Here is a 72,089-nt window from a genome sequence, read left to right on the forward strand (position 1 = left end):
CAGATTATACAAATCTTATAGGTAACATAGGGGCTTAAACTGGTTGCTATATTACAGTACAAAGTAAAGACCAATTTTGAATATTAATAAAAAAGATGTAATAAATATAAGATGTAATAAAATACAAAATAATAACATTTTGTTGTAGAAATCTTGTCATAAAGAATTACATGGAAAGTAAAACCATTTATTAAAGTATTTTATTTATTACAATGGTTGGAACAGACCTCTAGGTGCTAAAATGCACATTTATCAGGGGATGGGTCCAGGTCCTCCCTGAAATAATTTTTTGCAACTTGGGATGTCTGAATCCAGCACTCAAATAAGATCAGATGAACAAACACATTTACACACTGTACTGTAGTCATGCTCTCAGGATATATAATATATATACATCACTTATGGACTTTATGAGTTAAAACCAGACATGTATAAAGACCCAGACTTAAAATCACAAGCTTTAACATAAAAACAAATTGAGTAGAAGTTAAAGTGTTCTTTAGGTTCTTTATCACACTTAAGTAGAAGTTCTAGATTATTTAACATGTTTTGTCACTAAGGACTGCTAGTAATTTATTCTAAAATTTACTACTCAAGTACTAAAATAAAAAGTTAAAGTAGTATGTTATATAGTTATTACAGAAAGTAGTGGAAAGTTCTCAGAGTCAAAGGCAGAATGGGAGTAGCATGCTCTTCTTAGAAGACAGCATAATATTTTTTTTATTTGCACAAATAGAATGTAACATCACGTAAACAAATGAACAAACAAACAAGACAAAACGGTGCAGGGAAAGTAAAGAAAGCCAAAAAAAAGGTTGTACAAAGTACTTTCCCTCCAAGGAAATTTAAACACAGAAAAAAATAAAATGAGTAATTATAGTAATAATAATATGTAGTGACTCAAAATACATAATCACAAGAATATACACAAATACATATCTAGGATTTGGATTGGTTACTGTGAGAGTAGGTAAGTTTTAAGCTGTTTTTAAAACTAATGATGCTAGTGCTGATTTTTAAATGACTTGGTAGGCAGTTCCAAATTAAAGGCCCTCTGTGAAAATTTGTAAACTGTCCAATTGATATTCTAAAAAAAGCAGCACAGAGGTTGTTTGAGAATCTTGTGGCGTGAACTTGAAAGAAAATTATTTATATAACAATCAGAAAGAAGGTTATTGATAAAAGAGAAAATAAACTCACATATTTGAAACTGGTTAATTTCATACATTCACACATTGACAAATGTTAAAGAACTTGACAGATTTAACGTTTATGTTTAAAAAAGTATTGAATAAGCTCCCTCTAGAGTGGCAAAAAAGAGTCATTGTCTTGACTATGACTATTTTATCGTACATGGTGCATTATAGCCTTTTACCCACCCACAAGGCCCCAAAGGGCTAGACCTGTTTCAGGGGCTTGTATTAAGTTTGTACTTAGCTGAGTTTCCCAAATGTGCCTCATCTTTACAGTTCACTTTAATCTCACATGGGTCCCACCTATGCCCTATGTGCAAGGTATCACCCAGAGTTCTGAAAGGTAAATGATCTAACCAAGCCACCATGTCACTCATGTATTAATGTCTTAATTTTATTTCACTGCATACTACTATTTACAGCTCTGGAAAAAAATAAGAGACCACTTAAAAACCACTTGATTTTACCAAACTGAAAACATCTGGAATATAATTAATAGGAAGATGGATGCCAAGCCATCAAACCAAACTGAACTGCTTCGATTTTTGCACCAGGAGTGGCATAGAGTTATCCAAAAGCAATGCATAAGACTGGTGGAGGAAAACATGCCAAGATGCATGAAAACTGTGATTTTTCCACCAAATATTGATTTCTGAACCCTTAAACCTTTATGAATATGAACTTGTTTTCTTTGCATTATTTAAGGTCTGAAAGCTCTGCATCTTTTTAGTAATTTCAGCCAGTTCTCATTTTCTGCAAATAAATGCTCTAAATGACAATATTTTTATTTGGAATTTGGGAGAAATGTTGTCTGTAGTTTATAGAAGAAAACAACAATGTTTCCTTTTCTCAAACATATACCTTAATGCTAGAAAGCGTAAAGTTCAGTCTTATTAGAGAATAACTGTATCTACAAACAGATATCATATTATGACAGGATTCATATTATTGAAAACATTGATTCCATTAAGATAAGAGTTCTTGACCATTGACTGTAAGATTTTATTTGTGATCTTGATCTACAGGTTATCATATTAATTTTCTTTAAAGGCTTATTAGTTATTGTTTGAAGCTGAAGCTGCAGAGTACAGTCACAGTAATATTGCAGTCTTTTTTTATTATAAATACTTAATCCACTTATCTTCCTCCTGTCTGTGTAAAAGTGGTATTTGCAGTCAGTGGTGTATTTGTAGTCAGTGGTGGGGGCTGACACTGGGCAGTCTCTGCCTCTGGAAGGGTGGGAAGGAGGGGACGGCTGGGCAGGCTGTGTTTATAGAGGGGCTGTGTACATACAGCTATAAAACTCCAGCTAACTTTCTACTTCCAGCGTTTCTGCACGTACACATTTATCTGTCTGAGATCCGAGAGAGGAGCTCGGAGCCGCGGACTAAAGATGAGGGCTGGAACGCTAACTCTGGTGTTTGGGCTTTTATGGTTGACTGCGTTTTCCCCGCTGCACTGTGAGCCGAAGGGACCCCTTCCTGAAGGTGGGAGAGGATTTAACTGCTGCACAGACACTGATATCTGATCTAAACGCAGCATTAGATAACACACTGCGCTGCTGATTTAAATATTTAATTAGAAGGAAATACGTGGTGTTTTGAGGCACAGCGTTGTATTTGTCGCTCTGTTAGCCTTGATGAGAAAAGTTGGGATAGCGTTAGTTAGTTACGGACCGTCGAGCGTTTTCAGGCCGCTGACGTGGAGCCTGCATGCCGCTGTGCAGCGACCAGTGAGGCGCTGAAAACCAGCTAACAATCCACTGACGCTAACTGCCCTAGCTAAACTAGCTAACACCAGCTCTGTTTCTCTCATTTCAGGAAAACTAACTACTGTAAAATAAAGGGAGCTTGTTAGCTAGTTAGCTAGGTTAGCTTAGCTAACCAGGATAACGGGAATTGTTAGTTAATGTTACATGGGTATTATTAGATAACGTTTTGTTACAGTTGGATACTGTAGTTAGCAGTTGTGGTAATATGTATTAAAACATTTAAACAGTTGAAACATGGTCTTTCTGGTTAATTGCACCTTTTTTAAAAAATAAATTTGAACTGTGCTGGAGGAACGACTAACGTTACCTGGAATAATTCAGCATTTTATCTCCGCTGCTTCTGAGTTCTCGTTTAATACACCTTCCTAATAATGTATTATCTCAAACAAAACGGGATTTTTAATAAATTTAAAAAACATTTTAAAAGCATTTTAACTGGCTATTTGTATTTTTTGTGCCAAAAAAAGCCTGTGCTCCTTTAGCTTTACAACTTCATGTAAAGTTATTTAGCTAAGTATTTCGTCTGAGGCAAAATGGGATTTTTGTATTTTTTATAATGTCAATAACTACTTTGGCTATATTTCAAACAAAGTAAAGACTTTAACTTACCTGGCTATTTTCATTTTTGTTTTTAGCAAAGTTAACCAGCTAAACTAGCCTGGTGCTGTGATGGAATATTCCAGCATTTTATGTCCTCTGTGCTCCTTCATAGGTTTCTTCATGAAAGTAAAGTTATTTCATCTGAGGCAAAGCATGTTTTTTTAAATCAATTTCAGTGTTTTGTCTGTTCTTTTTTTTTTGCATTTTCGCCCTGATAGACAAGAGTTCTCATATTTAGAGAAATGTCGCCTTGGTTCTTGCACAATTCTTTCCTGTCCTGATTATAGAAACATTAACTGCAAGTGTGAACTGAGTGCTTAGTCTTATTTTTTGCTGAATGTTAGGCAGCTAGGTTTACTTTAGTAAGATCCTCTTTCTTTCTCAGGGTTGTTTTCCTTTTACACACAGGGGCTGAAAAAATAGTAGGGCTAACTAACGAGCTAATGCAAGTCTGTCAGCTATTGAAGATGCCTTTGCATTAGCTAGCTCCAATTAATATTAGGCTATTTCGCTATCTACCAGTTCGTTTGTGCCACGCAGCCTAGCCAGCTGTTGAATGCATTTTTTTCTGGAGGAAACCGGTTCAAACCCCGTAGAGAAAAGTGGGAGATGTCTGGTGTCCCCATTATGCACGGCCTGTAAAGCACGTAGGCTGGATGGCTGAGTGTCTAACCAACAGTTACATCCTGGGATGGGATAGTGGGGCTCCTCCTAATCACTGCTGTTCTTCCAGCTCATAAGCCACACATGGCTTATTTAAACTACACTGTAGTTTTAGTTTAATATCAAGCCCTGCAAGAAGAAAATAACAAAATAAAAGTATTTTTAAAATCTTAATTTCATACTAATATGTCTCTTATACTGTTCCCCCCACAGAGAAGCTCCTTGTACTGACAGTAGCAACAAAAGAAACTGATGGATTTAAGAGGTTCATGAGATCTGCACAGCACTTTAATTACACAGTTAAGGTACGGAAATGATAAGTATTGTGTTTAACATTCCTGCAACCGTGATCTTTTTCCAGGGTTCTTTACTTAACACTTCTGATCAGGTACATCCGTTTTTTTTTTCTCTTTTTGAAGGTTCTTGGCAGGGGTGAAAAATGGAACGGTGGGGATTATATGACAGCACCCGGAGGAGGACAGAAAGTACGTCTGCTGAAGTCAGCCCTGGCTGACATAAAAGAGAAGGATAAGATCATTCTCTTCATTGACAGGTAATACATCTGTACTGTCTACTAGTTTACTCAACATATTGCTGCTATTGGCTTTAATGTTTGGTAATGTAATGAAATTCTTGGACCATTTCTATTGATTTTTTCATTAATAATGTAGTGCAAGTCACAAGTGTTCTTTTCGACAGCGGTGATAAATATGTGCATCTGTTCAAATTATAACCAGCAATTTTCATAATAAATCCTATTTGTTGTCTGCAGCTATGATGTTGTCTTTTCCTCGGGTCCCAAAGAGCTGCTGAAGAAGTTCCAGCAGGCTAAACACAAGGTGGTCTTCTCAGCCGAGACCCTAATTTGGCCGGACCGTCATTTGGAGGACAAGCACCCGCACGTCAGAGAGGGAAAGAGGTTCCTTGGGGCTGGAGGCATGTGCTCATCGTATTATTAGTATAGTGAACATTGTTAGCTAGATTGTAAAGTTTGTGTGATCTAAAACAAATTTTTTCGTAGTTTTGATGAGTTCATGTAGTACTACCTAGCTCATGTAGTATTTATTGCTTTTTCTATACTCACTGAGCACTTTAATATAAGTGCTATACTAATACAGGATAAGGCTTCCTTTAGCTCTTAAAACAGCCACAGTTCCTTCTAGATTTTGGTTGTGGTTTTAGCCAGCCTTTGTGACCTCTGCAGCCTCAGCTTTCTGTTCTTGCCTGACAGAATCGAAGCAGACATGAAGTTAGCCCATCCACTTTAAAGTTGGATGTATTATGCAATCTGAGATGCTTTTCTGCTCACCACAATTGTGCAGAGTGGTTGTCTGGCTAGAGTAGCCTTTGCGTCCACTTGAATGACTCTGGCCATTCTCTGCTGACCAACAGAGAGTTCCCATTTGCAGAGCTGCTGCTCACTGGAAGTTTTTTTTCCCTTTATTGCACCATTCTGAGTAAACTCTTGAGGCTGTTGTGCTGAAAATATCAAAAGATAAGCAATTCTAGAAATGCTTAAACCAGCACTTTTAATGGTAACAATCATGGCACACTCAAGATCACTGCAAACACATTTTACCCCCAGTTCTGATGGTTAATGTGAACATTCCTGAAGCTGCTGGCTCATATTTGCATGGTTTGTGCACTGAACTGCTGCTACACAGTTGACTGATAATTAAAATGTCATGTAAGCAGGTGTCACTTCTTCCTAAAGAAGTGCACACAATGAAATAAGACAATAAAATGCTTTTAGATTACTTAAGACCACAGTTTACATTTAGAACTGACAGTAAATCGGTAAATTGCTTGAAATTGTTAAAACAACTTTTTTGAGCTGCAAAATCACACTTAGTGAACATCCTTTAGCAGGTTTGAAGCTGCCCCTTTTTTATGCAGCCCTCTTTGTGATTATTTTTCTTCCCTTTTTTTTTCTTTCTTTTTTTCAAAACAACTGTGATTTTGCTGCATGGTTTAGAGCTGATGTAAGGAGCTAACAGCTGTAAAACAGTCTGCCCACGATTGTCTGTCATTATTGCTGATTGTCTGTTTAAACGTAGACATTGGTTTCCTCCATGTTTTATAGCTAATGTTTAAATCAAATGTTCAATGATGAACATAGCAGAGAACGGATGTCATGAGATAAGATCGTGATGTTCAGATTCAAGAGACTATTGTGTATTCTCCGGTTGTCTCAGTGAGTCTCCTTTTTTTGTATCCAGGCTTCATTGGCTATGTCCCTAACCTTAAGGAGATGGTCTCAGATTGGTCAGGGGAAGATGATGACAGTGACCAGCTGTTTTATACCAAAGTGTACATCAACCCAGCAAAACGGGTGAGTACTTGTTGTTTGTGATCCTTTAATGTTGTTTAAAAGCAAAGTTTTCTAGCACTTGGTTTGTCAGTTATATAAAAATGTTGACATCTAGTTGCTAGTTTTTAATGAGGCGTTGGTGCGGAGTTGTGAAGTTCTCTCCCCTGTCATTTTCTCTGTAGAAATCTATAAATATAACCCTGGACAGCAAGTGCAGATTGTTCCAGAACCTCCACGGAGCTCTTGGTGAGTGTGTCATTTTGCATTCTCTCTGTGCACAAGCAGCATTTCACTGAAAACCCTCAGGGACCTACTGGATTAAGCTTTTATAGGAGTTTTTAAGGAGAATCCAAATGACTAACATCAGCTTTCTAAACCTATAAACAGCTTTTTTTTTTACTCTGAGAACCAAAAGTGCAGCATCAGTGTCTTTTCCTTAAATAACACTTCCTGCTTTTTGAAAACTTCCTTCTTTAATGAGACTTCAGCGTTAGTGTTCCTTTGATGGAAAGGTGGAGGGCTGGAATGATGATTAATCTCGTATGGGCCCTGGCATCTTTTTACACCACAAGCACAGGAGTGGCTTCCCTGCCGGGGCGCGAACTACAGTGTTGGCTTTGGGCCAGGATGCTGTGAGGCCTCATTTTCTTTTTTTCCCCCGGACGTTTCTTCTCGCTTCGGGGGCTGGAATTTTAGAGTCAACTGTAAGATGTGCCTGTGCACACGTAGGCCAGCTGAGGGAGCAGGGATCTGCTACTCTCCATACTTTACTCAGGTGGTGGGAGGTGCTACTTCTGTTGGATGGCAAAAGAAATGTAAGCTCTCTCACGCAAACGCGACTGTGTTTTATAAACAGTCTATAGATTTTAGGGTCAGATTAACAAAAGCTTTTTTGAAGAAAACACACTGATGGTCTGTAAGAGTGTTCTGAAGAAAAGTCTTACATGCAGTTTTGATGTAGAAAAAAAGTTTTGGTCCTAATAAAATTGGTCTTAAGAAAGTTGCAATGACTTGTCTAGGGAGGTTGTTACATATTAATTACATTATTAGTATTATATTAATTACAGCCTATCACAGGAAATGTGGCAGATACATTAGGAATAAGGTTAAGGTTCAGCCTAATTAATTAAATTCACTCATCACCTGACGATAGATAAATAAATAGAGAAATGTTTAAAGAAAGGTTTTTAATTAACTAGAACTAGGGCTGGGAGGTTATTCAAATTAATTTGATTGGTTGATTTACTGTTTTTATGCGATTTTCAAAACTGGATAATCAGGTTTGTACATCTTTACATATTCCAGAGGAAATCTCAGTAGATAGACATTTGCTTCTGAAATCAGAATCTAAATCATAATTGAGAATCACTCATGTATTTGATTTTTTTTTTACGTTGCCCAGCCCTGACTAAAACTAAACATGAACGCTATTTCTAACTTGTTAACTTTATTATCTACTTTCATCAATTTCAGAAAGTGCAGGGTGCATTCAATCTAAAGATTTATGAATAACTTTAAGATTGATGTGACTTTGAAAATGCCAGTTGCCTAAAAGTCTTTAGTAGTTCTTTGTTGACTCAATATCTGGATCTGCAAATACACTTCCAAACAAGTAATAATAATGATGTTAGTTATAATAGTTTTAGGTAAATATTTATTAAAATTAAATTAGCTACTAGTGTAAATGAAAACATGAAACAAATGGAAAAACAAAAAAAGGTTTTAACTATTGCATATTAAGGCTGCACTTTTTTTTTTTGCTTAGCCCAGAGGCATGGCAAATTGGCAGAACCAGCTGAATTTTTCCAGAATGAGCTCAGGCAAATGCTCGTAGTTTTTCCAAAACTTGGGGAAGAGCATTTATTTCAAATGATTAAATTAACAACCAACTACAATATGTAAACTTTAGAACACTCTCGAAAATATTAATGGGCTGAGAACTATGTTAGCTCATCATTTCTTTAGAGGTTATACAATTTTGGGAAACCCATTTCTGTGCAGTTTTAAGAATAACTAAGTGATACTGTATTAGTTTGCAGTTAAGAAAGAAAGCACATTTTGTAAATAGGTGGTTTGCTAGAGTTGTATGTTTTGTTTTCACTTACAGCTGAGTGCAAATCTTTTGCAATCACGGTTGAGTGACTATATACTAGTAGGTCAAATAAGGCTTTATAAATATTTAAACCTAAAAGGGGATCATTTGCATTTCTGGGCCTTTTTTCACACTGTATTTGTGTTCTGGCAAAAGATAATACTCAGATCACAGTCAGATGGGATTTCCAGGCACATAAAGGAGATCTGTGTTCAGATTTTTTTCTTTTTCCTTTAAAAAGGTAGCTCCAGAAAATGGGGAGGAGCCAGTGTGATACAAAGAGTCTTTCTCTCTCAGTCACAGAGGAATGAATGGGTTTCTAGGTCATTTAACAAAAAGACTTTAATACATTACATCTAGATAACGTCTGTAAACATGGATTGAAAATATTAATTGATTGGTTTTTTTTGTCTGGTTGTTTGTTTTCTATGAGCAGATGAAGTGGTGTTGAAATTTGAGGACGGAAGGGTGCGGGCCAGAAATGTGTTGTATGACACCCTGCCTGTTATTGTGCATGGCAATGGGCCCACAAAGGTAGATAACTAATACACTGAACTGAACTTTACTAATGAATGTAATAATTACATGTCCCTGTGAAGTGTCACTATTATTAATATCATTTTATCCTGTTTTGTAGCTGCAGATTAATTACCTTGGAAACTATATCCCGAATGTGTGGACATTCGAGACTGGCTGCACAGTTTGCAGTGAAGACCTTCGGTCCTTTTCAACACTCAAGGTTAGTCACTTTTCACAGTTTTAAGACACAGTGACATATGTTTAGCTTTCTTCTAATTGGACACAGTGTCTTTAAATTGGCTGCTGCTAAACAGAAAGAAGTAAAGACAGTGTGTTTTTGTGTGGACATCGTCTGCAATAATATTGCCAACATTCATGAATATTGTGATTGATATTATACCCTGAAATATTAGCCACCCCTAATTATAACACAATGTTTTCATTTACCATGATATATCTACTAGAGACTACTATATTATATTTTTAATATCTCAGTCAGGAATGTGCCATATCATATTGTCTGCAATAATATAATTTATTTTTCATTTTGTTGCAGTTGTGTATTCTTGATTCTTATTTTTTATTTAATGTTTTGTCATATTGCCAAGAGTATCGTTTTCACAAAAAAATACCATGAAATATCATGATATTATTTTAGAGCCCACCACTAGTGGACATGGAACAATACATAAACATTGCATATCATACGGCTGCAGCAGTCGTTCTCTGTCATTTATTTATTAATTAATTTGACATTTAATTCTTTGACCATTATCACGTTCATTGAATAAATATTTGATATGATATACACATTAAACATCACAGCATTACATGGAGTTTCAGAGTCTGAATGCTGATTTTTTTTTTTTTTTGTGCTCTCCCTGCAGGAGAGTGAGTTTCCAGTGGTGGTCATTGGCATCTTCATTCAGCAGCCCACTCCCTTCGTTTCAGCGTTTTTCGAGCGCCTGGTTAATCTCAAGTACCCCAAAAACCGCCTCAACCTCTTCATTTACAATCAGGTAAGACATTTCAAATAATCCTCTTGCTTGGAATAAAAAAGTGGAATAAAACAAAAGTGTTGGATGTGACAGAGAGTAACTAATGTTGTGCTGTCTCTGTTAATGGTTTACACTTTCACCATTACCTAGATCAGTTCACAGTTCATATATTACTTGCATAATGGTTTACTGGACACTTTTTTTGTGTCCAGTAACACACAGAAGTTAGCATTTCTAAAAGTTATGTGTATATTTTAGCTTAACAATGTGTAAGTTTGTGTATAAAACCCTGAAATTGTAAAAAAAAAAATAAATAATAATAGTTTACATGTTGGGCAGTCTGGTGGGAGTGGTTGATTTTTCTAGATAGCAGTGCTGTACTCCTGTAGGTTTTGGTTATTTTTATTAAACTAGAAGTCGTTTTCTGAGGGAAAAAAGATGGTTGACAGCTTAAATTGTGTCTACTTTTCTTGCTGCACTTTGTTATTGCTCTAGTATTCAAGGTGGTTACTGTGGTGTTGCAATAGTGTATGCTTGGGTATTTCTAGGTGGTTGCTAGGCAAACATTGGCATCCTAAATGCTTTAGTGTCTCGGGTAGTTTTCAGGTTGTTATTTGTATAATTGTATAATATTTGTATAATTTTCACATAATACTTTATTCCTATGTAGAAAGAAATTTCCTTAAATATCTGTTGCCCTGCTGAAACCATGCTTCCAATCCTAAAGCTAGGTACAGGCCTGAAAAACACAATCAGACCGAGCATATTTGGAATAATATCAGTATTTTAAGAACTGCAGTATAAATTGTGCAGTGAAATATGATAATACATACATATGAAAATGTACTTTTGTTCTATATATCTCAGGAGCCACACCATGATAAGCACATCCGTTCATTCCTAGAAAGTCATGAAGCAGACTACAAGGTTGTGAAGCTGATTGGTCCAGATGAGGGGGTCGATGTTATAACTTCACGCAATATTGGCTTGTGAGTTTTTAAATTTATATATTATTAAAATTTTTAAAATAAAGGATCAATTTACTTTTGTTCAATTCTCATTGATCATTGTCCTTCCTGCTAAGCTTGAAACATAAAGGTAATTATCTCTCTGTTTTTCTTACAGTGATATGTGTCGAGATGACATTGACTGTGAATACTTCTTTAGTGTGGATGTGGAAGTAGTCTTGAAGAATGAAGACACTCTTAAGATACTAATTGAGCTTAATAAGTAAGTGAGACCCCCTTTCTGTTTTTTGTGACAATGGTGGCAATTACTACAGCAACAATTGAAGCTTAGTACATGTGCAATTTCACAGATTGATGTGTTTAACTTGCAAGTTCTTGTTGCTAATTATGTGTGTTATTTCACACTCACCACAGACCTTTTGTAGCACCAATGATGACTAAACCTGGCCGCCTGTGGACAAATTTCTGGGGAGCTCTGAGTGCAGATGGGTACTATGCCAGGTCAGAGGACTATGTGGACATTGTTCAAGCACGCAGAGTGTAAGTAGCATTTAAATCTACTCCTGTCATTGTACACCAATTTGAAATGTCTAAATGTTCTTTGGTTAAAGCAGCATTATGGAGAATTGGTATGGATGTTTTGGTCCTCAGTTCCTCCTACAGTTTGGAAGTGTAATTTATTCTTTGATCCACCACTAAATGATCTGGTTTACTAATGCATTTCTGGACAAGCTGAGAGATACAGAACTGTATAACAGAAAAAAAAACCTATACATAATGAATACAAATTAGAAATAATTCATTAGAAAAATTTTTCTAAAATACATCTACAACTGTATACTTTTAATCTGTAATTTGATTTGTTAAGGTCGTCTGATTGTTCTCTCCTCTTTAGGGGGATCTGGAATGTTCCATATGTGTCTCAGGTGTACCTGCTTAGAGCTGACGTTCTGAGAAGTGAACTAAAAGATTCTGACCTCTTCAATTCTGCAACACTTGACCCAGATATGGCCTTCTGCTCTAGAGTGCGAGATCAGGTAGGTGGGAACAGGGAGGTAGAATTTGCCTACTTCCAGATTTATAGTCACTGATTTCAGCACTGGTGTGAACTGGCATATTAGTTGTAGAGTGTATAAGAATTACAATTTTGTTAGAAATCTGTCCAAAATAGCAACTTTAGAGGAAAGGGAAAAAAAATAAGTCAATGTGTCGGTGGTATCGCAAGGACGCAAAAAATACACCTTGCACATTTCAAGTCAAGTCAAGAGAGTCAAAGGGCTTTTATTGTCATTACATCTGAGTACAGGTACAGAGTGTAGTGAAATTACGTTCCTTCGGAACCATGGTGCAACATGGAACAACAAACAATAGACAACAAAAAGTGCAAGGTGTGATAATAGTGCAACATAAAACTGTAACACTACAAACAATACAATAATTACAGACAAGACAATTTAAAAGGCAGGACAGTGCAGTACTGATACGGTATAATAAAGTGTATAGTGAGAATAAGTCGCAGAGATGTGTAACATACTGTAATATATAGAACATATATAATCACAGCAGTTACTGAAGTAGAGAGTTTATAGTTTTTTGGGAGTAGCAGCAAATATTGCTGATAGGGATAGACACATTTCAGTCTCTGTGTGCTGAGTGTGTGTGTCTCAGTGTGTGTGTGTGTGTGTGTGTGTGTGAAGTACAGTCTTTGTGTGTGTAAGGTGTTGGGGGGTCCAGATCTGTCTCTGTGTGTTGAGGAGTCTGACTGCCTGGTGGATGAAGCTGTTGCAGAGTCTAGTAGTGGAGGCTCGGATGTTTCGCAGTGTGCAAACGCAATACACTAATTCTCTTAATTAATAATGGGTGTGTTTTGGGTGTAACATGAAATAAGTCAATCTGTGTCACTGGCCATTCCCTTTAAGAGCCAGGTGCACTCTAACTTTGACGGGTTTGTGTTTTAATGGTGCAGCGCTTCTGCTCTTCTCAGTAGAGGAAACTGACCTGCTTAATCACGCTGTAAAGGTGTGTAAGCAGGTCATTTACGGGAACAGCAATGTTATTTTATTTAGAATTCTGTTTATTGTTGATGTAAAAGTTGAGTTTGCAGTGTGTCTTTGTGTGTGTGTAACGTGCAGCGATGGTGCATGTCGCACTTGCGTAGCTAAAATTGGTATGTACATCTGATAGTTGACTGTTGTCAGGGTTTAAATCAGTCAGTGGTGCACCACCTGTGTTTTCCACTTCCAAGATACGTAGACTAGGAAAAGATATACAGAATAAAGGTGCAGGTGCAAGGTGTGACAGTAGACTGTTTGTGGGGTTTAAGGGTGTAGCAGTGAGCATTGCGATGTGCCCTGCTTGATATTGTATTCCAAGTTGTTTAGAAGCATTTCTCCCATAACATGCTATTTTTGTATAGAATAACTGCCATACTAATATTAACTGTTTTTTTTTTTTTTTTTAGGGTGTGTTCATGTTTGTAACAAACATGCATTCATTCGGCCGTGTCCTAAATACAGAAAACTACCAGACGAATCACCTGCACAATGATCTTTGGCAGATCTTTGAAAACCCAGTGGTATGTAGAAACTGAAGCTGTTTCAAATACATAATGGCTAATGTTGCATCACATTCTTTACTGTTAATTGTTGACTTATTTATTTTTATAACAGGACTGGGAGGAGCGATACATTCATGAGAACTACTCACAAATTTTGAACGGCAATATAGTGGAAAATGTGAGTATTTGCTTTATTAATGAATTGTGTACTGTGGATGTCATTTTAAAAGGTTTAGTGTATATTTTGTGTTTTTGTCTACCCAAAAGCATTTCAGCCTAGACATAGAACTCTTCTTAGACAGAATGAGTAATATTTTATATTGTGTATGTTTTTATACAGCCATGTCCTGATGTATACTGGTTCCCAATTTTCACTGAACGGACCTGCACACACCTTGTTGAAGAAATGGAACATTTTGGCCAGTGGTCTGGAGGTGGAAATACAGTACGTGTTTATAATGAAGCCAGAACCGTTTTATTTAAGATTTACTGAGATTGCTTGGATCCATTTTTTATGTTAAAGTGGACAAAATTCCATCTCAGTAATAATTGTACAGATTATTTTTTACATTTGAAAACTGTTTCTCGTTGCATTTCTGTCTTGTAGGACACCAGGATCCAGGGAGGTTATGAAAATGTTCCCACAATTGACATTCACATGAACCAGGTTAATTTTGAAAAAGAGTGGCAGAAATTCCTTTTGGATTATATTGCCCCTGTCACAGAGAAAATGTTTCCTGGGTACTTTACAAGGGTAAGCCCCCTTTTACTCTAATGTGAGCCTCATTTTGAATTTCGTAGATATTCACAAGCTATTATTAAATACATAGCATATAATTTTCCCTATTTTGTACTGGTTTTCAAGCCATTATATACCGCTCTGGAAAAAAATAAAAGACCACTTAAAATGATGATTTTTTATTTTATTTTACCAAATTGAAAACCTCTGGAATATAATCAAAAGGAAGATGGGTGATCACAATCCATCAAACCAAACTGAACTGCTTGAATTTTTGCACCAGAAGTGGCATAAAGTTATTCAAAAGCAGTGTGTAAGACTGGTGGAGGAGAACATGCCAAGATGCATGAGATGAAAACTGTGATAAAAAAAAAACAGGGTTATTCCACCAAATATTGATTTCTGAACTCTTAAAACTTTATGAATATGAACTTATTTTTTTTGCATTATTTGAGGTCTAAAAGCTCTGCATCTTTTTTGTTATTTCAGCCATTTTTCATTTTCTGCAAATAAATGTTTTAAATGACAATATTTTTATTTTGGAATTTGGGAGAAATGTTGTCCGTAGTTTATAGAATAAAGCAACAATGTTCATTTTACTCAAACACTTACGCAAAATCTGAGAAACTGATTTTTTTTTTTTCAGAGCTGTATTGTTGCACTTACAGTATTACTATAAAGCATGGTCATTGTGGTGCAAATAATACCCTATTTTACTTTGTGCTTTTCAGGTCAATGTGTGCAAAAAAACAATATGTTTTATGCTACAAAATATTTAATACACAATGTATTTTGTCATTTGTGTGTTGTGACACCCATACTGACAATTAAATCACAATATTATACGGAGAAGGAAAAGCCTGTTAAAGTCTGTTAAGCAACCTAAATTGGTGTCACTGTAGTTAACAAATAACCCAGTCATTATTTAATTTACCTGACTGTCTTTTCCCATCAGTGTATCTCCTACCTCAACTTTGTTGTGAGGTACAAACCTGACGAGCAGCCCTTACTCACCCCACACCACGATGCGTCCACTTTTACTATTAACATAGCTCTCAACAGCAAAGACATTGACTATCAGGTAAATGAGTCCTTGGCTCAACGGTGGCGCTTCGAGCTGAGACTAAAGATGCTGTGGCAGTTGTAGCGATGCAGGGGGAGTGGCTAGCTTATTTCCCCTCTTTTCTCCCCTCAGCTTCATTCTTCTGGAATGCCTGAAGGGTGGTCTGCTCTCTTGTGTTTTGTGTGAGAATGTTGCATGACGCTTTTTGCCTCTCTTTGTCTGTTCTCTCTTCACAGGCTCTGTTTGATTTGGCGTTTGTTGTTAGATATAGACCCGATGAACAGCCCTCTTTAAGGCCACATCACGATGCGTCCACTTTTACTATAAATATTGCTCTCAATCAAGTGGGAATAGATTATCAGGTGAGTTAGAGCCTCTGTGTTTAAATTGCACAATGGTTTGATTTGTGTTTGACATGGGCTTTTTTTGTTTGCTTACCAAATAGATTTTTTTTAATTAAGTATCTTATTAAAATGATGGAGGTGCAAAACTTGGTTTTATAAATGAACATATTGATGAACTAAAAAACAGGTACTAAAAACAACTACATTTAAAATAATAACATTTCCCCCTTTCTTTACATTGACAAATGTAAATAATATTTGTAGTGTTTAACCTACAGGTTCGGTTACCATGCATAGAACCAGCATATCAGTAAATTTAAAGGAAACATTAGCGGCCTGTATTGATTTTGGCATAAAACTGCATGTGAACTTCAATATATGAAGTATTAGTGAGTTACAAATGGGTAATAATACTTTACAATTTACAGTTGAACTACTATCTTAGTAGTACTTTTAAGGAAACTACTTAGTACTTAGATCTAAATATTTTCCACACCCCCCACTCAAAGGACTTCTATTGAATACTAAAATAAACTTTGGCGCTGTGCATTAGTCACACTGTGTGTCTGAAAATAATAAAAACTAATTTTATTGTCAAGAAAATTCACCTATAAGCAATGTTGTATGTTTACCTTCATGTCTGGCATTGCTTTATCTTCATACTTTGTAATACTTCTCTCCATGTTGGTGAAATCTCATATTATTCTCTGCTTCTTCCTCCAGAGCTTTACACATATTTCCTTGCATGTAGACATTTTAATGCTTTACAGTTCTTTCTTACAAAATTAAAATGTTCTTAACATGTGGGTAACTTTGTACTGCCTTGAGTACATTTATGTCTGTTCCCTTAATATTCTGCTTTAGGGAAACATACCTGTTACCTGTTGAGCTTTAAGACATATGGTTTATCATTTAAAAGCTACAAGTGCATTAATTGAAGTATATGTGTAGAAAAGATTGTGTACAGCCCATATTTAGCCCACATTCATAACTTGCAACATTGTTTAGACTGAAGAGGTGATGTGTAAGAATAGGATATTTTATTCTGAATGTGGAGATTGATATTTTAATGTTGAAGAGTCTAAATATATATTGGAGCCCAAGCAATATGACAATAATACCACAAATAACTCAGCATGGTCAGAAATTCCAATAGTTTAGCCAAAGATTGCATCATTGACTGATATGATTGGTGGCCAACTGTACATTGACATATTGTTTATAATAAACCATTGTAATAATTTAGGTAGTATAAGTTTTGTTATAATAGTTTATATGTTAACTGGTTTCTTCTAATCAGCACTTTTTTGTTCTGTGCATAGAAATTGTGTTTTTTCTTTTTTGATGAAAGACTATAAATTATATCTCAGATTTTTTAAAAGTCAACAGGAGATGTATGTAAATGCTGGTTATTATGCAGACATTTAAAAAGTATTCAATAACAGTGGTCAGTGACAGCACCATGTTAAAACCTAACTCATGTCGTCTTATCCATCCGTTCTCTTGTCCAGGGCGGAGGCTGTCGATTCATTAGATACAACTGCTCCATACGGGCCCCCAGGAAAGGTTGGGCCCTCATGCACCCGGGCCGCTTAACACACTACCATGAAGGCCTTCCTACCACATCAGGCACCAGATACATCGCTGTTTCATTTGTGGATCCTTGAGTTGATCTCATAAGGAAGCCAATTGTTTAGAAAAACAAAACCAAACAGGATGGTTATATTGTAATATGGGAGTTTTAGCAGGACCAGAGACGCAATCATTTTGACTTTAAATTGAGAATCATTAAACGATTTGATAGAGACTGTGCCTTACATGCCATATAAATCTGTAATGTTGTACTAACAGAACTGTATTTAGAAGGCCAAGTGAACTCAGGTTTACTTTAAATGCAGTAGATGGAGATGCAGTGTGTACCTCTATGAAAAAAATGCTTTTATTTATTGATCCATTTCCAAAGCATTTACACCAAAGGTTTAAGTGATAGAAATTATTTGCTCAACTATTTTTTTTTCTTGGATAACAGAATCATACATCAGGCTTTCTACTTGATAATGTTTCCTAGAAAAAGGTGCTACTGTTTAGAGATGGGCTGATGTAGGTTTTTTCTTCAGTGCTCTCTTAAGTCATAATTTTATATGTCCGTTGTTTTTATTTTAAAGGTTTGTTTTCTTATTTTTTCTTGTCAATAAATGTTACTTTTTCACTAAGCTGGACTGCTATGTTGTCTTTCTTTTTGTAAATTTTGTCAGATTATGTCAAATATCTTACAGTATATCAAAGTTCTTATTGGCAATACTGTTCAATTGGCTGGCTTTTTTTCAATATGGCCAAGAGGTTAATTACAGTCATGCAATTCATCCCTCCCATCTGGAAAGAGACTGTAAACTAAATGTCAGATCACTGCTTTAGAACCATATTTTACATAACTGATCAAAATTTTCTGCAGCAGGACAATGATCCAAAACACACCAGCAAGTCCACCTCTGAACTTAAAAAGGCAGTTCATGCTCAAAAACCCTCCAATGTGTCTGAATTAAAACAATTCTGCAAACATGAGTGGAGGCAAAATTCCTCCACAACGCTGTAAAAGACTCACACAGGGCCATGTAAGTTTAGATTTTTTTCTCCCTTAATAATAACACCTTCATTTAAAAATAGCATTTTGTGTTTACCTGTGTTGTCTTTGACTAATATTTAAATTGGTTTGATGTTCTGAAACATTTAAGTGTGACAAACATGCAAAAAATCAGGAAATCAGGAAGGGGCAAACACTTTTTCACACCACTGTAATTCTAGCTTGTAGCTGCATTCTAAACAGCCTGCAGTCAAGGTTGGACAGGTCCTAGGGTGGACTGAAGTAAAAAAGATTTCTGATTAATCAGGCAGGATTCTGAGGCAGAAAGACACCCAGTCATGTCTGAACCGAGGTCTAATAATCAAGCCTTCTGTTTTATTTGGCTAAAATCCTAATGGCTAATGACAACACAGCTAAACGCTAATATCTAGCAGTGAGCTGCATTATATATATTTTCCTAAGGACTATGTAAAACTAGTTGGCTACTTTCTCCAGTATAAGCTTTTTTTTTTTTTTACTTGAAAATTATTGCATAGTAATAATTTTATACCAAAAAAATCTATATATGAGATATATGAGCAACACTAGAGGTTCTAGGGGAGGTTCAGATGAAATCTGATTGGCCCTCTGAAGAGCCCCTGTCCTGTCAAAATTGGTAAGGAGATATTTATGGAGTTAGTTTTGTACCAAATGTTTTACACAAAAATATCAAATTATATACATACAAAAGCAAATAAATAAATAAATAAAAAGCAGAAGCAATCAAGAGATTCCAAAAGCAGAAAAAAGAAAGCATAAGATGGCAAAATCCACATAGAAATGGTTTTCATATATATTTGATTATTATTTTTGTTGCAGATTTTATTTTTTGTGTAAAACTTTTGGCACAAAATTACCTCCATTTTTTTTTATTACATTCAAGTGTGAACGTGGGGTGACTGCTGATCACTGTTGTTGCTTCAGCTCTAGTATTCAGTGTTTCTTGCACTGCTTCCTATCTAGAAAATAAAGTAACAAGGGAGTAGGGATCGAGTGTAGAAGTGAAGGGAAGAAAGCAATGTTATTGGGACGCGGCCTTTCTGCCTCCTCTCCTCAGAGCTGTGTCGCATTCGGATGATGTGAGGTTAATGCACTTGTAGAAGGAGACCGACCAGTTAACATTGTTACATAATAAAACTACAGCTGGATTCATAGAGTAAACAGTACGATTTTAATCATTTTGGCTGCATTAGAGGCAGTAAGGTGTATTAAATTACCTGGGTATAATTAACTAGCAGAGCTAGCTGTGTCCTGACCGCTCTTCCCTTCTTTCTGGGAGCGCTGACGGAAAGACCAAACTGGACAAGCTAAGCTAAGCTAACCTAGCTAGCCACCTAACGTTTACTATCTTTATTACGCTAAATTTCTTAAAACTTACGTACAGTTTCGTGGATAATCTTGGAAATAAAACTAGCAACTGGCTGTTTATTCGAGGACAGTGGAACCAACATGCTTGAGGACTTGTTATAACCACGCCTTTCTTGGTAAGTTGCTAATGAGCTAGCTAGCTTAGCTAACTTGCTCATATACACACTTTACTGTATAGCTAACTAGTTAAATTCAGGGGTAGTAAAACAGATAATGTACTTATAAAAAACGTAATTCCATGCTACTTTATAACTACTTTATAAAGCGCGCACTTATTGTGGCACATTAGCTAGGTTAGCTAACTACCTGGTAAATTTGCTACTATCAATACATTTATTTAATTAGGATACCCAGCTAGCTGTTTAGGTAGAGTAAAAATCCGATAGTTAACTACCTGTAACGTAGCTTACAAGTGAGTAGGTTCATCATTTGCACAGCATGCCCATGAGGCTCAGGTAGCTAACTAGCTAGGTTATTTACTCTACAGCAGAATAGCTACAGACTAAAGATGGACAATGTATTGATATTTTATTATATCGTAATAATAAACCTTATTGTATCGAGATATAGAGGTAACGTTACCAGAATACCACCACAGTATCCTTTACAGGAACTGTTTTAAAGATTTTGGAGTAACATCACTGTGGCCACGCCCACAAAGCACCTTAGGAGTTGACTGGCAAATATTTCACATCATTTCAGAAATGTAGTATTTTCTCTTCAATAAAAGGATGGCCATATACAGCTCTGGGACAAATTAAGAGACCACTTCTCTGATTTTGCTATTTTTAGGTATCTGTTTGAGTAAAATGAACATTGTTGTTTTATTGTATAAACTATGGACAACATTTCTCTCAAATTCCAAATAACAATATTGTTATTTAGAGCATTAATTTGCAGAAAAATGAGAAATGTCTGAAATAACAAAAAATGCAGAACTTTCAGACCTCAAATAATGCAAAGAAAACAAGTTCATATTCATAAAGATTTAAGAGTTCGGGAAATCAATATTTGGTGGAATAACCCTGTTTTTTATCACGGTTTTCTTGCATCTTGGCATGTTCTCCACCATTCTTACACACTGATTTTGGACAACTTTATGCAACTCCTGGTGCAAAAATTCAAGCGGTTCAGCTTGATTTGATGGCTTGTGATCATCAATCTTCCTCTTGATTACATTCCAGAGGCTTTCAATTTGGTGAAATCAAAGAAACTAATCATTTTAAAATGGTATCTTATTTTTCCAGACTGTTTGCAGCAGTTGTGATTGGCTAAGCCGTGTTGGGAGAGCTGAAAGTGAGCGTTGTGATTGGATCAGTTATCAGTAGTCAACATCTTATTAAAGGGATCAGCTGTCCCTTTTCCCCAATTACTGCTCCTTCACCTTATTTCGAGGTGGGAGAGGAGAAGTAGCAAAAGATTTTGGACACAGTCTTGGTTCTTTAGCTTGAACCCTCACGGTATCTGTGGGCGTGTCTGTTTGTACAGGAGCACCGCCGCTGTGCGGGGCCCTCTGTTGATGAAATATGATGTAACTTTTGGACGGTTTTACTAAAACTGGTGGCGTTCACTGAGCAGCACCACGGCTTTTATAAACGGAACTGGTTGAAGAACCAGTGTAAAAACTCAGATAAATAAGTGCTGGGTGTTGTTAGACAGGACCGGCTAGAGCTACACCTCTGTGGAGGAGGCGTGACCCTCACAGCGAGCAGCGTGACCGCTGGTGGATGTGGGAATCAGTGTTTCAGCGACGACACGAGGAGGTGAATACACCCCCCCTCACCCAGCCGAGCGGTGTGGTCGGATTAGTTCCACGGATAAGAGGAGCTTTGGGACGGGCTGAGTGTGTAGAGCAGGGCTGCTGTCTGCTGGAGCTGGAGTGCGTGTGACATTGAGCGCGAGCGGGACTCACTGTAGCACACGCGCTCTGAACATGACTCTGCAGGCTGAGTTAGCTGTCAGGCTAACATGAGGTCTGTCTGCGCTGCGCGTGTCTCCGGCACGGCTCTGTGAATTAGGTGAACGGTCACGGCGGGACCACTGCGCTGGATGTCCCGTTTTTACCCTGCAGGATACATATTTTAAATTTTTTACTTCAAGGTTGAGCAAATACGGAAAGGTAAGAAGGTCATGTAGCTAAAATCTCGTATTTTAATAATTTTTTTCCATTTATAATGGAAAAGCCTTATGATATATTTAGGTTAGCTAGGTTAAATAATATAGATATACTTTTTGCCAGCCTAGTTAACGTTTACTAAATTTATCAAGCTAACTATTTAAATTAATATAAGTAACTTAGATACAGTGTTTTCTGTCAAACAGTTGTAACTGTTAGCTAAAATGCTTTATACTATTCAAAAAAGATATATTACAGTTAAAGATGAAGATTAATGTATTCTGTAGGTAATATAACTAGCTATAATCTTAACAAAACATTCAGGACTAATAAAATAGGTTATTTTAATGTTTAACTAACTAGTTAGTTAAGATTTCCACTTCCAATAAAAGTTGAAGTAATCTTTCTGTGTGTAAGGTTATTGGGGAGTATGGAAAATTATAAATACTTGCTTAAAATGTTATTGGCATCCAGTACAAAGACTGTAACTTAATATAAAATGGATGTTTCCCCCTGTCACAAAGGGACATAGAGCTAAACTGAGAAACTGGTAAAAGTTGTGCCTAGGTGTGATTATTATTATTATTATTATTATTATTTTATTTTTTTTGTATTAATCGTGGAGTTAATTACATTTACCTTTCAGCAAACCTAAAAACTTATAGCTGTAGTGCCTACTTCTTTCTGCAGTAAACAAGACTTTATATTGATGCACAAATACCACCACGGCTATTTACATACGTTAATATTTTTGTCAGGATAAAGACAATGTTTGTGGACAATAGCAAAAAATGAATAAAATTGTATACAACAATTGGGGGCGCTACAGCAAACGTGCAAAAAAATTGCTAACTATTTCCAAATTTCCAGATGTTAAACGCATGTGTCAAATTTGCTAAAATGTCCAAGCATGACCAAGATGTATCCCTTTCTTGTTTTCATGTGTCGTTTCAAGCAATTCAACTGCCTGCCATTTTGTCCTCCTGCAAAGTATCGACTATTCGGTCGCAATGTACCATTTGGCAGGAAGGTTATTCCGGCCAAATATCAAGCGAAAAATATCCAAGTTTTAAAAAATGTGCTAAATAAACAGGAGGAGTAAAATATAGGGAAGAAACAAAGAACCAAAATAATATAAGGCAGTGGAACTACAGAGGTTCATATTTTAAGTGTATTCCATGCAATAAACAGGAATGTTCACTTTATGAAAATGATATAAAACAATTAAAAATACATTTAAAAAGGTGTTTGCTGATATTCCCATACATTTTAGTGAACCAAATTAAGTCAGGCCTGTTTTGACCTTACTGTGAACAGGTCGGCAGAAATGCACAAAAAGTCATGTTTCAGCCTGTCAAAACCTGTCTAATCATCGGCTAGTGTTGACATACTGCATGCCTCACATTGAAAGGCTCATGACGAAAGAGGAGTGTAAGTCTATGTCTTTATCTACAGACTGCACCCACCACGGGTTGGGCTGTTTTTGCACCGATTTGGCTCATACCCTGTTGGTGTGTGTGCTCATTGCCTCACACTTGTTGGACGTTAGAAAATTTTACAGATTGATTTTATGCTTAAAATCTTGTTCTGTATTAGTCTAGACTCAGAGTGTGCAATTCAAGGTGACTTTCCTAGGCAAGTGGTCTTTGCTGTTCACAGCATAACCTGACAACCTCACTTACACACACACACACACACACACAGTCCAGGAGCCATTAAAGTGAAAGTGCTCAGTTGCACGTCCTCATTTGACTCTGGTAGTGCTATTTTTATATTACTAGCACTAAATGTTATCGCTTATACTGTAAGGGCAAAACATTACATATGATGTATGCAGAATGAATGCAAAGTGCAGCTGTTAACTGGGGCTTTTGAAGAGCTGTAAGGTGCAGCGTGTTATAAACCTCTATACTGTATGCTTAGTGTTTTGGCGCAGTTGTTTGGATATTATCAAAAGTCTAAAAACACTGTCAATGTATCAAGTTCATCTCTTGCTTATTAATTTCTTAACTATTCAATTTGTTTTAAAGCAAACTGTAGCCGGGACAGTGTAGCTGTCACAGTAAAACAGCAACGAAAACACAAAGCTCATCTAGAAATGTGCTCTTTCAACAAGAACAATGAGATTGGCTGTCAGTGTCAGTTTTTTCACCACTTTGAAACAAGCAGTGTTTCACAGAGTCAGAGCTTAGCATTATAAAAAATGAGTGCTATGTGTATATATTATCTATATCATGATTAATTTCTCACTACAATATTGTTTTTTCATAAGCCTTATCTGTACGATATTAGTTTCTCGGGGGGTCCTGGGGTAATTTTCTCTTTTATGGGCGGTCCTCAGTGATTTTATTCCCCAATCCAGAACTACCATATATGTGTTTTTCTCAGACATCCTCTAAAAAAATTACAAGTTACCATTTGTTTTTTGCTGAACAGAGTCCTCCGATAATTGTAGTTCCGTCCGGACACACATCTCTGAGTTTTGTCACCTCACATTTAATAAAATAGCTATTTTTCCACTGCCATTCACCGTAATTACACTTTAGGCACGCATCTCCTCAGAGATACACGTTAACACAACAGTGAGTGGAAATGGAGGAGCTACTGAATATGATATCATGACTAAGAAAGACCAAAAAAAAGTTTATCACTGAATAGAAGTGTAAAATATGTTTCACAGACATCCCCCTGAGAAACTAATCCCATCTGGATAGGGCTTTTGAAAGAACAGTTTAGGCCATAAAACATGAACAACGTTTAATTTCTGAGAATGTGATCATGTTTTTTCTGTACAGCGAGTTACAGTTTAGTGTGCCACCCAGGGCCTTTACATCAGTAAAGATATGCTAACACATTGTCCTCAAACAGCCCTCTATAATTTCATGAGCTGCAATAAAATGTTGAAACCAGAATTCTGGAAAATAACCTGGTTATCTTAAATAATTACTTTAAATCTTATTATTAGAATATGATAACTGTGAGAGATAAAGTACAAAGTATGATAAAAACAATCCTATTTTTCACCCTTCAAATGGCAATGAGAGATGTATGAGAAGGGGTGGGGGGACAAACAAGACTACAGTAGTTGTAGTAATACTCATAAACCACTACTTAATGCAAATTGGAGCTTAAAGCTTGTAAATTTTCTGTTTTTACACTAATAGCATTTCTTATGTTTTCTCTTTGTGACAGCACCAAACTGTGACCCCATGCCTTCATGGTATGGTATGAGTACCATTAAACCTCTAGTTTACAATATCATTTTGTTACTTTGCTGTTGTTAGATGAAATTAAACATCTGAATAGATCAGTAATAATTAAACCAAGCTATATATACTGGGGTAAAAAGCAGAGTACAAGTGTTAGTATCATTGTTTTATTTTTACCTCCCACTATTTAGCATTTGTGGTTACTTTAAGTTCCTTAAATAGTGTACTTATTAGGCTAAAAGATGTGTACTCTACCACAGCCTGTATGCAAAAAAATGGGCTAATTTTAGTTTGGACAAGCAGTTTTGAAATGCAGAAATATTGGGTCCAGCATTTGTAATAAGATGAAACCTACTTGCGTATAATACTAGACCAGATGGCTTGTTTAAAGTAGGATATGCATTTCACTGCATATTGCACATAATGTGTGAGCTTTTCAAAAACTTACTTTAAAAATGTTATCCGCTACTTACTAATCTTTTGATTTTTGTTTCCTTCTCTTTCGTCAAGTGCAATGTCTCTTGTTTTCCCCCGACCCAACACCAGTGCGATCGGCAAAAAGGACAAGCGACACATGGCTGAGGTGAATGCCTCTCCACTCAAGCACTTTGTCACCGCCAAGAAGAAAATCAACGGCATCTTTGAGCAGCTTGGCGCGTATATCAAAGAAAGCTCGGCCTTTCTGGAAGGTGAGGGGTCAAATGCTTCAACTTTCTGGCATCTTTTACACCTAGAGTCCACATTTTTACAATTTCAGAGTAGAGAAAACATCATAAAGAGTACAATTACAGCAGCCATGAAGATGTGCTATCAGTGCTTTAAAAGTTAAAAGCCATCTTGTGCTTCTTCCAAGTCACATGAATACAGGCAAACTTCTCTTTTGATCTGCTGCTAATGCAATGTCGTTGGACAGCTGAACATGCTTGCAGAGGAAAAATAACTTTTGACCAAAATTGTCAAAAAAAAAAAGCTAACAGCCACCCTCACTGATTAGTCTAGACTAGACTAGACTAGAATCACACTGTGATGAGAGAAGGTGACTGAGGCCATCTACTGTTTTTCTACTGTACATAACATGCAACCTGCATTAACTCTCTTGTTCTACTAATACTAGTAAATAAGTGCTCAGGAATGTGAAGCACACTTGCTAGCCAAGATGTCAGTCTAGGTTAATGTGTGCAAATCTGTGATCCTGTAGAAGCGAGGTCACTTGTTCTTACAAAAACTGAAGTTATATAACAGACAGCCAGCATTTGTCTCCCTAGGGGATCAAGCAGTAACAAAGAATGGCTTAGTCAGCTTGGTGTCTGAGCAGGAGCAGAGAGCGCTGTCTCTGTACACTGACTCGTAAGATTAAGACAGTGCGTCTGGTCTTATTATACTGACTTGGTGACCCGATGCAAATTGATGCAGATTTGAATATTCTGTTTTCCTGCAGTTTCCTCATCAAAAATATGTTCTTAATACAATGGGTATGATTGATTTGTTCTTTTAGCCTCCTTGGTGTCTTGGAGTAAACTGGTTTACAGACTTTCACTGATCAGTAATACTGCATTAAACGCAAACTTTTACACCTTGTTTTACCAGTTGATATTCTTCCTAAATGTAGTTGTGTTTCTGTGGCAGAGACATACAGCAATGAGGAACTGGATCCAGTCACGACAGAGGAGCAGGTGGCAGAGGTGCGGGGTTACCTGTCCAAGGTAGCAGGGATTGGTGAAGTCTTGTCCCGCAGACACATGAAAGTGGTCTTTTTTGGCAGGTATGTGATTACTTCACAAATTTACAGACAAAGCCTTACTGTGTTATTGATTTAATTAAACCTGTTAAAATATTAACTTTAGTTTGACGAAAAGAGACCTGAAGATGTGATATCTGATACACCTAAGCCTAGAATGTTCACATACCTGAAAGCCTTCATTACACTATCGCAAACAACTATTCAGCCTGAAAAAGAACTCTCTATGTCATCAAATGGTTGTTTAAGTTGTCATGGTTCTTTATGGAACTGTTGCCTATACATAAAAACCCTTTGACAACAAGTAGAAATAGCCAAATCTTGTATTTATCATATGTCGCACAGATATTTTATCTGTGTGGCAGTGTTAACAGCAAAAAAAACACACTGAATCTGACATGTTTTTATTTTGGCCACCTCAATATGTGATATCAGAATCTGATACATACCCGATACACAGTAATGTCTTTCAGCCTGAACAGTTAGATTGACTTTAGTAATTAGTAATTCCAATACATTTGCTAAAAAAAAGGAAAATGGACAACAGCATTGAGGAAAACAAAGTTTAAAGAAACAGTAGAGACAAACCAAAGAGATAGACATGGCCAAATAAAGTGTAAATTTTTGAGACAAATTATGGATATAGGGCATATTAAAATGATATTGAATTTGGTGGGAAAGTCAGATTTGGGCCATTTTACCTACTGTGAGAACATATCTTTTGCTATTTTTTTTTTTTTTACTTTTATAAAAGAGCATGGGTGTGAACACACAGTTTGAGATGCATTACAGCCTAAGGTATGGGTGGGGGGCCTTTTATGGAATTATTGTTTAGGGTGTGGTGTTTTTAAAAATATTGCATAATGTTGCCTGATCTATGTCTACACATGCCAGCCGTTAATTACACATATATAAATGTTACATGAATGGCCTGTGAAGTTTTTTTACTTGTACTTCATGGAAAAATCCAGTACCATACAAAAACAAGCACAGTCTTTTAAAAATAAATTAATTTGAGCAGTAATTAGATTGCTTTGTTTAATAGGGGAAAAAGACTTAACATGCTGCCAGAATCTGTACAAATTTGCATGTAGCTTGATTAAATTATTTTTGTCTGTCTGTCTCTATTTGTTTAGTTACTTATTGATTTTTGTTGTTGTTGTTTTACTAAGCTCTTGCTGAGAATTGAAGTGTGACTGTGGTTTTAAAAGCTGGTGCAGTTTATGACTGGTGTCTGAAAGCCTGTGAATTCTTGTGTCCACAGGACTAGCAATGGCAAAAGCTCTGTCATCAACGCCATGCTGTGGGACAAAGTCTTACCATCAGGTATTGGACACACCACAAACTGCTTCCTGCGAGTAGAAGGAACTGATGGCAATGAGGCCTTCCTGCTTACAGAAGGTTCAGAGGAAAGAAAGAACGTTAAGGTGAGTTTTAGTTTCTTTGTTTGGACGCAGTGGTCAAACAATCATTGTAACACAAAGACCAGTTTGAATGCTTAAGATGAAGCATGTGCACATATTGGTTCTTTAACTTTATAAACCCTGCATATATCCCCATTTTTTTAAATAATTCACACTCATAATTGCAATACTGTCAGAATTAATACTGGTTTAATTCATACCAGACTCAAAAATCTGCTAATGCTTACCAAAGTACTTTTTGTTTTAAGTTTTTAATTGACTTTCACTATTGTTGCGAGTGAAATAGCCCCTTTCCTGTTTTATATACAAACTTTTTTTGCTATGTGTTATTGTGATGTTTAATAGGTAAACAATGTTATAATTTCTCATATAAAGACTATATTAAATGTAGGTGTTCCTGCTGGTTGTATTTTGGTAAATGGTTTCTGGATAGCTGTTGAAATTGTAGCAGCTTTAAAAAGCCAACTTGAAAAACAAAAACAAAAGCTAGCTTGCCAGCTGGTTGTTCTGCATTGCTGAGATTTTTGTAAAGCTTTGTACAGCATCTCTTTGTTACCAAGTTATTTGGCTGTGAAAAACAAACCTCCTAAATGAAGTGTTTGTATAGATTAAAAGGGTTAAGTGATTGAAAAATGCAGAAGTTGGTTTGCAGTCATCTAGCAACTAACGATGGAGGAGTCTTCACAAACAAAGCAGTCGTTTCTCAGATTTTTATTCTCAGATTACTATTCTTAGTAGATTGTAAAACTCTTCTGTAGATGCTTGTGTGAAAAATACAGTGCAGCTGGTAGTGGTTCAGTTGAAGCCACACAACATTAGCTACATACTGCTTACTACTAACTACTATAATGTATTTACTCTGAAGTAATGCTTAAATATAGTTGTAATTTGACAAGTTCATGCCATTGATAAATTAATAATAAAATAGTGTAATAATATACTAAATAATGCAGTGCCTTTACTTGTGATTTAATTGGGAGATGTGCTTCTGTCAAAAGTTTGTAGCATTTTCTTTTTTTTTTTTTAAGCCCTCTGTAACATGTATTCACCGGCCTCTCCAGTCCCTGTTACTGATGAATTGGTCAGGTGACTGGTTCAGACACTATGGAGAGGAATTACTGCCAAATTAAAAATATCTGCCCGTGTGTTTCTTCTACTTGCGCTTGGCAGTGAAAAATGCATGCCGGTTCCAATTTCCCCTCTGGTATACTGTATGAAATGGTATACCGCCCAGCACTACTGCTAATATTTATCTTATGTAAACAAACACAAAAAAACACAATGGGCGACATTAAGGTCTTATCCACCTTTTGCAATGTAATTATTGTGACAGCCCTATCTATAAGGATTTTTTTTTTCAAGTTCTGTTTCTTATGTAATGCATTTGTTTATTTCATAAGGACAATACAGAAAAATACAGACTTCAAAAAAATACATTAGAAATACAGTACATACTAATGCTTTCAGCCAAAGCTAATTTGTTATCCAAGAGCTGACTGTCTTAAAACTCACGCACACCAGTGTGTTCTTGCTGTGTCAGTTGACTGGCCTATAATTAGTCCCGCATGAGTCTGGGGTTCACCCTGGCCAGTTGTCACAGGGCCACACTTTTGCCATCCCAGCCCTGGTCTCATGACTTCACCCCTGTTACACTATCAGCCAGGGAGAGTGGTGTCTGTATCCACTGGAAAACTGTAACCCCTGCGGAATGCCACTGCCACCTTATGCTGTATATTTGCCACAATACCTGAAATTGAGACCCTTACACAGCCAGTGCTATATGATATGATATGGTCTTACAGTTGCCTCTGAGAGCTGAAGCTGACTTTGAGTCAGGATTGTGTTTGGGATTTGTCCAACAGTTTCACCAGCTTATGATGGCATGCCCTCATCCTGATCAACATCTAAACTTAGCACAGCCACAATAGCTCATGGCTTCTGGCTGTCAAGTGTCTGTGCATTCCAGGGGAACGGGGACAGAGTGCATCTTTAATCACTCCTGTAGTATCACTCTCTTTCACTCGTATCACACATAGGCTCTTTCTATGTCCTGCAACAGTCTAGAGGATCCATTTCCGCTTTTGCATGGCTGCAAAACATGAGGGCTAATGCTAAACACACATGCCCTTTGGCAGTGGGGTCATATTTCACATGGCCTCCCACTTCCTTTAGTGGACTAGTATATGTTAACTAAAGGATGTACTTGTGTAGGGAATCCAAATATTCCATGACAGCAGATTTTATTGCAGTTTTACCAAGCCTCTATAGAAGGTTTCAGCAACACATGGCTCTTTACTGTCTCTTTAAATGTATAATAGTGATTTGACTACTGAACATGTACAGCGCTCGAAAAAAATAAGAGACCATTTACCATTTATCAATCATTTTTACCAAATTGAAAACCTCTGGAATATAATCAAGAGGAAGATTGATGATCACAAGCCATCAAACCAAGCTGAACTGCTTGATTTTTTGCACCAGGAGTGGTATAAAGTTATCTAAAATCAGTGTGTTAGACTGGTGGAGTAGAACGTGCCAAGATGCATGGAAACTGTGATTAAAAAGCAGGGTTATTCCACCAAATATTAATTTCTGAACTCTTAAAACTTTGAATATGAACTTTTTATTTGCATTATTTAAGATCTACTTATACTTATAAATAGCAAAATCAGAGAAACTGATTCAAAAACTCAAATGGTCTTTTATTTTTTTCCAGAGCTGTACTTCCATGGCTTTAAGATAAACATCCATTCATTTAGAGAAAACAGGACATAGCTGTTTGGATTTATTTCCACTCTGTTTGGTTTCCCATTGTATTTAATTAGTAGCAAAAAGCATTCAAACAGTGAAAGGGTGTTGAGTGTTGATTGGTACCTCCCTAGAAACCATTCTTTCAAGCTAAGTAGCTTGTGTAAAACAATCAGCCATTCAGCTCACTTAAGTTTAGATCGTATTCTAGGCCACAAGCACATTATAACACACGTATAGCCATTTTAAAATGTCACACCAAAATCTATCTTTGATATGTTTTTTTTTTATTTTTTTTTTTTATGGATTAACACCCAAATATCGCAAAGATTTTTACACTGGGATGAGATTCCAAATATCAGTCGAGCTACAATGCAAGTAATGCAAAAGTGGCATGTCATACTGTAGTACAGTATTGTTTTCTTCAGTTTCTTCATTTTTATTGCTTGATGTTCATCACACACACAAGACTGCACTATTCTTTCTTTTATGTCTTATACTACCCTGTGCTCCTCACAAGTGTCCAGCTTGTATGAAGCAATGGCGGTTCTCTCATCAGTTGTCACAGGTGACCAGTGGTTGCAAGTGACTGAAATGCTGAAACAGGAACAAACTTGGCAGCTATATGTGTCTGCACTCCCAGATAATGGGCATCATTTGGGTTACACAGAAATTTCAACCCTCATTAGATTGGCCATTGCTTGTCCTGCCTGGCAACACTCATTAAAAAGATTGCAAAAGCTGTAAATATGATTTTACTGTAAACTGTATAAACTAAAATAGTTAAATCTCCTCTTATAGCTGCTTAAGAGGAATCTTAATGGATTCCACTGCAAATCACTCTCATCATTTTAGTTTCTGACACTTGTTCTATAAAATTATACATTTTTAACAAGCATAAACAAACTGTAGGTGATTGACCGACATGGTCTTTTATACTCTGCTGTAAAGTTTAATACTTTGCTACAGCGAAACACTACAGTAAGTATTGATGCTAGAGTAGTCGTCAGTATATTACATTTATTGTCGATTCACAAAAGGTTTTATTAGTGCATCTTTAGTCTTTAGCTTGTGTGTATCAATCTTAAAAAACTAAGTTGCCCTAACCAATGGAGCAAGTCATTCCTGCCAATCTGCTTCTGCTGGTTTTCTCCTGCAGTACCCAGGCATCCAAGATTTCTTCTTATTTCAATTCACTGCTTGTACAGCCTGCTGCACTTAGTCTCCTGTGTTCAGGAGGAGCATAACAATGAGCTGGCCTATAGTCTGTATAGACTGTGTAAGACTGAGGAAGTCACCTTCACTGCTTCTGACAGTCAAATTCAAAACTACTCATCTAGTGTGTGACTACAGTTTCATTTGAACATTTTTATACATGCTGATGGTGGTAGCAACATGCTTTTTTCTTTAACCATTATGCTGCACAAGATGGATGGTCTATTGAAGAATTTGAAACATACATTTGAAACATAACCTTAGATCTTCAGCTAGATGGTTAACACCATCTAGATATTAGTGCAACTGTATGTTTTTTTCTACATTTTGTGTTTTTTGACATGAGTATTGGGACAACTGATTATTCTTGGTTAGTTCCAAAATGTATGGTACCTAACATAGTTATAAAACCTGCTTTTAGCATGGTTACAAAAGGTTCATGTTTATTGGATTATCCAGACAGACTTCTTCTTTTGGCAGTTGTTCTCAGTAGGAACTAGACAAGCTGTTTTTGACAACAAGGATTACACAAACTGTACCTCCTAGGTCTTGTTAAAAAGTGTATGTGTCTTAACAGACGGTGAACCAACTGGCCCATGCTCTACATCAAGATGAGGACCTGGATGCAGGCAGCCTGGTGTGTGTCATGTGGCCTAAAGCGAAGTGTGCTCTGCTGCGTGACGACTTAGTACTGGTGGACAGGTAATGTGAGAGAAGACACACACATGGCTTTATTTATAAGCTGGGAGTTATATCCTAGCTAATATGTCGTGACATTTGTCCTGCTCATTCTTTTTGATGTAGCTTTTGAAGCATATATCAGAAAACATGGTGATGTGGTTTGCACTGAACTATATATAATGTGTTTTAATTCTGTTTTTCCAGCCCTGGCATTGATGTCACCACAGAATTGGATAGCTGGATTGACAAGTTTTGCCTGGATGCTGACGTTTTCGTGCTGGTGGCCAATTCAGAGTCTACTTTGATGCAAACAGTGAGTAGTTAGTGAGGAGTTAATCATCAGTTATGTTCCCACACAAGAATTTACACTTATCTGCAAAAACAGATGCACACAAAAGAAAGTGTTGAATAACAATGCTATTTGGAAGAAATATAAAGCTTACCAGAAACAACAAGGTTTAAATATTTAGACTGATATGGGATGATATTAACTCTAGTTAATATTTATTGAACAACAAATACAAAAGTACAAGTGTTGAGGTGAAGTGTCAACAGTGTGTCCAATAGCATCTCTCACGTTTTCAATCAGGGATAAGTCTGGTCATGCAATTAGTTTTCAAGGCCAGATTTCGAGATAGCAACAGTATGTGGACGAGCACTGTCATGGTAAAATAGTGCACCAGAAGGTGTGTTCAGAAATAGTATAGCTATTCTGGCACAACTACCTTTCAAGTTTAATTTACTGTATTTTTCTCACTATAATTAAAATCCTTTAATTTTCCCAAAAATCCTTATGCACTTTAAATATGTATTCTACCAGTCGGGTATTAAGGAGCAGTAAAGCCACTTCACTTAAGTGCGCGTTGGAGTAGGCTGGAGTGGCATTAGAATTAGCTGGTAACCGCTACTTTTCTGTTCAGAGGTGAGTATTATCGGCCTGTAGCCTGCTCCTAATCATGGTTTGCAATGCTGGAGCAGCATTAGCATAACCCACTAACTGTGCTAGCTCTTTTGCAGTACAGAGAGGAGTATTTTAGACTGTAGTCTGCATGTTTACCATGTTAAACAAGCTACGTGGGACGAACCGCTAGCTAATATCGCCCTGACTTACCGGGGCATTCTGGGATCCTCAGTGTAGTGCTGTCGACCGGTATTAGCTAGCGGTTAGCCACTAATGCTAAGGCTCCAGCCTTAGTGCTGGAGAAGTTTGGAAATCTAAGCTTACTGTAAATAAACAGAAGTGTTTTACTTACCCAAATGACCAGTTTTCAGGAGAGAAATATGTGTAGAATAACATTAGGGGTGTCATGATTCTCTAAATCCTCGATTTGATTTTATTTCCGATTTTAGGGTCACGATTCGATTATCGATTTTCTTTTTTCTTTTTTTTTACAGCAGAGAGGCCTATGCCAATTTTAGATTAGTCTTTGGTCAGTCATTGGTTTGATTCATCAAATTTACAATAATCTAATTTCAAAAGGTGGGCTTGATATAAGTGATGCAAAGTAATACAAGTGATCTGTAATACACCACATTAGGCACTAATGGTCAAATTTAAATATTTTAATTAAGATATATATGCAATGCCATCTAGTGGCTTTTTTTTGTAGCAGCAGAGTGCACTATTAAAACAGCAATGTGCAACATAAAATAAATAATAAATCATGTACAAAATAATAAAACAATTAGAGCCTTAACAAACTGAACTCTATCCTACTATAACAGTTAAACATGAAAGATAAAACTCTGTCCCTGAGAATGACAATTTTTTTTCTTTAACAAAGATATATTATTAACTTTATCTGAGAGAAAGATGCTCCTTAAGGTACCAAAACTATTAACATATGTGAGGCTAGACAAAACAACTTTTATTTTTATATTTTCAAGTTTTTCTTTAAGAAGATGAGAATGTCCACATTCTCTGGAGAAAGAGCTGCTCTTTGAGCAGTCACAATGTCCGTGGCGTTGGCTACAGTGTGCTGCGCCATTTGCATAGAGCACGTGTGCTTGCGTAACTTAGAGGGAAGGAATCGTCGATCATCTTTTTGACTTTGAGGCTCGAGACCGTGGCGTAATTTCGATTGATTTTGATAAAATATCAAAATCGTGACACCCCTAAGTAACATGTAACGCTCATTTTTATAGTGCAAAAAATACGGTAGTCTGGTGATTCCTTCAACCGGTGCAATTATTTCTTTTGACAAAGAGTGTATTATTCCCAAACACAAGGTTTACTGTAGGTGTTGTTTTGCACTTGTTGGGGATTATGCTTGTAGGACGACTGAACCAAATGTCACAAGAAGCACGCCGGCACGCGAGCACTCTGGCACAAACAAAGAGATTTCGCAGATGGGGGTGTGATTATGGAGCAGTCAACACTGGCTCAGGCCAGGGAGATTGGGTGTATCAGGAGGGCTCAAAGAATGCTTGGAATTTTAACACCTACAAGACAAGAAGATTTTTATAGAACCGCTCATTTAGAAGCTATTTGCTTAAATAAACTCATACAAGAAGCACAATTATGTAGGCTTATGTGCTTGAATCATAACATATATATTTTTTTCTGTCTTTCTCTCTGTAGGAGAAATCCTTCTTTCATAAAGTGAACGAGCGTCTCTCAAGCCCCAACATTTTCATCCTGAATAACCGCTGGGATGCTTCAGCCAGTGAGCCTGAGTACATGGAGGAGGTAAGACGGAGAACCACAACAAACAAGCACAACCACACACTGCAGGTCCTATGACCTTTCTATTTAAATCCCATGACTGCAGTTAGGTGCTCCTGCCAGCCAGGCCACAGCAGTATCATAAGAGGGCAGCAGTAATTCATTAGACTGTTTCATTAATAATTAGACATTAAAGTGGCAAAAGTATTGGCATACCCCATATTATTAAAGGAAGCTGTAATTACATTGAGAAAACCTTGTAGAAATCCTTGGTTTTGTAGAGTTGCCATAATACGATAAGCCTGATAAGCATTTTGAGAAACCAGGTCATCTTGTGTTTGCAATTACAGCAACTGATTTATTGCTGTTACTTGGACAGTGAGACAAGTTTTATCTTTCAGCGTTGGACAGAAATGAACTGTCAAATAACTGATGACATTAGCTTTTGCTTAGCTGGTATTAAAACACCATTTGCTTTAAATAAATGTAGTACATAAAACGTAGGTAATTACATTTGTATTAAAGCTAGGTTAGGTAATTCTTAAAATACCCTTTTATTAAGTGTGATATTTTGCTCTTTAAAGGTGCAATTTCGCTTAAAAACATTCAGTTCTTGCTCAGCAGGTCTGTGCGAGTTGCATATGCATGCTGTACATGAAACTGTTCTTCTACCACCATTACCTGCATTAGCCAAAACAAAAAAAATAATAATGTTCTGAAAAATGATTGTATCAAGATAAGCCCCCGGACTGACGCCAACCCATAAATCAGGATTTATGGCCTCGCCCCCCTTGGCTTGCAACAACCCACTGGGAGTGTCACAGTTCTGTTAGCCAATCAGAACTGTGACGTTTGCATGTCATGAATATTCATGAGCAAGAGCTGAAATCCTGTCCTTTTTCCCCGTGCACTAATTCATCGAACTAAAACAGCCTGGAACAGGAGAACCGGAAAACTGGCTCACTGGGCATTCATTCACACTAGAGACCACAACAAAATTAATGAAGAGAAAATTTAGTTAAATTAAACCTCATAAATGTTGTTATACCTATAAAATAATAAAAAAATTATCATGTATCAGTTTACATATATAATAATGATTATGTTAAAAATTAGAAATTTCAAATATTTACTTTTAGTACTTTTTTTTTTACTTCTACTTCCTACTAATGAGAAGCTACATGTTTAGGCCCCAAGACCAATTTTACAGTAAATTTTGATAGTTTACTGCACGTATATTTGACTTAAATTTACAAAGTATATTATAGGAAATAATCACACAGGCTGGATGTTTTTTTCAGAAGGTTTTACAAAATACTTGTAATTTTATTACTATTTTTAATGAAGAGGACAGAGTACAGTATCTCCCCAACAATTAGCTAGCTAATGTTAGTTTAACTAATGTTAGAAATGTTAATGAAGGAGTGAAACTCACCTCAGCATCTCTCTGCAGTAATTTAACTCACCATGGGTAATATAGAAGTCAGAGTTTAAACTGTGTAGCGAACAGAATTAGTAAAGACAGACTGTAGAGTATTTTTGTGGAGTAAAATGTATTTGTGTTTAATGGACACAGCACTAATATTACACTGTATTTGCGTCTCTACTGCTCTTTCCTGCTCTCTCACGTGCTGCATGTCCCACCCACACTGAAACTGCATGGGCTAATTCAGAATAAGGGGAGGCCAATCAGGATGCTTAAGATTTGTCACTCTCTCACTATGTGTGTGTTTTTCTCTCTCTCTCTCTCTCTCTCTCTCTCTATTTTTTTTCTCCCATGTACACTCTTTCTCTTTATCACACATTAATGATGCGTCGACTGCGAAATTTCACATTGACAATTTTTTATTGTCGACATGGTCAATTACACTGACTAAAATGTTGCACTTTGGCCATCAGTAATTAGCGAAAAAAACGAATAAAGATGAGTGGATGGATAATTGTTAGCTTAAGGTTATAGGAGCATCTGTGTTGAGATTGTATTAAAAGCGTGTGAAGTGAAAGTGCTGGTATTTTTCAGGTCAGGCGGCAGCACATGGACCGCTGCAGCAGTTTCCTGGTGGATGAGCTGGGGGTGGTGGACAGAGCACAGGCCAGTGATCGCATCTTCTTCGTCTCTGCTAAAGAGGTCCTGCAGGCACGTGTTCAGAAGGCCCAAGGAATGCCTGAAGCAGGTAGATTCACCTAATATATTGAGCTGTTGAGCTATTTCTGTAATCTCTATTTCTCAGAAGTGATTTGTTATTCCTGTAATACCTTTTAATGTGCACGTGGTTTCAGCAGTGCCTCATTTCTCACTCTTTATTGTTTTGCAGGTGGTGCCCTGGCTGAAGGCTTTCAAGCCAGAATGTTTGAGTTTCAGAATTTTGAGAGGCGTTTTGAGGTAAACATTTATGGTGAAGAATTATTTAATATTATTATTTGGATAACAGCATGGACATTAGCATGGCTGCACCTTTTTGATTTATTTCAATTTGTTTTTTTAGGAGTGTATATCTCAATCAGCAGTGAAGACAAAGTTTGAGCAGCACACTGTTAGGGCCAAGCAGATTTCAGAAGCACTTCGACTGATTATGGATTCTGTGCACGTGGCTGCCCAAGAGCAAAGGTATGCAGTAAGTTACCCTACAGCAAGAGTTCCTAAATTGGTCCTCTGGCTGTTAACATTTTTGCTTTGTCTGAAAATGTAGACTGTTCGTAGGACCATTGCCCTAAAACTGACTGGAAATTGTAGTCAGTGGCCACAGTTAAAGGATTCAAGGATTTAAGGAGATTTTATTGTCATTCACATCACATGTGGTACATGAGGTGGAAGGAAATTGTGATCTCATGATCCAGTTAAAGCTACAAGTAAAGAATGCTTTGCCTAATGCACAGCACAACAGTATTATTAGGTTATTAGAATGCCTGTTGTTTTTTAATGAGGCCTATGGGGTGATTTGCTTTTTTGGACAATATATTTCCAATTAATAATTGCAATAAATTTTATTTCTGTCATTTTAGGACCATTTATGCAACTGATATAATGATTATGATGATTATGATGATGATGATAATTAAATCGCATAATGGGGCAGATACACCCATTTAAAGCGCAATACACATTTAATTAGAAAGAATATTTAGACATTAAAGCAGTAGTGCCTAAGATTTTTTGAAAGTAGTAGTGTTGCAGAGGGGGAAGAGGGCAAAATATTAAAATAAATAGAATTCAGTGCATTACCATTCCTGCAATGCCACATATCTTAATTTTAAAAAACATGGTATCTGGTAGGTCCCAGGACCTTTTACAATTTTCTCTTTACATGATAAAATATCAAGTTTCTAAAAATTAAATGTGTGCTGATATTTTATTGATGATGCTGGTTTTGTGTTCAGGATACACTGCATGGAGACAAAGGAGGAACGGGAGGACAGGCTGGACTTCATTGATAAGCAGCTGGACCTACTCACCCTGGACTGTAAGAGCAAGATCAGAAAGATCACTGAGGAGGTGGAGAAACAGGTAAAAGCAAAGAACAAGAGATCCATTGCATTTAGCAGGCCACCAGTGTATACAAATTTTAGTGGGAAGTAAGTCACTGATTTAAACAGAACATCTGCAATCTAACACCTAAAACAAACACCTAAAGACAAAGTAAAACTTTGTTAATTATAAGCTTTTATTCCTTTGTCTGTTTTTTTTCAGTTATTAACTTACGCAGTGCTGTTCCACTCATAACAGTTTTAAATGAAAAGGGCTTTATTACTGTTTTGTATTTTTTTGTGCCAACCGGCACCTCCAAGTGCCCCAAAATGTGCACAATGAGTGACCGACTAACACAGTGTCTGCCCATAACAATGAAGAATATCACCCTTGCATAAATGCATTATTCTGTGTTGTCTTTCAGGTGTCAAACGCAATGGCTGAAGAGATAAGGAGGCTTCATGTGCTGGTGGACGAGTTCCACCTTGATTTCCATCCCTCACAAGTGGTTCTGAAGGTGTACAAGAATGTAAGTTTAATCTCCGATTTCCCTTTAGTTGTTATTGGATTTCCCCCTCTTTACTTTCACTTTCTTATTTACAGTTGATGGCAAGCTCTGCCAAGTGGAAAGTCCATGGCTTTTCTAGTCACGTTGTTCTGTCGTGTGCTGTTGTTAATACTGAGGAATGACAGCACCTTGGTCCCTCATCCAAAGCATGTTTGTGTTTGTAATTCCAGGAGCTGCACAGGCACATAGAGGAGGGTCTGGGAAGGAACATGTCTGAGAGGTGTTCCAATGCAATCACAAGTGCTCTTCAGAACACACAGACAGAAATGATAGGTCAGTATTTAGTGATCCTAATCTATAATAGTGTAAAATAGAAATTTGTTACACATTTGTTAAAAGAGATCTTGGTATTGTGTGACTAAAGAATACATGAGCTTCTCTGGTTGTTGTGTGTGTGTGTGTGTGTGTGTGTGTGTGTGTGTGTGTGTATATATATATATATATATATATATATATATATATATATATATATATATATATATATATATATATATATATATAATGTGTGTGTGTGTGTATATATATATATATATATACACACATATATGTGTGTGTGTGTGTGTGTATTTGTTTTTTTTTTTTGTTTGTTTGTTTGTTTTTTTTTTTTTTTTTTTACACAATCCAATCACTTATAATAATATAGCATTAAATGCGTATTTAGATGCCCCTTGGCTGGCTCACACATTGTCCAAGAGCTAATAGGTTAATACTACCTTGTCAAAAGTAACCACATGAATGTCACATGGTCAACAAATCAGTAACAATTGTCACTGTATAGTTCTATTCTTATATTTTTCTGTCTATTTTTACAACTTCTATTCTTACCCTCATGCTTAGATGGTTTGAAGCCCTTGCTTCCCCTTTCTGTGAGAGAACAAGTGGATAAGATGGTGCCCAGACAGTGCTTCAGTCTCAGCTATGACCTTAACTGTGACAAGCTGTGCAGCGACTTCCAGGAAGACATCAACTTCCACTTCTCACTTGGCTGGACCATGCTGGTCAACCGATTCCTCGGACCCAAGAATACCCGCCGTGCCCTCATGGGTTACAACGACCAGGTACTGACATTATCAATGTGAAGACGGTGGGGATTAGTAGTTAAGATGGTCAGAATAGCTTAGGTCATTAGCAATGTGTGGCAGTTATATTTTATGCTGTTTTTCAGCACCACTGACCATATAAAAGGGATCCTTAATTCTAAAATTGCAGACTATAGTCCATCTGTTTCTCCTCATATGTTGTTTGCCTCTGTTTTCCCTGTTCTTCAATGGTCAGGACTAGGCGTGTGCCATATCGCATCTTACGCAATAATATCACAAAATTTTTTGAATATCGTGAGCGATATTATGCCCTAAAATATCAACCACCCCTAATTATCACATGAGGGTACTACTTTTTTTGCTATTTTTAAGAAAGGGAAAACACTGTTTTAATTTCACAAGATATATATCTACTAGAGATAGATTATATCTGTCCACTATAATTTATTTCACTTCATTATTGGGATCATGAAATTCTGGATCTGTTACAATCTGATAAAAATTCTTTAATAAGTTAGGCGTGTGCCGTATCTCATCATATGCAATAATAGAATTAAATTTGCATTTTGTTGCAGTAGTGTTTTTTTGTTTGTTTGTGTGTTTTTGTTTTATTTTTTTTGTATTTTATATTTTCTTTAATGTAGTGTTTTGTCGTATCGCCAAGAGTATCGTTATCGCAAAAATACCATAAAATATCAGGATATTATTTTAGAGCCATATCGCCCACCCCAGTCAGGAAAATGACAGAGCAGCTATTATTTGGGTGGTGTCTTATTCTCAGCATCGCAGTGATACTGACATAGTGGTGGTGTTTTGTGCTGGTGTGCATGGATTAGACAGCATTGCTGGTGGAATTTTTAAACACTTTCCACTCAGTGTTCACTCTTAGATACTCCAACATAGCTGTTTCACCATGTAGATGTGAAGTCTGAGGAGAAGCTTTTTGGTTGCAGCACAGTTTGTGTTTATCTTCTAGTCCTTCATCATTGCCTGCAGGACCCTGCTGGATATGGATATGGATATATCTGGTTGGTGGTCTATTCCCAGTCCATCAGTAACACTGAGGTGTTTAAGAACTCCAGCAACACTGCTGTGTCTGATTCTGTCGTACCAGCACAACACACACTAACACATCACCACCACCACCACCACCACCATGCCAGTGTTGCAGCAGTGCGGAGAATGTGGAGACACACCACCCAAATAATACCTGCTCTGTGGTGATTCTGTGAGGTTGAACGTTAAGGAAAAGAGTGAAAGAAGGAAAATAATGTATGCAGTGAAACGACCAGCATACAATCTGTCACCACAGAACTACAAAACGCATCTTTATGCTTATGTATGCTCAATAAAGCTAAAAAAAAACACACACACACAATGAGGTGGAGGTGATTTCTAATATTCTGATATTCTGAGTTTTTTGTTGAGTTTAAGTCCAGTCTGTTTATCTGACTGAATAAAGAGCACTTTTAAAGAGTTAATAAGCGAATTAAGCTTATTAGTTTTAACAAGCATGTGTTTAGAGTTATTGCCAGGAAGCTTAAATTAAGCTGTTTAAATAGCTTGTGATATTTCTACATATAAGCTCTAAATGCATGTAATGTATTTTTTTACAAGTAAATTAAAGTTTGTTTCTGTGTCCTCAGGTCCCCAGGCCCATGGCCATCACCCCAGTCAGCACTTCCATGCCCCCTTTCCAGCAGGGTTCTATGACTCAAGAAGAGCTTATGGTCTCAATGGTGACAGGGCTTGCCTCTCTCACCTCACGGACATCCATGGGCATCATAGTCGTCGGAGGCGTGGTAATTAGTTTGTCTTTATATCACCAACAGTTTCACATAAAACTAGCCTTAGTTCTGTAGAATAGTGTATTTAGTGTATACTGTATTTTTCACACTATAAGGCTCACTTAAAATTTTTCCAAAAATCATCAGTGTGCCTTTTAAGTCTTATGTATGAATTTTATCAGTTAGGTTGTAAGGGGCAGAACAGCATTATACAGGAGTTTCAGTTTAGTTTTCCAGCACTAGGGCTGGAGTAGCATTAGCATTAGCTGCTATTAACTCTATTTCCCCTGTTTAGAGGTATATCTGAGTATCTCTTAAAATGCGCCTTATAATCCAGTGCATCTTATGTATGAAAATAGATCAGAAAATAGACATTCATTGAAAGTGCGCTTTATAACCCGGTGCGCCTTATAGTGCTAAAAATAGGGTAATGTGGTGGAAAGTGTACACATAATGTAGTTGATGTTTTAAAAATTTTGTGTAAAAGAAAAAAGTAAATAAAGTAATGGAATTACTCTGTTCCTAAGATCTGGAAAGCAGTGGGCTGGAGGCTGATTGCTTTGTCTGTGGGGCTCTATGGGCTGCTGTATGTGTATGAGAGGCTCACGTGGACCACCAGGGCTAAAGAGCGAGCCTTCAAGAGACAGTTTGTGGACTACGCCAGCGAAAAGCTTCAGCTCATTGTCAGCTACACTGGCTCCAACTGCAGCCACCAAGTCCAGCAGTAAGTCTCAGCTCATTTTTAGCTCTGCATTAAAGGATGTTTAGTTCTATTGGAGAATCTGCTGAAAAGGCACAGTTTCAAAACTTAAAGGCCAGACCTGATAAAATAATTTTTTTTATCATAAAATATTTAGACATAACCTTTAATTTGTATTTTAATTTCATATCTAAATTTTCTTAATGTTTAAAAATAATTCCCAGAAAAGACTTGGTAATCCCTATGCTGCTGCAGGTTTGGCAGTAGAACCATTGTGTAATCCGGTCAGGCAGGTTGTGTATTACAACTACTGGTTTGCTAAATCTGTGCTTTAATGGAAAGGTATTTATTTTGTGTGTACTGTTACATAAGCCCAGATGTCATAAACAGACACAGATTTGTGGTCTTTCTCTGGGTGTTCACAGCAGTTACCCTCTGGCTCCATCTAGTGAAGAAACCTGTGTGGCAGTATTTATGCTGCTTGAGAGGGGATGGCCTAGTTGTGTATTTAAGCACAGGGGCCTTGAACATAAAGTTTAATACTGGAAGTAAAGGGTTAAAAATAAACCTGCTAGGATGAACCTTTTATAGGTTTAAAGATATCAATGTAAGGTTGTACACAATAATGGTTCATGTAGAAAAGCGTTCCTTTTTAGAACCAAAAAAGTTTGTTGTAAAGTTCAGATGATTTGATTTTGGGAAAAGGTCAATTAAAACCAGTTTCCAGATAGGTGAAATAGTTCCCTGATTTGTGTGTGTGTGTGTGTGTTTGTGTCACACAGGGAGCTGTCAGGCACCTTTGCCCAACTGTGTCAGCAGGTGGATGTGACACGGCAGCAGCTGGAGGATGAGATTCAGGACATGAACCGCAAGATTGAACAATTAGACACACTACAGAGCAAAGCCAAGCTGCTCAGGTAACACACACACTTGTTTAAACTTTTACTTTTTTAAACACACAGTTAGTGAGGCAGTTTCTAAATTGGTTTAATATTTTTAGGTGGGCAATAAGACATTTTTAAAAAAAGTACAATTGATGGAATTTGGTAAAGCAAAGATGTTTTAAAAACATTTTATGGCCAGTTTTGTCTTGAACATGCAAATAATCTAGTTACCTAGTAATCTATATTCATGACAGTGATGTTTACAGGGTTCGTACAGTCATAAAAAACCTGGAAAAGTCATGGAATTTGATAATAGCAATTTCTAGGCCTGCATACATTTTGGGAAAATAAAAATACCGAGAAGATTTTGGAAAATTCATGGAAATTTGCGCTACAAATCTATTTTGAACTAACAAATATGTCAGTTCAGAGTTAATTCAGTAATTAACCCGCTCCACAATGGAGCTCTCAGGATCTGACACATTTTATTTTTAATGATTGTGTGTCAACATTTTATCAGATTCATTTTAGGCATACTATAATTAATTTTAATTATAGTTTTAGTTGATTTTTGGTTTTATTGTCCATGTCTGCACTGATGTTTTTAAATCGTATGGTCGTTGAAAAAAATTGCCTTGAGGCAAATTTTGCATGGAAAAAAAAAACATAAAAAAATAACTTATTGGTTTATCATTTATTGGTTAAAACGTGTATGAACCCTGTGTTTAAGTATATGTAGAATATTCGATTTAGCATTCTAATACAGCTTAGATTAACTTCTGATTATCTTCTTTAAGCAAATAAAATGAATAAACTAATTGGCTAGTTACATGTTTGGAGCAAAGATCTGACTATTCTGGCCATGTATAAAGTACATGACATACATACATACATACATAGTAGATGAATACTCTGTAAATATAAATTCTAAGTCTAATTGTGAGTTTTTGTCTTGTGTATGTTTGTATTTCGTAGGAATAAAGCCGGCTGGCTGGACAGTGAGCTGAACATGTTCACCCAACAGTACCTTCAGCAGGGTCGATAAAGGTTTAGCGTTTAAATTGCCGAACAAACAAGACCAAGACCAACAATAAAAGTGCAAACTAATACATGCAGCATAAGTTATTCTACTGTTCATATACAAGTTATGTATGTATAACACCTTTTAGACATAATTTTATAGGAGGGGGCGTTACTCGATTATACCAAATCAAAAATCGTTATGCCATCCGTTTTCTAAAGTGACTGCTTTCGTTCTTCTTCTTTTTTTTTTTTTTTTTTTGGCATTTTATGGCATGGAAATGGCCTTTAAGATGACAATGTTGGCAAACTGTAACGCAATGAAGAAAGGCGACCTAATAGGTCATTTAGTTGGTTTTCTTTTTGTAAAGAGATGCTCACTTTTTTTGTGTCATTAATTATTTATTATTTTGACTTCATGTGAAGTTGTCACTGTTGTTTTCATCTTTTGAATTGTAATCGTAGGTGGCAACTGTTGGATTCAGTGATATTCCCTGCTTGCTAGAATAGGTAGATGAGAGGCGGTCTGTGTGAATGCGTCTTTACTTTATATCCGACTGGCCACTGTGAGTGAGACCGAATGGTGGATCTCTGGCCTGATGAAATTTGCATTATCAATACTTGCAGATGTGGCCATGACCCAGATATGTGTGGGAAACTGTAATGCTACACACATGGTAAATGCACTTCAATTTAAGAATTTAAGCTTCTTTGTCCATGTCATGTGTGGAACAAGCTAAGGCATTTGCATCTGCATGGATGTGCAAGGTGCAGCATTTATTTATTATCACCTATGTGGGCTGTGTCTCCCTATACTTGACATTGATTGATTGATTTGAGGGCTGGTGAAAAGCAGCATGTAATCAATTTGGCAAGTTGTCTTTCTGAGTTTTGCCTTCCTGCCATAATCCAACTCCCTGCAAGTGTAGGTGCTTCATGCAACACAATAAGTGTAGCAGATTAGCGTTATAATCCTTTCAATTATGTCCTTACATAAGGATTAATCTACAGTTACAGTAGATACAGGAATTGTTGCATCCATACTGCTGTGTGACACCAATTTCTTTAGTCTGTAATTGGTCCAATAGTCAGAATCACTTGACAGTAAGTGACAGTAAGTCACAGTGCATGAAATTTAGTTATTCCTCAGTACGAAGGATGAATCTGTCTAAGCATATAAAAATACTTTAACTACACAAACAAACAAGTGCTTTATTTACCCTGAGCTTAGACTTGTACAGCAGAGAAAAGAAATGAAGAGAGCAGAGACGATTGCACTGAAAATATAGACCTTGCTGCCACCCTTTGAGGACTGATGATACAGCAAAGCCCTTCTAACGATGTTCACGCATTAATGTTTACAAAGAAGAACTAATTTAATCTTATTTAAAGGGAATAAAATGAAATCTGCCATGAAATGGTGCCTCCAGAATTTCTTTTGTAATACTTCAGCACCATATTTGGCTTAACTCTATTATTTGCTATTCAAATATATTAGAACACTAAGAGTAGAAGGTCTATACAAAGAGCACTTGGCATCTAGATGTAGTGACCCAGTATGTGTATAAACCACCACTTATTATTCCCTCCTCTGTCCCGGTCATGTGTAATAGCTTGTTGAGTTTGGACTCTGGTTTGTGCCAAGTGTTTAAGGAAGCAATCTGAAGAGCTCTTCACTGATTGTGCACTTTATATTTGCTGTTTTTTTTTCTCGCTCTGTCTAAAATGTAAATTCAGTTTTGTATCTTTTGCCTTGTGGTCAGCAGGTAAGCAGAGAAAAATGATAAACTTGGTTGACCCACAGATTCTGTGTCAGTAGTCATGTAGAGATATGTGTGCATGCAGTGATGGTTGTAATGAAATGTCTTGTAACCTGCAAATGTTGAAGATGAAATAAAAAAGTATAGTTAATTGTGAATATTTTTGATTAATTTCCAATAAAGCTCCTAAGTGGTTCTTTCAAAATATATTTTACATTAAAAATATCTCTAGAAGGGCAAGATTTGGAAGACCGATTACCCAACTCACTATTCAGCGCTAGAAGGGTGAGGACTAAAACATGGCTCCTCTGAAACAGTTGAAGACACCTACTACCTCTTTTCCCGCTGCCGCTGATGCAGCATCACTGTGTAGTCCGCACTCTCGGAAGAAAGCTTCAGTACATTAGCTTCCAGAAGACTGTGCTGCCCAACATCACATTAGGAATAATGAGGGAACAGAGCAAGGCCAATTGTGCTCTCTCGGACTCCGGCTGCTAATGGCAAGCAGCATGATCTGGAATTCTATCAGGCGACCCTTAGAGCACAGTGACTGCATTTTAGAGAATTCCAGTGTGAAATGAACTTTTGGTGTAAAAAACATGAAAAAAGAATACAAAAGATCAACTAGCTTACAATGCTAATGAAAGAAGAATAGACTTGTCAATACAAAGAAATCTCTATTTACAACTTTAACAAGTTTAAAGTAGCTTCACTGAGGGTGTTGACATTTTAAAGGAGGCACTGAGACCTTAAAAAAAAAGTGCACAGATGGCAAAAATAAAAAAGCAAAAATAAATGCAGACATCCCAAGTCTTCCGGAAGTTGGAAGAGTCCAACGCATCCCAATAACGGCTCCCTGATGCCCGCAGGTAAAAAAAAAAATCTCTCCCAGAATCCAGAACGAGTGACCCAAGAGTGAACACAAATGCGCACACAGGCAACCCAGACCTTTTCCCCATAATATTTTTTTGTGAAAGTGAGGGAGAGGGAGAGAAAGGCTCTCCCCTGGTGTGCATATTCTTGAAGCGCGTATGCAAAACCGAGACGGTTCTGATTGGCCTGTCTCTGCAAAGAGTCTGTGAGTCAGCCAATCAGTTTTTAGTGTGGGCAGGAAGTGTTTTTCCCTTCCTGGATGGGATTCGTTTAGTGAGTAAGAAAAGGAGCATCATGGCTTCCATCAAAACTCCTTTTACCTCTGAATTCTCTAAAGTATATCCATGTCTGGTAGAAGTAAAGAACAATGAAAGTCTTGCCTGCTGTACAGTTTGTAATAGTAATTTTAGCATTGCCCACAGGGGACTAAATGATTGCAAAAAACACTTGTTGAGGTGAGTTAATGTGACTATATACAGCTGTGGAAAAAAATAAGTGACCACTTTAAAATGATAAATTTCTCTGATTTAACTATATATAGGTATATATGTGAGTAAAATGAACATTGCGGTTTAATTATATAAACCTCTAAAAAGGTTTATCCCTAATTACAAATACAAATATTTTTATTTAAAGCATTTGTTTTCAGAAAATGAGAAATGGTCAAAATAAAGAAAAATGTACAGTGATTTTAAACCTTAAATAATGCTAAGTTGCAAAGTTTATATTCATTTAGAAACAACAAGACTAATGTTTTAAGAGTTCAGAAATCAATATTGGGTGGAATTACCCTGATTTTTAATCACAGCTTTCATGCTTCTTGGCATGTTCTCCACAAGTCTTTCACACTGCTTTTGGGCGACCTTATTTTACTCCTGGCACAAAAATTGTGTTTGTTGGCTTGTGACCAACTTACATCTTACGTGATTACATTCAGAGGTTTTTCAACGGGGTTGTTTTTATCCCTTTAAGGGGGGTTAAAGTCTTAAATGGGGGGATCTGAGCCCCCCAAACCCCCCCGTAATTCGCACCCTGCCCTGAACCCCATTGAAAACCTATGGATTGTAGTCAAGAGGAAGATAGATGGTCACAAGCCATCGAACAAAGCTAAACTGCAAATTTTAAATACATTCTTGTAACTTGGGATGTATGTGAATGCTAATCGTCCATAACATTAAATCACTTGCCTAAGTTTAAGTCCCTTTCCAGCCTAATTTCGCTGGTATTGTCCGGCATGGTGGTGTGTGGTATAAGGTGGGGCCTCCATAGATCTTACCAATAACCAGTTCACTGGTTAACCTTGGTTGGAGCCCATTAAATAGGTAGTCTACTACTGTACTCCTTTGTCCTTTGTTTTATTGTTTATTCTGATAAATGTATTATTTACTGAAGTGCACTGTGATAAAGAATCTCTAAAAAACAAAACGATTAAATCCTGTAAAATGATTATTTCTGGGTGTGCACTGGTACCAACAGTAGGCAGGTGCTGCATAATTTAATATGCCATTTAATTAAGGAGAGCTAATTAAGGGCTGAGTTGGATATACGGCTTAATTAAGGAGAGCTAATTAAAGACCGAAATGTGATGCTGTAACAATAGTGAAAAAAAAATCATCAATTAAACGGAATAAGGTTAGTGAATTATTGAGAAGGTTATTGCAGGTGTCTGTGGGCTAAAACTCTCTTCACTGGCCTTCAGTCCGAACATCGTAGATAAAATTAATGTACATTTCATTATCATTTCTTTCATTTGACATCTTCATCATGTGTTCCTCTGTTGCACTGAACATAAAATATAAAACATAAATAAACAATAAGTAGAGTCAAGCCAGTAAAATCTGTCTGAAATAACAAAGCTCATTTTAAAGGATCCTGAGACCCTGAGCCCTGGCCGTTAAGTGAGTGAAGTCCCATGGTTCATAAGTAATATTTCAGTACTCAAGCACTAATTAACTCCTTAATGGATGAAGTATGGCTGCTCTCACTGTTCCCTGACCTGATTTGCATGTTAATTATCATTAGAAGCAAGGGAAAGAGCCTGTGTTGCCCAAATTAGCATTTCAGTCACGTCTTGCTCCAAATGTTTCTCCACCTGAATCTTTGAGACAGATCTAATGTAGGTGTAATGTAGGTGGTTGTGTCTGAGATCAGTCCCAGCCTGAACTGATCTTCACATAAAACGCTTTATACAAAATGTGAGATATATTTTGATTCAACACGCTCGCTTTAACAGTTTATTCTTTGGTTTCTTTTATATATAAAAGCAGAGTTGTATAGTAATAAAGTAGACCTACTCTACTATTGTACTTAAGTACTAAAATTCCATGCGTTTAATACTTTTACTCTGATAAATTGTTGTTAATGTGCTGCATCATTACTTGTTACAATTGTTACAAATGTTAGAAATCCAGAATTCCAAACCCACTTTATCTTTGCTAGAGTGGTAGGTACTCTGAATTGTCACCAAGTTTAATGAAGCTGCTGCTCATCATTGAGTGAATCAAGAGATCAAGCTGATCTTATAAGAAGCCATCGCTGCTCCCTTTCTGCTTTTCACTCTGCCTTTCACCCCAAAATAATAGCTGTGTTTGTCTCCTATTGTGTTCCATACCTGACAACCCAGGTGTGGAAATGGGACTTTGGTAATCGGATGTCGGTGGAATCAGAAACTGAAACAAAACGAATGGTATATGTTTATACTTCTCACTAAACCACAAAATCGAATTCACTCTGTCCAGATGAAGATATTTTAGCTGAAAGGGTTTTTTTGACCGATGAGAAACCGTAATGAAAACGTTCCAGAATTAAATAGGAATAACAAGGCTATTTTTAAAATGTAAGAAGTAGAAAGTACAGATAATTGTGTGACAATGTAAGGAGCAGAAGTAAAAAAGTTGTATAGATAAGTATAAATATTTAAAATGTCTAATAAAAAGTAAGATAATTTTTTTTTTAATTCTTAAAACCTCTAGTCTTTATTGTTTCGCATCATAAACCACCATGATTCTGTCAGCTGTTAGCTAGCCTGATACACTGCTGGCTATATTAGCCAAAGCAGTCCATTAAAAATCCATTATCTTCAACAGTAAAGCAGTGTTTAGCCCTATCCGGACGGGATTAGTTTCTGTGAAAAATATTTTTCACTTCTACTACTTGCATCTGGACTACAATTGATAAAACAGGAGGACCAGTGAGTTTTTTGGCTTTCTTGGTCACATGACATCGGGTTCAGTAGCTCCTCCATTTCCACTTGCTCTTGTGTTTACGTGGATCTCCGTGGAAAGGCGCACCCAAAGTGTAATTATGGTGAGTGGCAGTGGACAAATGGCTGCTTTATGAAATATAAGGTGACGAAACTCATGGAGTTTAGCGAAAAACAGTAGATAATTCAGCCTGTCTGGTAATACCTTATACATGGTCGTTCTGAATGGGAATAAAATCACAGAGGAACCCCTGTAAAAGAGAAAATTACTCCAGGACCCCCTGAGAAACTAATCCCATCCAGATAGGGCTTTTGTCTTTATTTGTGTTCCATACCTGACAACCCAGGTGTGGAAATATGACTTTGGGAATTGGATGTAGATGAAATCAGAGACTGACACAAACAGATTTCTGAATCATATTAAACACACTGGCTAAATCTAAACTCTAAACTTAGTTTTTTATGTATTGTTAGTTATTATGTTTCCTAATAATATCTGATAAGGACACATCCTGATCATGTTATAATCAGAGTTAACACAGCAAACATATTACATTTTAAGAAAATACATATTGCTTCCTAAATGTTTATTTTTGAGGATTATGAGCACTTCGGAAGATAAGCGAAAGCTGCAAAATAAAGCGAACAATTCAACCTTTTTTTTTTTAAAGGTACAGTTGCTTAAAACCCACATGCAGGCTAATATTAAATTACACTGTGCATTAAGCTCAATAGAGCTGCTAATGACTGCACTGACCACAAGCTTTAGAAGAGCAGAGAGAGAGAATTAGTCTTCATTAGGACTCTGTCAGACTTCACTGACGTGAGGTCAGACCCCTGCACTTTCTCGTCCAAAAACTAGCAAGAATGAGAGAAAATATTCCCCACCACATTAACCTGTGGGTAGGTCAGCCTGCAGTTAGATATAATTCATGTAATTTTCGTTAGCTTTGCGGCTGTATCTGGTGAATATGGGCACTCTGGGTCAGTCTGAAATGTTCAGGCGTATACTCTGTCTAATGTTAACGTCAGAACATTTAAATCAGACCTGAATTATGACCGTATTTGACCCTTTTTAGAGTGTATGTAATTTAGACTTTCATTTTTTTATAACGAGACAAATATAGACTGTCTAAATGTTTGTGGACACAGCTACTAATGAATGTAATTAGCTATGTTAGGTTCAACCTAGTGCTAACAGACAGTACAGATAGCTTGTAAAGTCTCTATAAAAAATATTGCCAATAGAATAGGACCCTCTGGAGCAGATAAACATGCACCTACACCATACATAATAATAATATAGCAACACAAAATATTTTCTTTCGAAATTAAAGGTAATAAATAAAGAGTTTAAACAGCTTTTTTTGGAGTAACTGTCTCTACTCTCCATAAGCATGGCTGTGAGTATTTGACACCTTATACCCAAATCCCCACCTTATCTCAGACGCATGCCAGAGAACACTGTTCCACACTGTTCCAGCATTTAGCTGGGGATGTGCCGATCCGATGGGTAACAACATGATACCTAAAATACCATGTCAATGCTGAGTAATAGAACCCAAGCCTACATTTGTTTAAGCCTATAGGAGAGTATTCTAGACTTCACAGAGAAGCAGAATATTTATAGTTTAAAGTTTAAGTTTAATGTCATGTTGATATTGGTAGATGATTATTTTAAACAAATGCATTTAGACACATGTATTATTAACAGCTTTGTTTAAAAAAGGGAAAGAGGTGGTATCTGATTGATGTCAACATCAGAATTATCAGTATCAATTAGAGCTGGGCGATTAATCGATTTTCTTATCGATTAATTCGAATTTACAGTTAAGGACGATGTGTTTTTATGAAAATCGATTTTCTCAGAGTTTTAATTTTCACCACTGACGCTCCCCTGAGCTTAGCCCCGCCCCTCTCCCCCGCGCGCAGCCCGCCCCTCTCTTCCGCGCACAGCCCCGCCCCTCACTCCCGCGCACAGCCCCGCCCCTCTCTCCCGCGCGCAGCCCGCCCCTCTCTCCCACACCGCTCCACGAACACACTGTGAGTGCTGACTGACCCCACCCTGTGTTTACAGCGCAGAAATATAAATATAAAAGTGTCTTCAGTGTGACACGAAAAAAAACCCCACTGAATTTAACTCACACAGTCTCAGTCAGTCACTCACCTCATTCACCACGTAGCCTGTCACTCACCTCCTCCACAGTGTCTGCCTCTTTGTAAAAAGCTATTCAACAATTTGTCTTTAATAGGTTTTACAGAGACTGTAAAAAAAGATGGACGCCGTGTCGCCTTTCCCATTCATTCAATGAAAATGAAGCCAAAATCTTCCTCCATGTTGGCGATCCTGAAACCCGAGTCTGCGCAGTAGAGACCAGCGCGAGAAAGACTGTGGACCATAGACTGTATATTAAGATGGACGCCGTGTCGCCGTTCCCATTCATTCAATGAAAATGAAGCCAAAATCTTCCGCCATTTTGGCGATTCAGAGACGCCAGAGGAGGGAGAAAGGCTGTGGAGAGACGCCTACTCATTTAAATAACCCCGCCCCTGAGGGCTGCCTCGCGGTCACAGACTGCAGAGCGGGGCGGAGCGGAGCTGACGGTCTGTTATTGGTCCCGCCCATAAGCAGCCCTTTTACCATAACCACACCTTTTTTGAATAGAGCCGAATAAAGTTATAAAAACCGAATTCTGTGGGGATATAAAAAATTGACAATATAAGCAGAGGTTACACTAGCTGTTGCATTTAAATAATGGAGGTAGAATTACAGTATATTAGAAAAAAACGTGATTGAAAGTTGTCTGTTTTGCCATTGAAACCTATGGGGATGGGTGGAGTTACACAGCTTTCTGCAGCCGAACAGCAGGGGGCGCCCGACCTGTGGTGGCTTCACTTTTAAGAGACGATGCTCTGTCCAGCTGCCTCGCGGTCACAGGCTGCAGAGCGGAGCGGAGCGGAGCTGACGGTCTGTTACTGTGACAGCCCTTTTACAATAACCACACCTTTTTTGAATAGAGCTGAATAACGTTTTTAGAAAGAATAAAACATGACTATATAAGCAGAGGTTACACTAGCTGCTGCATTTAAATAATGGAGGTAGAATTGCAGTATGTTGAAAAAAAACTGATTTATATAATATGCGTAAAAATAAAGTTATTTTGAGACATGACTGCCTTCGATTTAAATCGAATATTTTTTTTGGGTCATATCGCCCAGCTTTAGTTTCAATATCAAACATAAAAACGTTGCATTATGGCACCCATACTCAATCCTGGAGATTTATAACCCTCTAGTCCACAATTGCCATAATGGTGCCAACAGGTTTATCAGTTTTGAGATTCCTATTCTTTTGGCAATACTTCTCTACAGGGACTAGACAAGCTGAATCAACTTAAGGTTGATACCTAACTGTGTGTGCACACTTAATTCTAGTCACAGTCCACTGCAGACAGCTGTTCACATATATTTTGAAATCTATTTAAGGTGCAGATATGTTTTTTTGTTTCTTTTAGAAATGTTAACCTGCAATGAATCTGAATCTAGACTGTAAATGATCTATAACAAAGTTGTAAAATGTCCTTTTTATCAGGTTGACTAAGCAAAAGCCATAACAAAAGTCAGAGCAGAAATATTGTACATTTTAGTTAGTTAGTTAGCAAGTTTTTTTCCAGGATAAAATGATTACAGAGTATTGGCACCATTCCTTATGTTGGGCATGCGTTAGAGTGGTATTAAAACCTCTAGCATTGAGCTGATAAGCAGTAGAACTGTGTTCTCTGGAATGATAATGCTCAATTTAACACTTTGGGATGAGTTGCCTGGACTTATTTACTTTTTAAAGGAAATGTGTTTTGTTTTATTCATTGTAACGACTTAAACTATATATTGTCACTGTCCAATAAAAAAAAAAAAGTATCTTCATTTTTGTGGATCTTTAGTTTACTACATAATTTGAACACACAAAGTGTCCCTTACACTGTGTCAAAATGTCTTGATAAACAGACCAATAGAAATAGAAAAATAAACATCTTTTTACATCCTTTTACATGATTTACATTAAAAGTTAATATGGTTTTATCTTTCCTGTAATGTTGCTGCTTTGGAGATACATGTGTTTTTTTTTTATTGTACTCTGTTTCTGTGCAGAAGTGAGCAGTGTTTGTGTTTCACAGCCAAGCATCTGATGCCACCTTGTGGTTTTAGTTGAACTTCACCTCTCAGCTTCATCTGTTTGGTAGCTCTTACAGGTTCTTGTAAGAAAAACTGCTATTCTTGTGTCAAAGCTAAGGCTATAAGGAAGCAATGCATTAGATAATTATTACTGCATATTATATTATGCATAGTTAATTTCACAGTAAGAAAGAACAGTCAGTAATTGTATGCTTCTTTGCAGACAGTAGATTCACACATCAAATAAATGCAGAATTCCACCAAAACACTACAGACTAGAATAGTGTAGCATTATATAGGTCATGCACATGTTTGGGCACACATGCTTATTTTTTTAACTGAAAATTAAGTCAGGAGAAAATGAACATTTCAACATTTCATGCAAGAACAGCAAATTATTGTACAATTTTAGGAAACAAAACAACAAGATGCACCCTGATACCAAGAGAAAAGACTAAATTTACAATACTGTTCAAAAGGTTAGACACACTTTTTTTAAGTAAATGTGTTTTATTTCTTTTTATTATTTTTTACATTGTAAATTTAGTCCCTACACTGTAAACCCGGATAAGTTGAATTTACTTTAAAAAAAAAATAGGAAACCGATTGCCTTAAAGAAGTTAAGTAATGGGTAATGAAAACTTAAGTTAGCATAACGTAGAACATCACGTTATTACAACTAAAGGGGAAGTTGATTTAACTTTTTTATTTTTGTTATACTTAACAGACTGGTTTCTTCACACATTGATTCTATAAGAAATAGAAATAAGAATAAGAATAAAAAATAAAAATAAACTTTTCTAGGTCTTATATAGTGCAAACAATAAGTGCAAACCACAACCAGTCAAATTAAGCCTATGGTTTGTGTTTTTTTCTCCTAAATTTCTTGTAATTTAACTATGCATAACCATAACCAGTTAGATTAAGACTATGCTTGAAGTGCAAACAGAGACAGAACATTTTTAAAATACAGTACAGAGCTAAGGGATTAGTACAACTGCCTGTGAGCTCAACTACTGTTTTTTTTCCCGTGAGACAGGTTTAAGCTTGACGAGAAATATTGTCACGTTTTAATCTCGCGAGATCTCGTGCCACTAGTAAATAATACATTTTGACAGATACAGGACTACAGTAAATATAGAGCTTATTAGTACTCCTATATGCTCAGTAGGTCAGAAGAAAATAGATAATGGGTGTAGAAACATGCTTGATTGGTGTAAAAGTTAATATATACTATATACGCTCAAGTTGTATCAATACATTTGCTCCATAGATCTAGTTTACAACATCAGAAGTCACCACAGCTTAAAGAAATCAACGTTAAATACAGAGTGGTCAGTGTGGTTTGGTTTTGCAGATTCCACGTTGGGCGAACAGACTCTGTTAATGCAAAAAGCAATGGGATGGACGTGGATTTGGGGAAATTAGGGTGGAAGACCAAAGGAAATCAGGAGCTATTGGAGTAATCAAAACTGATTTATCAATGACAGGGCTTACATTTGCAAACTGCCTATGCCAGCATGAGCTCCGTTGATGTCATACATTGTGTGCGTGTGTCTATGAGTGTGTGTGTGTGTTGTGTGGGCACAGAAGGACAATATGGTCTTTATGAGCGGTGCTGCGCTCCAAGGCAGAAACATTGTTCAGCAGTAAAACATTCTGAAACCAAAACCACATGTTCCAAAGTGCACAGCACACTTTACGCTCTAGAGCCGTTACTCAGGCAGGGGACTGCAGGCTCTCGAGCCGTTCCGCGCTGGTGTTGGACATTGCACATTTTCGTTTATATCTGGAAGCTCAAATGAAGACCAGATTCTGTTTCAGAAGAGCTGCAGGAAAAAGAAGGAGGGAAAGGGTGGGAGGGAAGCTGGGAAGCTGGATGTTGTGGAGAGATTTCAGGCACAATTGAACACACTGCTTTATGCTGGCTGTTTTGACAAGCTAACAACCCACTGTTTTGCGCAGAGGACAGTATAGGCTAAAGGACGTAGCGACTCCACAAGTTGTTCATCATGTTACAGTGGCTTGCAACAGTTTTCCTACGCCTTGATCTTTTTCTTACACTTTGTCACCTTACCACCACAAATTTAAATGAATTTTATTAAGGTTTTTATGTGATAAACCAACACAAACTAGCACATAATTGAGAAGTGCAATGAAAATGATACATGGTTTTCAAAATATGAGAGAATTGTAGAAGTTGTGCACTCCACAAACATGGCCTCTTTGTTGAAAACCATTGTTGAAAGAAAAAAAGAAAGAAAGAAAGACTTAAGAAGTGCCATTTACAATTTTCCACAAGAAGGAAGAAAATACTGCGGTCAGATGAGACCGAACTTTCTTGAACTTTTTGGCCTAAAGGTGTAAAAGTAGCACTGCTCATCCGTCTGAACTCACCATCCACACTGTGAAACATGGCGGTGGCAGCTTCATGCTGTGGGATGCTTTTCTGCAGAAGAGAAAGGAAAGCTGATCAGAGTTGATGTGAAGATGGAAAGACAGAGCTATATACAGGGCAATTCTAAAAAAAAACCTGTTGGAGGCTAGGAAGGAGATTCACCTTCCAGCAAGACAATGACCCTAAACATACAGCCAGGGCTACAGTGGAATGGTTTCTATCAAATAATATTAATGTGTTAGAATGGCCCAGTCAAAGTCCTGACCTGAATCCCATTTAGCTTCTATATATATAAGAATATATAAAAATGGCTGTTCACAGACGCTCCCCATCCAACCTGGCTGAGCTTGAGCTGTTTTGCAAAGAAGAATGGGTCACAAATCTCTCAAAAGTCTCTAAATGAGCTAAGCTGGTAGAGACATGTGTTGAACTATTAGTCAGAATATCAATAAAATACATTTAAGTTTGTTGATGTAAGGTGACAAAATGTAATAAAATTAAAATTAAAGTAAATAAATGTAATACATTAAGAGGTGCTTACAGAAATTGTTGTTGCATATCATTTAAGGTATGATAATGCTGGTTACAATAGACAAACAGGGGTTGGAAAATGAAACTGAAACACCTGTAATTTTAGTGTGGAAGGTTTCATGGCTAAATTGGAGCAGCCTGGTGGTCAGTCTTCATTAATTGCACATTGCACCAGTAAGAGCAGAGTGTGAAGGTTTAATTAGCAGGGTAAGAGCACAGTTTTGCTCAAAATATTGCAATGCGCACAACATTATGTGTGACATACCAGAGTTCAAAAGAGGACAAATTGTTGGTGAACGTCTTGCTGGCGCATCTGTGACCAAGACAGCAAGTCTTTGTGATTTATCAAGAGCCACGGTATCCAGGGTAATGTCAGCATACCACCAAGAAGGACCAACCACATCCAACGGGATTAACTGTGGACGCAATTGAAAGCTGTCTGAAAGGGATGTTCAAATCACGGCAGAATTCAGTGTGCACCTCAACTCTCCTGTTTCCACCAGAACTGTCCATCGGGACTGTAATTTATTGTGGTCTAAACCAGGTGTTTCAGTTTCAGTGTCTAACCCCTGTATACCTTTGCTTTCATGTATTTAATCAGTTTTAAGTAAAACCTACTTTAAGTTCTGATAGCAAGGCAGATACAGGATTTTTAAGTTACTTTATTTTTTCATTTTTAAACAGATATCTCAAATGCTAAATGCTCAGTGTTTTTGTGTAGTTGTTTGTACTGCTAACATAATTCACACAGACTTTGTTATAATCTCCCTCATGTTGGCTGTAATACAGCTCTGTTCTAAAGCATGTAAACAACTTGCACTGAACGCTTGCCAGGCCCCCACACAGTGGCGGAGTTGTTTGAACACAGTGTTGCTACATAGTGTCTTTTTTAGAAAAACAGTCGATACAAAAAGACTGTATTGACTTATTAATTGATACATTTAGAAATGTTAAAGTTGTCATTCCATCGTTTTTTTAATTCATTTTAAAAAAGTCTAGTTGTGGTCTTTAATATGAATGAATGCCATGTGAGCTGTTTTTTTATGAGCTGGTTTTGTGCTTCTATCGCATTTAAGCAACTACAGGAGTTGGACGATGAAACTGAAACACCTGTCATTTTAGTGTGGGAGGTTTCATGGCTAAATTGGAGCAGCCTGGTGGCCAATCCTCATTAATTGCACACATAGGCGTAGGAACCGGGGGGGATGGGGGGGACATGTCCCACCCAATATCAGAAACAGGTGGATTTGTCCCCCCAAAAAAATGATAGCGCAGAAGAACAGGGGCGTCGCCAGGAGCGAATCGTTTCTCTCAGCTCAGCTGTGTTTTTAATGAGTAGACAGAATGCTGTGTAAATGGGAAATCTCTTGGTAAATGGGAAGTCCCGCCTCTTAATAGAAACAGAATCAAAAATCAGCTCGCTTGTTTTGCGGAGGAGAGTGGGGAAGCCCCCCTCGCTGTAAAGGATTTGTAAAGTTTTCTTTTTTAGATTTAGCAGCGGGGCGCAGCGAGCTGACGTTAGAAGAAGGTAACGGAGCCTATTTCTGATAGCTGGTTAAAAATAAACTAATCAAAACCCACAGATCAAACCCACTGTGAGCTTGTGATAGTCATTGTTACTTGTAGACTATGACTGCAGGATTACTGTAAATTAAGGAAAATTAAAAAATATTTTAGCTAGCTTAACTAGTTTGCTAGAAGCTGGGTGTAGTAGCCATATTTCAGTACAATACTTTATGTTGGTAGTTTAAAGCAGTTTCTTCTCCCTGATCACTGCACTGAAATTTTGTGTTTTCACCGGATCCAGCTCATCAGCTAATAAACCCTCATTTATTGAGTTTACCTGTTAAAATCCCTTAGATTTACTAATTGAATATATCTGGTCCTTTAGTAAAAGCTCATGAAACTAACAGAAGGTTTGGGTCATCTAACGTTTATATTAACATCTGCCAAAAATCTCTATGAAACATAAGGTTACATTCTTTTACGTAAAAGACCACCATCATAAGTACTTTTAGTCGACAAAAGGTGGCGTAAATGTAAATATACAAATTTACACAACAGAATTGACAAGCCAATACATAATAATAATAATAATAATAATAATAATAATAACATCTATTATTTTATTATTATTATTTTCAAATATGCACGCATATTTTTTTCTAACAACAGTAAATGTAAAGTGGAGTAACATATTTAGGTTGTAAAGTCACCTGTACTTGGATGTAACTAATAATAAACAGAAGTACAGAAAAGAAAGGTTTATTTGTAATTAAAGGTAACTCCACAAATGTTGTTCTAAGAGACTATAAGGTGGGCTTTGATTCATATAAGCAGATGTGTCCCCCCCAATATCAAATCCGCTCCTACGCCCTTGATTGCACATTTCACCAGTAAGAGCAGAGTGTGAAGGTTCAGTCAGCAGGGTATGAGCACAGGTTTGCTCAAAATATTGCAATGCACACAACATTATGGGTGACAAACCAAAGTTCAAAAGAGGACAAATTGTTGGTGCACGTATTGCTGGCGCATCTGTGACCAAGAGGGTAAGTCTTAGTGATGTATCAAGAGCTACGGTATCCAGGGTAATGTCAGCATACCACCAAGAAGGACCAACTACATCCAACAGGATTAACTGTGGATGCAAGAGGAAGCTGTCTGAAAGGGATGTTAGGGTGCTAACCCGGATTGTATAAAAAAAAAAAACCCCAAAAAAACATGTCTGCCCGAATCACGGCAGAATTCAATGTGCACCTCAACTCTCCTGTTTCCACCAGAATCAAAACCAGATGTTTCAGTTTTCATTGTCCAGCCCCTGTACTTTTTTGTTATTTGTCATTTAGCACAAGCAACAGCTTATTTGCATAAAAGTGACAGAGCCCTTAAATGGCTCATTCTGATAGGGGCTAACACTGGCAAAAATACAGCTTGTGAGATCTCTTTATGTAAGATTGATAAATAAAATAAATAAAATATGTCCCCTTTAATATAATAAACCAATCCTTGCAGTTTGGCTAATCAGCTGCATGTGTGGTGTGTGATACACCTTTTCCTTTTAACCAAAGCATATTCTTAACATATGGCCAAGAAGGAGAACCACTACAATAATGAGTTTCATCTAACTTACTGTAGCTGGCAGCATAAAAAAATGAGTGGTGCAGAATATGCTTCACTGCTTTTTTTTTTCTAAGATGCCTTTAAGTGGAGGCGCAATTACCCCTCTCATAAGTTTGCACAGTGTGGAACCATGAGGCCTCTCGAAAGTGGCAAGCTTTCAAAACTCAATTAAAACAGGCCTTAGCCAGAAGTGGGGGGCCTCCGCCGAGCTCCGAGAGGCTGGAGATCGGCTGCTAGCTGTACATACAGATGCAGATGCAGGAAAACAGGTAACAGAATTTCCACTGGTTGCCCTTAGCTATACTTGAACTCCTGCCCTCCGTGCCCCACTGCCGTGCATGTGCATGTGTGTAAAGTGTGTATGTGTGGATATTGGGTGTTAATACAGGTGTGTTTGTGGAGAGAGTGAGAGTTAGTGCAGCTAAATAAATCGTTTTCATTTCTACCACTGCCCTGTTTGTAGCAAGACCTCAAAAGGGCAAGTCAGCTCTTACAAATAATAAAGGCTGATTGTATCGGTTTTGTCACACTTTTTGTAACTGACCAGCTGTCAAATTACGCCCTTTTTGGTTCCTGCTGCTAAATCCATAGACATGGCAGTATCACAGGCCTGTACTCAGTGGAAGGTCAGGTTCGTGGCTGATAAAACTGAGAACCTGCTTATCAAATATAAGGCTTATCGAAATTTTGACATAATTGCCTGGCTGTGATTATTTTATTATATTGCATTGTTTCTTTTAGGATTCTTTTCAGCAGCAGCGGCATGCCCACACTACAGTTCTCTGTCTTTATGCTCTACTTGCATAAAATAAGCAAAAGAAAGCATTCAGCATTGTTTATGATGCTTGGTATCAATTTAATCAGTTAAGTACAAAAAAGATATAAGCTGTACAGTGTGTGCTAGGATAGTCATGTTAGCATGTTAGTGTTTATTTACCAAAAATCTATCTGCCTTTTTCCGTGTAAGTCACATTTAATTGACTGTGGCTATCTGTGGTTTTGAAATGTAGCTATTATGTATTGTACTACTGTCTAATGCCATTCACAGAATTTCAAATTCTGTGAAACTGACCCCAATAAATTCATAATTCCTGGTATTTGCTTATTTAAAAGTATTATATTCTCTTCAGCATCACAAATGCCCTATAATATCGCTAAGAAATCTCGTATGATATATCGAGTATCACAGAATCAGAGCAATGTATCATGATAAAATATTGTATCGTAAGATGGGTGTAATAAAGCTGTCCCTTTAGGTAGCACTTCATGACCATTTCACATACTGCTATACCATGACTTTTGGTATACCAGTCTACAATCTCAGTTCTATACATTACAATTACTACCTGCATACAGTACTTACAGTTCTGGGAAAAATTAGGAGGCCACTTCCGTTTCTGAATCTCAGTTTTCTGATTTTGCTTATAAAAGGTTTATGTTTGAGTAAAATGAACATTGTTGTTTTATTCTATAAACTACAGACAACATTTCTCCCAAATTCCAAATAAAAAATATTGTCATTTAGAGCATTTATTTGCAGAAAATGAGAAATGGCTGAAATAACAAAAAAGATTCAGAGCTTTCAGACCTCAAATAATGCAAAGAAAACAAGTTCATATTCATAAAGTTTTAAGAGTTTAGTAATTAATATTTGGTGCGATAACCGTGGTTTTTAATCACAGTTTTCATGCATCTTTGCATGTTCTTCTCCACCAGTCTTACACACTACTTTTAGATAACTTTATGTCACTGGTGCAAAAATTCAAGCAGTTCAGCTTGGTTTGATGGCTTGTGATCATCCATCTTCCTCTTGATTATATTCCAGAGGGTTTCAATTTGGTAAAATAAAAAAAAACTCATCATTTTAAAGTGGTCTCTTAGTTTTTTCAGAGCTGTATACATTATCTTTGCTGTAAGCGTTTTTGTTTTATTGTTCGGACACATCACTGAACCTCCTGGTCATTACACACTAAGTGCAGGTGCATCAAAACACCGGCAGCAGGTGCAACGGCCGAAGCCCTGGGTTTCTTTTTTTCCTGCTCTTGAAGACAGTGGCGCGCAGTGTCTGTAGTGAGAGTAAATGATAGGACCGGGGGGATTTCCCACCTTTCAAAGCTGGCTTTCAATTCCAAGCTGTTTTGAAGAGTGAGTTGATCAACAGTATCAGATAGGCCTCGATATGATTGTATTGAGGATCAAAGAGGCAGACCTGAGACCGTCTCGAGACTTAGCCTTTACTTTCTGAAGAACATTCTCAAGGACTTTTTTCAAAAGGACAGTTGCAAAACTCGCACTTGTTTTTGCACTTGCTCGTTTGATCCCTTGGATCGGCTTGCGGCAGATCGCATTCCGGCCTGACGGAGCTGCTGAGGTCTCTTTCAGTGCGGAGATGCGGCTGGAAAAGCTGTCTGGGAGGGGAGGTGAAAAGTTCCCTGCCCAAACACAGCCTTATTTGATTACAAGGGGGATGTACGCCTATCACTGAGGAGAAATGCTGCTGCTGCAGAGTCCAGACATTCAGGGCTTGACCATAGGAATTCTCTTCCTGAGAATAGAGTATTTTGTCTCGCTCTGAAGAAAAAAAAAAGAGGAAGAAAAAAAAAAAGAACTCCAAAAGCCCCTTAAGCACCGTCCATTTTTTCCTTCTTCAGGTATTACCTTTCTGCTTGCCAGCAACTTACTGCTAATGTCTCTCTGTCCAAAATAAACAGCAGGAGATCCTATTGTCCTGTTTCTTACGCTGAAGCCTGCCCTCCCCTTTGCCTTCTCTCCACTTCCATATTCCAGAATTGCCAATCTCAATCTAATTTATGGAATATTTTCAAGGTAACCGTATACGTCGGGCGGCGGTGATAACATCTCCAGGCCCCCGTGACAGGCAGGAACTGTGCAGCGTGCGGTTAATAACATAAACTCCTGCAAAGGCCAGGCCAAGCGAGCAGAGAAGAGAAGAGATGCGGGGAGAGAGGGAAAGAGAGAGAGAGAGAGAGAGAGTAAGAAGAAGAGAGAGAGAGAGAGAGGGAGAGAGGCAGTCAGAGGGACCAGTGTGGGCCGTAATTGGGACCATGTGAGGTTCCCCCAGCGGAGGATTAGCGAAGAAACGGAACTCGGCAGAGCCCCGAGATCGCTTTCAATTAGATGCGCCCAGGGCTAGTCAGTAAGAGGGACTCGGTGAAAGATTTAGAACAGGGACTTGGAGGGCATGGAGCGTCTCGATGGAGGAACCTTGACCGGGGCTAGCATGGGGTCATGTCTAAGTGGTGCTAATATAAGGCAACAGGCTGAGTTTGGAGAGTTTGGAGGCCGAAACATTTCTGCTCTGACTTTCGTCTGATGAGAGCTTGGCTTCTGTATTTAGGGAAATGGGGTGGTTAGAAAAAAAAGTAAGTCCCTGAAAGGATAGTTTTGTGAAGTGTTGTTCGTTAGTTTTGGACTGGATGTTAATGTAGCTAAAAGGTATTGAAAGCATATACCCCTCCAACAAGTGCTGTTCCAACTGCATGCCCAAATCTTCACATGCATTCTGGCAGTGCCAACCATACTGTTGTCTTTAAAGTGCAAGTAGAGTCCAAATTCAAGGTTGTACATGAATTCCACTTCTGTTTTGTAGATATTCTGGATTCACAGAGTCAGAAACCATTAGGAAATAGGAGATTAATACTAGGGGTGAGACAAAATATTGATGTTATGATATGCTGTATATTAACACTTTTGTTTGCGATACATTAGTGATATACATGCTGTCAAATAGCGTGCAGTGAAACTCCCTAATACTTGCTTTATTTACTCTATGTGGTGTACAACTTCTGTGTAACTGAAGTAGCTTCACAGCATGCTTGGAGGAAAGCACAGCGACTCGGTTCTGATACATCAGCTCACAGATGCCTTGTGTTGATCGACATCACCCTAGGAGTGATGAGGGGAAAAAGTGCCATCTACCCACCTAGAGAGATCAAGGCCAAATGTGTTCTCTCAGGGCTGCAGAAGCTGCATGACTGGGATTCAAACCAGCGATCTCCCGATCATAGGTAGCACTTTAGACTTTAGCCAATGTAGCATGGTACTAATAGGCATCCATTAAACAAGATCAAATAAAATCAGTTAAGGCAATCAATGCAGTTGCTAATGGAGAATGGGCAACTCATCCAGGACTGGCTGCAGCAGCTATAGCTTGAATACATTTTGTTTGTATACATGATAAACAGAGCGCCTGAATGTTAGTAGAGTGTGGCAACATCTCCAACATCTCTAAATATATAACAACCTAACTAAAAAGACAGGGCCAGAAAGTAACATAGACACGGGAGCACCCAATACAATATACAATATTGATGTTAGCAATTAGTCCAGTAAAATAAAAGAAAAACAAGCAAAGTTGAGACATTAGACATGTCTTAGCAAGTGGTAAATCTATGTAAATTTTAATAGTTTTTTTGTGAACTGTTGCTTTCACAGGGCTCTTGCTGTAGTAGAGTTGGATCCATTTGTTAAGGCTTGGCTGTGACTTTTCATTATTGTCAGTCAGTACAGGTTGACAGTAATTTAGCAAGTTAGCAAAAGCAAAAAAAGTAAAAACAAGCAACTTGAGGCATCAAACCTTTTTGTGAACCACCACTTTAACGGGGTACTTGCTTTACATTACATTACATTACATTACATTTGGCAGACGCTTTTGTCCAAAGCGACTTACAATAGTCAAGTACAATGTAAAATAAGTTTAAAGGTAAAACATCTTTGGATAGGGATAAAAGGAGGACAAAGGGGAGTAATAGGATAGAGGAGTGAAGGAGGGGAAGAAGGAAATGAGGTTAGAAGTAGTTAGTGTGTTAGAGGTATTAAGAGAGTAAGTGCTCTTTGAAGAGCTCTGTCTTCAGGAGTTTATTAAAGATAGTGAGAGATTCTCCTGATCTGGTAGTGGAAGGTAGTTTGTTCCACCATTGGGGAACTCTGTATGAGAACAGTCTGGATTGCTTTGTGTGAATGTTTGGCAAAGCGAGGCGACGTTCACTGGAGGAGCGCAGCGGCCGGGAGGTAGCGTAAGCCTTCAGGAGTGAGTGCAGGTAGGAAGGAGCCTGTTCTGTCATCACCTTGTAGGCGATTGTAAGAGCTTTGAATTTGATGCGAGCATCAACTGGTAGCCAATGGAGCTCAATGAGCAGCGGGGTGACATGTGCCCGTTTTGGCTGGTTGAAGACCAGACGTGCTGCTGCGTTCTGGATCATCTGGAGTGGTTTTACTACACAGGCCGGGAGGCCAGTTAGCAGGGCATTGCAGTAGTCGAGGCGTGAGATGACGACCGCTTGCACCAGGAGTTGGGTGGCCTGTTGCGTCAAGAACGGTCTAATTTTTCGGATGTTATAGAGCGCAAAGCGGCAGGACCGAGCAACTGAGGCCACATGGTGCATGAAGGAGAGTTGGTCATCAACCAGAACACCCAGGTTCCTAGCAACCTTTGTCGGTGAGAGAGAGAGAGAGTCGATACTTATAGAGAAGTTGTGTTGAAAAGATGGTTTTGCTGGTATGGTTTAGTAGGGGTGGTTACATTTGTGAAGGCTTGGTTGTCATTCTTTCATTACTGTCAGGCCAGACAGGTGGGAAGTAATTTAATTTTCTTGGAAAAAGGCAAAGAAAATAGATTGAATTAGTTCTGATTGTATACATGGAGTACAGAGAGTGGGAACATTATCAGAGTGTGGAAACAACTAAAACTAACTAATTAAAAAGACATAGCCAGAGGGTAACATAGACACGGGAGCACCCATTCCAAAACCAAGCAAAAACATGTCTTAGCAAATGGGAAATCAGGTAAATATTATATATATATATATATATATATATATATATATATATATATATATATATATATATATATTGTAAATTGTTGCTTTAACGGGGCACTTGCCACATTCGTTAAGACTTGGTTGTCATTCTTTTATCATTATCAGGCCAGACAGGCACTAATTTTCTTGGAAAAAGGCAAAAAATTAGATTGAATTAGTTTTGATTGTATACATGGAGTACAGAGAGTGTGAATGTTATCAGAGTGTGGAAACAACTCCAGCATATCTGACAATAACTAACTAACTAACTAACTAACTAACTAACTAACTAACTAACTAAAAATGAAATAGCCAGAGGGTAACACAGACACAGGAGCACCCATTCCACAAACAAGCAAAGTTGAGACATCAAACATGTCTTAGCAAATGGAAAATCAGGTAAATTTCATAGAGAACTGTGTTCTCTCAGGGCTCCAGAAGCTGATGGCAAGCTGCATGACTGGGATTCAAACCAGCGATCTCCCGATCATAGGTAGCACTTTAGACTGCTGGACCACTCAGAGCCAATGTAGCATGGTACTAATAGGCATCCATTAAACGAGATCAAATCAAATCAGTCAACGCAATCAATGCAGTCGTCTGAATGTTAGTAGAGTGTGGCAACATCTCCAACATCTCTAAATATATAACAACCTAACTAAAAAGACAGGGCCAGAATGTAACATAGACACAGGAGCACCCAATACTTGTTATTGATGTTAGCTTCCAGTTAGTCCAGTAAAATAAAAGAAAAACAAGCAAAGTTGAGGTAAATTTCTTTTTTTTTTTTTGTGAACCGCTGCTTTAACGGGACACTTGCTTTAGTAGGGGTGTCTACATGTGTTAAGGCTTGATTGTCATTCTTTTATCCTTATCAGACTGGACAAGTACGCACTAATTTTCTTGATAAAAGGCAAAAAATAAGACTGAATTAGTTTTGATTGAACAGAGTATGTGAATGTTATCAGAGTGTGGCAAAAACATAAGCATAAGCATAATCAGAGGATAACATAGACACAGGAGCACCCATTCCAAGTTGAGACATAAAACATGTCTTAGCAAATGGGAAATCAGATATATTTCATAGTTTTTTGTTCTGTGAACTGCTGTTTTAATGGGGCACTTGCTTTAGTAGGGGTGACTCCATTGGTTACGGCTTTGGCTGTAATAAAAAATGGCACGTGTATAATTTCTGCCCTGCCGTGTCAATCACATCGGCCTGGGCCAGCCTTTCAAAAACAAGAACGGATTCAACACGGGTTCTGGGCGCTCTAAATCACTCTCCCACTGCCTCTTTAACATACTCCAGCCAAGCTGCCTCAAATCATTACTTATGACAAACCGAAAAGAGAAGTATGTGTTTACGTTATGCGGAGACGCAGTCCAAAAGAAATGCGTTTAGTCACACAGATGTAGCGAGAGCATGCTTGTCAGTGATTGCACAGACTTGTCACAGCAACAATGTTGGCTCTATTTTAGCCCGCGGCCTGCCGCTGATTCCCCGGCGTGGATAAGGAGACGACGGTTAGTGGCTAAGCTTCCAGTAAAGCAGCAGCGAGTGGCGGTCTCTGGCTTTTCTCGCCGTATCCCACTCCGCTTTGGGAACAGATGGTACAGAGTAGCCCTTTTCACACACCGCTAATGGCTGCACATTATGACACACTCGCTCTGGCATCCACCCAACAGCCTCCTGCAGCTCCGCTAAGTAAGTCCCTGTTGAGGAGGCAGTCACAGCTCGGCATATAAAAACTAAGGACCTATTGAGATGTTTCATTGGTAATTAAAAGTTGAAAGCCTTATTTTAAAAGGTTCACAGTTGACACACACAGTTGACACAGGCGCACACATGCTAACACACATGCTACAACACACATGCTACAGCATGTCGAATTAAGCGTAACATGGGGAGGATGAATATGATCACTACAGACATTGAACAATTTAACATCAGCGTTGAAAAAAAGTCTGAGACGAGTAGTAAAAACGCTTCTGTACAAACGTTTTAATGATATTCAAATGATATTAAACAATGCCAAACAATTTGACTGCAGTAACAAAGTAACAGCACTCACTGTCGTCTCCATGGAAGACTGGGTTCAATTCCATGGCTGGGCAAGCGCTCAACATAATAATAAACTAATAATAAGAGTCTTAGGGCTAGACTACTAACGTTACATTCTCTTACCTGTTTAACACGAAGCTGTTTCAAATGAAGTTGCTTAAGTCTGCTTAAGAGAACATATAAGATGCTCAGATAAATGCCACATCAGTAAATCAGATCCATCTAAAGGGTCATCTGACCAAAAAAGAGACAAGACACTTTGACTGGACACTTGGGCAGAAACCTTCCTTAAATGGCTGAAATAACTAAAAAGATGCAGAGCTTTCAGACCTCACATAATGCAAAGAAAACAAGTTCATATTCATAAAGCTTTAAGAGTTCAGAAATCAATATTTGGTGAATAACCCTGTTTTTTAATCACAGTTTTCGTGCATCTCAGCATGTTCTCCTCCACCAGTCTTACACAATGCTTTTGGACAGCTTTATGCTACTCACTCCTGGTGCAAAAATTCAAGCAGTTCAGCTTTGGTTTGATGGCTTGTGATCATTCATTTTCCTCTTGATTATATTTCAGAGTTTTTCAATTTGGTAAAATCAAAGGAACCCATCATTTTTAAGTGGTCTTTTAATTTTTTTTACAGAGCTGAATATGACTATTGCAGCCTAAATAAAAAGAGTCAGAAGGTAGCATAGATAAGGGAGCACCATTACTTGTTATAGGTATTTGCCTCGTGAAATAAGTCCAGTGAAATAACAGCAAAAGCAAGCAAACCTGGGACTTCAAACATGTGGGAAATCAAGTGGTAAATCATATAAATTGCTCTGCATAAGAGAACATGATAGTTGCTTAGTTACAGTGGTATAAAAAAGTTTGGGCACCACTGATTTTCTTTAAAATATGAAAAAAAAAAGATTTAATTGGGTGTTCGGATCAGCAGTTTCAGTAAATATATCATATACGTGCTTCCTATAGCTTCCAATGAGCATCTGGCTTCTGGTTAAAGGTATTTTGTTCTTAATATTTCTTCTTAATTTCCCTTTTTTATATGCCTTGATTTTTTACACTCCTTAATTTAATTTAATTATATATAAATAAAAACCACATAGTTAGTTTGTGTTATATGAAGAAACTGTTACTGGAGCTAGGCTTTTACAAATTACTGTATAACCTTTACAACATTTGGGAAACTTTAAAAAACTTTTATCACTTTAACGGTCAATAAAAGTTCATCCTTTTTAAAGGTTCTTCAGGGAACCAAACATGGTTCTTTTTTTAAACATACAAAATTACGTAAACAAATGCCTAAATGTAGAAATGTCATTAGAACCATCATGCTTTATTTTAGTAATTATACCAGAAAAAGTAACAGATACAAACCAGATATTCATAGCGAGAATTCTTCTTTTGGTTGCTAAGAAAATGATTACGGTCTCCTGGCTAAAGCCACAGCCTCCCTCAATACAACAATAAAGGGAAAGGGTTAAGTGTGTGTATTTAATAGAGAACATAACTGCAAATCTACAATTAAAAACAGACACATTTCTAACGAAATAATCCCCAGTTTTATTTTGATTTATTTTTATTTTTTTGTACTCTTAGATAAAGCTGCATTTTTTTCTTTCTTTCTTCCTTTTCTTCCTTGAGAAATTGTATAAGGACTTTGGAGGGGATGTAAATGATCCATGGATTGTTGAGTAAGACATATACCTGTATTGTCTTGTAAGCACACATGTTCTGTACTACTGCACTTAACAAAATAAAAGCTCCAGGGAGCCATCTGAATCTTTGCATTTTTAAGAAGCACAGAGATGAAGTTTCTAGTCATGCCCAAAAAAAGCTGCCCCTCCCATCAGGATCACTGATGCACGACCATTTACAAAAATAAGACAAATTAAATCATCTCTCAGCTCGCAGCCACGCTGCAGCCGACAGCTATGATTGATGCAGGCTGAACCCTCCTATGTATGTTGTATAAAAAAAATTAAAAAAAACTCACAAAGGCTCATTTGACTCTGCCCTCGCCATCTCTCAGCCACCTCTGTGCCCACCGTCACTGGACGCTCCTCTGCTCGGGTCAGACCCGCGGACCCCTGATTGCTTCTTTTGCTTCAGGTTTATTTTTTTAAGCGTTGCTATTTTTTCAGACCTCTTCATAAAAATAAAGGGACACCAGGTGTATGTTTTTCTTTCTGCATCATTGAGCTGAAACTGGGCGCTTTGTGCAGGCGTGCAGGTGCACATGCAACGTATAGCCCAGTGTACGAGTGTGTGAGTGTGTGAGCTGTGTGAGCTGTGATCGGGATTATAAATGGGCTAAATGATGTCTGAAGTTAGACGTTATACATTTAAACACATGATATTATAAATGGGAATTTGCCACAGTATAGTATAACTTTGACTAATGTACTCAAAAATGAAGTTTTCATATAGTGGAGATCATAAAAATGTCATCTCTGATATCTTTCATGCTTTCAACCTCACACCAGGAAAATAATAAAAATATGATAAAAGAATAGAAACTAATACAGCAAATATCTCTATCATTACAAGTGCATAAATTAGAAAGCTGTAAAAACAGAACTAGAGTGACTATAAACCAGAAAAATGATGTATATGTATACATTAGATGACAGTAGATGAAAAATCGCCTATTCAGGCGTGTTAGCGGGCCTGCATAAATATATTTTGTTAAACAAACTGAATGGAACTAAGATGAACTGGCTTAAATAAAACCTAAGCCATATAGAAATATTTAAAGTGTAAAAAAATGATAAATTAAACACATAAAATGAGACAGCTAGGAAAGAGAAGAAAAAAAAGGAAAAAGAGAGGTATCCCTCTAACAGACCAATTTGTTCTGCATGAATAAATATGAAGATATTTATTCATACAGACTGAACAGTTTTAATTATTGATGAAATTATGATGCTTTTAAAAAAATTATGATTGTTTAAATAATTTTCGTTCTGCTCTTGAGCTGATCTCATTTGGACAGTCTGATCTGGTCATGTTGTCTTTTTAGATCTCTTTCCAGAGCAAATCAAAAGCAAACCAAACTAATTTCTACGGTTTAAATAAGACAG

The 72,089-nt window shown here is 37.4% G+C and overlaps 2 protein-coding genes across 5 annotated transcripts; both read left to right on the forward strand.

Annotated features, from left to right (window-relative positions):
• Nucleotides 1–2,414: 2,414 nt before the first annotated feature.
• plod1a (procollagen-lysine, 2-oxoglutarate 5-dioxygenase 1a) lies at nucleotides 2,415–18,031 on the forward strand. 3 transcript variants are annotated; one of them, XM_022670697.2, is made up of 20 exons: nucleotides 2,415–2,680; nucleotides 4,441–4,532; nucleotides 4,647–4,780; nucleotides 5,000–5,163; nucleotides 6,447–6,559; nucleotides 6,721–6,784; nucleotides 9,067–9,164; nucleotides 9,268–9,369; nucleotides 10,037–10,168; nucleotides 11,015–11,136; nucleotides 11,273–11,377; nucleotides 11,530–11,655; nucleotides 12,011–12,152; nucleotides 13,577–13,690; nucleotides 13,785–13,850; nucleotides 14,013–14,117; nucleotides 14,280–14,426; nucleotides 15,367–15,492; nucleotides 15,711–15,836; nucleotides 17,330–18,031. In XM_022670697.2, the coding sequence occupies exons 1-20, from the start codon at nucleotides 2,587–2,589 to the stop codon at nucleotides 17,483–17,485; spliced, it is 2,328 nt and encodes a 775-aa protein (XP_022526418.2). In that variant the 5' UTR covers nucleotides 2,415–2,586; the 3' UTR covers nucleotides 17,486–18,031. The 3 variants fall into 3 exon arrangements, with proteins under 3 accessions (XP_022526418.2, XP_007247978.3, XP_007247977.3); XM_007247916.4 differs by lacking the exon at nucleotides 15,711–15,836 and having other exon boundaries at nucleotides 2,416–2,680; XM_007247915.4 differs by lacking the exon at nucleotides 15,367–15,492 and having other exon boundaries at nucleotides 2,417–2,680.
• Nucleotides 18,032–19,506: 1,475 nt separating this feature from the next.
• Nucleotides 19,507–46,985, forward strand: mfn2 (mitofusin 2). Of its 2 annotated transcripts, none has more exons than XM_007247914.4 (18): nucleotides 19,507–19,922; nucleotides 25,642–25,820; nucleotides 26,758–26,893; nucleotides 28,134–28,296; nucleotides 32,834–32,958; nucleotides 33,142–33,250; nucleotides 35,519–35,626; nucleotides 37,623–37,776; nucleotides 37,918–37,985; nucleotides 38,089–38,210; nucleotides 38,981–39,107; nucleotides 39,493–39,597; nucleotides 39,807–39,909; nucleotides 40,474–40,694; nucleotides 42,323–42,478; nucleotides 42,991–43,187; nucleotides 43,946–44,080; nucleotides 45,023–46,985. In XM_007247914.4, the coding sequence occupies exons 2-18, from the start codon at nucleotides 25,646–25,648 to the stop codon at nucleotides 45,090–45,092; spliced, it is 2,274 nt and encodes a 757-aa protein (XP_007247976.3). In that variant the 5' UTR covers nucleotides 19,507–19,922; nucleotides 25,642–25,645; the 3' UTR covers nucleotides 45,093–46,985. The 2 variants fall into 2 exon arrangements, with proteins under 2 accessions (XP_007247976.3, XP_049341811.1); XM_049485854.1 differs by lacking the exon at nucleotides 19,507–19,922 and adding an exon at nucleotides 21,362–21,925.
• The last annotated feature ends 25,104 nt before the right edge of the window (nucleotides 46,986–72,089 follow it).

Source organism: Astyanax mexicanus, chromosome 12, assembly GCF_023375975.1.
Source record: "Astyanax mexicanus isolate ESR-SI-001 chromosome 12, AstMex3_surface, whole genome shotgun sequence".
In the NCBI taxonomy this organism is placed as follows: domain Eukaryota; kingdom Metazoa; phylum Chordata; class Actinopteri; order Characiformes; family Acestrorhamphidae; genus Astyanax; species Astyanax mexicanus.

Coding starts and splice junctions, on each gene's coding strand:
- plod1a (XM_022670697.2), top strand. CDS start 2,587: ATGAGGGCTGGAACGCTAACTCTGGTGTTTGGGCTTTTATGGTTGACT. Junction 5,164..6,446: donor GAGGTTCCTTGGGGCTGGAG/GCATGTGCTCAT, acceptor TTTTGTATCCAG/GCTTCATTGGCTATGTCCCT. Junction 14,118..14,279: donor GGTCTGGAGGTGGAAATACA/GTACGTGTTTAT, acceptor TCTGTCTTGTAG/GACACCAGGATCCAGGGAGG.
- mfn2 (XM_007247914.4), top strand. CDS start 25,646: ATGTCTCTTGTTTTCCCCCGACCCAACACCAGTGCGATCGGCAAAAAG. Junction 28,297..32,833: donor AGGAAAGAAAGAACGTTAAG/GTGAGTTTTAGT, acceptor GTGTCTTAACAG/ACGGTGAACCAACTGGCCCA. Junction 32,959..33,141: donor GACTTAGTACTGGTGGACAG/GTAATGTGAGAG, acceptor CTGTTTTTCCAG/CCCTGGCATTGATGTCACCA.